We start from the raw sequence: 53,146 nt of genomic DNA, 5'->3' as shown, positions 1-53,146 counted from the left end.
GGGGCACTTTATCTAGTCTATCATCAACACAGAGCGAGACTTATTACTAGTGCTCAGATTGGTTGACTGGTTGCTTTTTATTATATGCTATATTAGATGCCTGTTTGGCTTTACATGCAGTCAAATAAACCTAATCTGACGCCTGGCCAAGATTTTTAGTTCTCCTGCGGGCAGTGCACCTGCAGAATGCCATTGTAATTTGTGTTCTGTGAGTGGGACTACACCACACAGTCTACAGTACAGGGAATTATTTGACTAATGCATTCATCTCATATGACATTCAAACAGTGTGGTGGCAACGGATTTATTTTCTCCTTTCTTAAAAGTGCATCAATGCTGCTCAGTACTAGCCTGGCTAATAAGCCAGACCGAATCAGCCGTTAAAAAAGCTAGCTCAGTACAACATCAACTACTACTACTACCAGCGAAGTGAGAACAAAACTTAATAAAACGCTGAACATACTGTAGCAATCAGTCTGGATTCCAGGCTAACCAATAATACTATTATTAATAGGAAATCATGGTGTTTGTAGTGCCAGGCTGCTGCATGAATGACACTAGTTTGCAATGCATTATGTGTATACACATGTAGGTGTCAAATATTCCCATTTAATGGTGCTGCATTACTGCAAAGGCTTGTAAGCCTGTCTATGATATCATATTGCCAGGTTCCATTGTTAGACTGTGTGCAGTTGAGTGTGTTATGATCTTGCAGAGACATCTTACAACTTAGAGGAGATTGTATGCACATCTTGGGCCTATATTTAGGCCATTTTATTAATGGTGCAATGTTTCGACCTTATAGGCCTTGGCCCTTCATCAGGCAAATATTTTACTGACAGACAAAGGAACATATCAATTATACAAATTATTGGATAATGATAACATAAAGCTTCTTGCCACATATCCCTGATTTATAGTATAAATGTATGACTCAGGCATTACATCAATGGCTTGACCTGGCTAAAAGTGTCAAAAGTCTAAGTTGTTCAGTGCTGGTGACATTGATTCTTTACACTGTACAAAATAAAGAGAACAGAAGAGCCGCCAGATGAAAGCTTAGCACACTTGATTATGGAAAGGTTGTGCTCATGAGTCTAATGTCCACTTTTACCAACTGTATACTACAGGAGCAAAATAACAACAATATTTACAATAACAACAACAACATTGACATTGCTATTTTATGAATACTGCTACATTAGGTAAAAACATCCTTCTATTAATTCATGAAACCTCTGTCTGTCTGTCTGTCTGTCTGTCTGTCTGTACCTTGGAAGAGGACTCCACAGATACAGTTCAGGATGTTTATTAAACAAAAAACTTAAACTTCCCATAACATGGGGCAGGCAAAACAAGGACACAGTAAACACGCTGACATGGAATGACGAACTGACAAGGGACTGCACAAACTGGGGTATATAAATAGACAAAGACTAACTAGACACAGGTGAACTCAAAATACAATCAAACACCGGATAGGCTAACAGGACAAAGAGGACACAGGTGAAAACACTGACACATCACAAGGTAGGTGAGACAAGGTAGGGAACAGCAACTAGGCAGACGGGAAACACAAGGGACCATACTACAAAATAAGATACACAAAACCAACAGGGTAACAGAAACCAAACAGAACAAGACATGGCAAAATACTGAACATAAAACAACCACATAACCATAAAGGTCAAGCCACATATTAGTCCAGTGGTTTGGACCTAAGTCAAAGCTCAAATACACAGACAGAGGAGCGAGGCGTGACAGAATCAATACATATTTAAAAAGACGTCAAAAGACACACTTGGCAACGAGCGACATTGGAAAAAAGGCGTAAAAGACGTTATTGGCACCGAGTGAGAAATTTTAAACATATAGCCTATAAAGGGGGTACATTTATTCAAAAATAATATTAATAATAAGAAGACTATTCCCTAAATATGTGAATTTGAGATTTTCATTCAGACCTCTAAATTGTACTGCCTTGAAAATGCTATTGCTCGGGGGAGGCAGTGCATATTTTCCTTTAAAGCCAAGGCAGCTAATGTGAACGGGTCCACCCTTAGATGATTGCACTTTCTTATTGACAATCAACTTAGCTTATACATAAGGTATGGGCAAAACAGAGAATTATGATATTTGAATGACTATCTGAAAATCTAAGCTTACTAGGAATCCTGTTCTAACTATACACAATACCTCAGCAAAAGGCTTTATTGAGTGTTATTACTACAATGTTGAGGAAACAAAACTAAACACTTACATTCTTGTAAGTTACTACTGTAAGTTGCTACTTGAGAGAAATATGTGAGATGGAACTTGTGTAACTTGGCCAGTGCATATGTTTGCACTTTGTCTCAATGTATTTTTACTGGTTAAAGATAAGATAATAAATCTTGATTAATGAATCCTTTCACTATGTGTATTTGTATATGTATTTGAGTCACAGTGGCCTTGTAATCCAACACACTTGACAGGTTGTACATGTTATTCCTTAACTGAGAGCACACTGCCTCCTTTAGGACTCAACAAAGAACTGCACTCCTACACCCAGAGCCAGAAACAGTAGACTGCTCATCATTAGTATCTTCACTCCCGAAGAAGAACCCCAGTAATATTTAAATAAGTCTTCACTGTGTATTTTTCGTTTCTTCCTGAAAGCTGAAAGCATTTGAGTCAAAAGGCCCAATCGAAATAACACCATTTTAGTGACATCATAACCCTAACCCCTCCCACATTATCATACAACAGCTGTGGGCGAGGCTTAAGTTCATGTAGGTGGTCCTAAGGTAAAAACCAGGCATACTTAATGAACCGGTGGGTGTGGCCACATAAAAACATAATTTTAACACTTTCTGGACACTTTATTGAAAGAAATCTTCCTCCTAGTATAATCATAGCACCTGATAATCATGTTTTTTTAAACTATAACTGATCAATATCCCTTCCTTCATTCGTACAGTGTGTAGAATAGTCCAGACAGAAGATGACCATGTGTCAGGAATGAGTTACGGAGTAGGACCCAAAAGCAGGCAACGAGATGCAGAATAGATTATCTTCAAGGTGTTTATTTAACTATCAATCAGGGGTATTCAAAAAGGCAAAACATAGGCAATATCAGACAAAGCTCACTCGACAAAGGTCTACGAACCAACAAGGGCACACTGCAAATAAAGGGCTTAAATAGACAGGGGTAACAGGACACAGGTGAACTCAAAACACAATCAAACACAGGATAGGCTAACAGGCAAACAGAACACAGGTGACTAGGATACAATCAGGTAGGTAAGACAGAACAGGAAACACCAACAAGAGGAGGCAGGAAAGCACAGAACAATACTACAAAAAAAACAACAACAGATTAACAGTAGGCCTAAAGTACCAAAACCAAACACCACAAGGCCAAATACAGAACATACAGAATAAGTCCAAAACCTACTTCCAAGTGTTCCAAGTGTTCAAGGCAACACACATGACAAGCGCTTTCTTTAACATTCAAGGCATAACATTCAAGGTATTACAGAACATGAACTAAACACAAAATAGTCATGTCATAATAAGAGTTCAGGGTTTGGAGCCATGGCTCAAATACAAAGGTCTCACCATGACATGTAAACGTATAGAGAGCTTGCACCGATAGAATCCAGCATCAGAGGGCAGCAGTGAGTCCTCATCTGGCGTTAGCCCATCTTTGTGCCAGACTACGTGTTGGCGACGTGGCACCCTGGGTTAGGGTTAGGGTTAGGGTTATTTATTTTTTTAACTTTATATTTAATGAACTATAACACCAATGGTAATCACATACCGGTAATTAAATGTATAAACTATAGGCTATCTGACCTTTACAAGATACAAAGTTGGCTAGCTTATCTTAAATAAATAAATTATTAGTTTAATTGTGATTAAAACTGTAAAATTATATAGTATTATGAGGAAATTGTAATGCATTACAGTGCATTGACATGAGCTTCATAGAAAGTGTTACCATAATGTTTTCACTTCCTTCACAATTTGCATGGATTTACTTGCATCACAATTTGCATGAATTCCTTTTTTCTTTGTGTGTGTGTGTGTGTGTGTGTGTGTGTGTGTGTGTGTGTGTGTGTGTGTGTGTGTGTGTGTGTGTGTGTGTGTGTGTGTGTGTGTGTGTGTGTGTGTGTGCGTGTGTGTGTGTGTGTGCCAAAGCTGCTATAGTTACAGATCTACCCAGCTCCAGCAACAGAAAGACGAACCCTTTTCACAGTAGGTGTGTTGACATGTAAAATGCTGAAACTATGAGGTCAAATTATGTTTGTTTAATTTAGGAAGTTCTGTGTGCCAATAGGAAGTTCATTTTACATAAGCTGCATGCTTGCACAGTAGGCCTACACAATTGATTCTCAGTAGCTTCACAACCACAAGTGATTACCAATAAAAAAAAAATCGATCCTGAAAAATCCTGCTGGTATGAAATATACCAGAAGGAATTCAAGCACTAGTGAAAAGTTCCAAGTTTGTCCAACAATGTCCATGTTTGTTTACTGTTTTGTTGAGAAATTGAGAAATGACAGAGTTACCGTGTGGGCGTCTCCGGAACATCCAGACCCCCAGGAATATGCCCAGAGGGCCGGCTCTGTACCGGCGATCCTTCCCGCGTCCGAAGCGGTCGAGAAATGACGTTACCGTGTTGCAGCTTTCCGTGTTCGGACACAGACACAGGGACACACATAGCTGGCCCACCAAAATCGGTACACATAGGGCCGATTCATACTCCTATTTTACCGCTGTTTCGGCGCTGTAGTGCCGAAATGATTTCGGCTCGCCAGAAATTTCCCCCCCCCCCCCCCCCGAACCTCAAATGACGTCACATTGTAGGCTCTACAGAGCCGAACCGACTTTTATTCGGCTCTAAAATAGGAGTATGAATCGGCCCTAACACTCTATACTGGCATACCGCCTCCCCGTTGAGGCATAGGCGGCTAGGCCTACAAACACAGAAGCGTTTAATAACACCACTTTTACTGAAAGTGGTGTTATTAAAATATACCATCTATACCCAGTAAATATCTGTGTATAAACAGTGTATATAAAAGTGTATAAACATAATATATAGTATAAGTACAGTTTTGACATCAGTCCATGGACTTGGGACTTGGCAGAGTGCCTGTTGGCAACATTGTTTATCCTCAGGGCTACTGCTACCTACCAGGCAATCAACCAAGCTGTGCCGTTATTAATTAACAAATTCATCAAATTCATCCTGCTTTTTTGAATTACTGTCATCAGGCAAACGCTACTGTAGCATCAAGTCACGCATTCAGAGACAGTTTTTACCCCCAGGCAGTAACTGCCATTAATGTCTAACTATCTCCAACAGAATTATTAATTGACATATCCAATACTATATTAATTGTTTCTGTTTTATATTGATTATATTGTATTTTATTTATTATTTTACTTTACTATATTTTTTATATAAAAAAATGCACATAAAGTGCACAAAGACCCGCACACATATGAACACTTTTATTACGCCACATTTCGGTCAAAGACCTTCTTCAGGGCAGGCATCGATTTTTGAATACTTTGAGAGCACTGCCAACGCACCGTCTCTGAGCCTATCAGGTGTGCATAACACTTTGTTGCTTATATGTTTTTGATATTTAACATGACCTACTACATGTAGGTGGCGGCGGTGGCTCAGGGGTAGAGTGCCTGGATGGTAACCGTAAGGTTGCCAGTTCGAACCCGGGCTCCCCCATAGTTACTGTCGAAGTGTCCTTGAGCAAGACACTGAACCCCTAATTGCTCCCGATGTGCTAGTTGGTGCCTTGCATGGTTTCCGCTGCCATCGGTGTATGAATGTGTGTGTGAATGGGTGAATGTAATGCACAATCTCTGTAAAGCGCCTTGGATAAAGGCGCTATATAAATGCACCATTTACCATTTACATGTATGTAATAGCCAAACACAAGCATTTTATTGAATTAGAATGTATTGCTTTTTTGGCAAATAAACCAACCAAAATCAATCCAAATATATACTGCCAAAAATGTATGCCTTGTGTCTCTATGCCATATGTGTGAATGTGTACTTAGGCCACAGTCATCAGTAAATAATTATTAAATTAATATATCAGTTAAACTGTTTTGGATACATTTCCATATACGGTACAAACAATGCCTCAGCATCCTTTCAAATACCATGGGGAAGTTAACATAGCTGTCAGTGTGAGTATAGGGAAATGTCTAAGATGAAAGAGCAAAACACAATCATCTATTTCCTCATTTCAAAATATTACCATGGTGACTTCAGAAGGCAGAAGTCCAGCTGACATTTACAGTCATCCATTTCACAACAAAGACAAAAGTTAAAAAAGTGAAAACCATGTTTTCAGTTTGTCATCCAACTGGATAAAGCCACTGAACTAGTAAGCAGTGAAGCTGAAGCATTGCTCAATCTATGAATCACTGATCAATCTACGAAGCACTGATAAAGAGCTCAGAGTAAGTCAAAAGTAAATGGACTGGATGTCCTTGTAATGCCCTCTTTGTAAATTAACTTGCAATAAAGTATATCATGCCCCGCACAATATCACACAGTCCCTATGGCCTCATACTGTGCCGGCCGGGTGTGGTTTAGGATGTTAGTAGAGGAATCTCCAATGCAACCACAAGGGTTACATGCCGGCATTTCGACATAACGCCATTTCGACATACCCCCATTCCGACATAACGCCATTTCGACATACTGCCATTTCGATATACCGCCATTTCACAAGGCCCCTGTGTGAATATTTTGTTTCATGTACACAGAGACGCATAGCATAGCCTACATGTATCGTGGGACAGAGGAGCACGTATCAGCATGTAGATCGGCTACTTTCGCTGTTTGATTGCCTGATTGGTGCTAAATAACACTTAAACTCACTGCCAGACTGGGTGAGGAGGAGGGGCCGCTTTAGCTCTAAGCAAATCCACATAAGCACGCATGCTATACTCGAGCACGCATGCAGGTTTTCGGTAGAGAAAATTGGATGGCCTTGGCTTTTCTTTTTTCTTTCTTCTTCCTTCATGGGCCCCCATGGCGTCTGGGCCCCATGCACTGGTCGCTGCACTGGTTGCACAGTCTGTCGATATTTACACCACTGAAGGCAATTCAAGAAATTCACTCTCTCCGCAAATCTAAAGTAACAGTGAGATCCCACTGCAACATCATTGTCCTCTTAAGCACAGACTCCTCATATATACTGTAGAGTGTAGACTGAAGGGACTTATGTTCTTTTTTCAAGGCAGGCCTATAGATTTGAACTTAAAGGTTACTTAATGTATCATTTACAGTCCAAAGAAATGCACACACATCTGAATAGAATTTGAACAGGTGCTGCATAAAAACAGAATACTAAAAAAAGGAAAACATTCTCACACAATGCACCCAGAGTGAATTTATTAAAGTACACAGTTTTGACCTGAAGAGGTCTTTGTCACTGAACTTAGAGAGCAAGATAGAAATTCTATCTAGTGGTGGGAGTTATAATACAGGTCTTGAACCTGATGTTTCTCAATCTTCATGTCCAGGTGACTTCAGAGTTCAGACAAGGAGGGTAGCTAAGGCAGGATCACATTTTATTTAGGTTAGATATAGAGGTGTAGCCTACAGCTGAAAGGTGAACTGAAAGGAATAGAAGGTAGCCATTACTAAGCATGAATATTGTCACGGTTCAGGACAGGCAGGTGTTGGACCCAAGTGCAGACAAAGGCAGAGGACAGGCAGGTCGAATGCAAGGGGGGTTTATTAACCAAAAACAGGAACATACACTGGAGTACGAGGAGAGCAAGGCAAAACACTAGGAAGATGGAAAACACTAGGAACAAAAAACCACTGACAACATTTTACGAACGAACAAGGAACTGAACACACAAGGGCAAACTTATAGACATGGGAAAACTAGACACAGGTGAACACCACAGACAAATCAACACAGGGATTGGCTGGGAGACTAATATGACACAGGAGGAAACACTGGCAATCACAGGACTAGTGAGACAAGACAGGAACAGAACTACAGGGGCAGACAGGAAGGCACAAAACAAGACTACAAAATAACAGTTCACAGTGTAAAGCAAAACTGCAACTAAGAAACAAGGACAAATACAGAGTACAACATCACAGTAACAACGTAAAACACTAACTAACTAAAACCATGAAAACAGGATACACAAATAACATAACACAAGTCACAGACTGTGACAGAATATAATACGCAGATGCCTCAGGTAAAAACTTCAGCTTTGACCATGGTCTTATATCTGCACAATTACACTGGAATACAGCATCCTTCAGATTCATATAGATAGACCTTTATTAGTTATGAAACACAGGACAGATACAGTTAACAAACTTTTATTTTTTTTAAACTACATTTAATATAGTTTATTATTGTGATTTTTTGTTTATGAATCAAGAAGATAAATACGTGGGCACCAGGCTGTTAAAAATAAATACAATTATTTTGCATTCATGGAGAGCGACTGTGAAAATGTGTTTAAAATAAGACATGAGTGCAGGATTCATTAAGGACCACCAGATAGCGTTCAGCCTGTAGTGGTCGGTGTGATCATTAACCTCTGTTGCTATAGTAGGCCTACTTCTTTATACAACACTGGCTGAGATTTCTGCCAAGAGCTATAGCTACATAAACTATGACTGTCAAATAATCCACTGGGTTATGATATGACATCATCTAAAGTCTTTATAGAAAGTCATTATTTATGTTTTGTGTCGACTGCAAAACATTGAAAAGCAAACATTTCAAGTCAGTATGTGTGCTGTTGCGTGAGCACACTGTTCCAGGAATAACAATGTACTGGTTCACAATTCACATTGGTGTAATCAATCTTTCAAGGAAACAAAGGTGTTGGTTTCGGTAAAGACATTTCATCAATGTTTCTGTTATATTAACCAACACTCCTTGGATTTATGGTGCATGGCTCACACTGACTCACAGGTACAGGGTAAAGGTTGACATAACAGTGATCAGCTCCCAAGCGGAAAGAGACTGCATTCTAAGTCATATCTGTGAAGTGTTATCATCATCCCTATTAATAAAATAATAAAATGTACAAATTGACTGGCAATGATGTCCAGTAAATGCTCAACATGTGGGAAAGAAACATGCGGAAATCAGATTCTAAACAGAATAGAATAGACTAGAACATAGCATAACAGAATAAATTCCATAGGTCACGGTTCCTCTATTGTTACATGTGTATTACAATTATTTTGTTGTAGTTTGACACAATTAAACAATTCAAGTCTAGTAGTAGTCTAAAAATCACACCTGTGTGAAGTGAGGGGCACTCTAATCATCGTACATCATCATCAAGAATGGTGGTCCCTTATTGGCCAAGGGTGGCCACCGACATGCCCAGCCGATTTGCTCAGATGACGTAAATTCTCCATTCAATGTCAATGGCATTTTAATGTTTGTGTTCAGACAGAATCTACACTATAGCTGTTTATAGGAGGGGCCCTCAATAATACAGTTAGAGTACTAAGTACAAATAACTATTGTGTGCCCACAATAATGCCACAAGACATAGCATTGGAATCTTAGATTATCACTTTAAACTCTGTTAATATTAAAGCTACATTAATATCATAGACATATCAAATTCCATTTAAATGATGTCAGCTAAAGATATCATTTTCCTATTTAGAACATACAGTGTAGGTCAAAAAACATTATAATGTTCCCATTGTCTACTACTGTGCTCTGCAACAAGCATTTGTGTTACCCTCTATAAGAAACATTTTAAAGTCTACAATACAATGCATACATAGAAGGATATTAAGCAAAACTATTCTGGCAGAGCTGGACCCCTGAAAGGGTATGCTGGGCCGAGGCCCAGGAGCCCTAGAAAGTTGGGACCCCTGAATGGGCATGCTGGGCCGAGGCCCAGGAGCCCTAGAAAGAGCTGGACCCCTGAATGGGCCGACTGAAAGACACCCAGGAGCAGACTGGAAACAAAAATCAGCCTGGGAATTGGCCCTCAAATGTGTTATTGTTATATTAAAAAAAACACACTTGTGTGAAGTGAGGAGCGCAGTGAGGGCAGTATTTATTTCAGACAGAAGACGTAAGTCTTATAGGTTGTCATTTACTGCCCTAAGCAAACATTAAACACTTTGACTACTGAACACGAGTTACACGATTTAACTGACTGTAGAACAGCTTCCCTCTCATTCACGAGTTATGTTTCCATTGTTTTTTTTAGTCATCCCGGTTCTCCATGCATCTAACCAGTTCGTTGGTACTTTGCGCTCCTGCGTCGTTCTTGAGTACATCCACGCATGTTAGTGTGATCAATGCCCATTGCCCGTGTGTTGGTTCCGACAGCATCAATTTGCTGGCTGGCAGTTCTTTATGTCTTTGGCAGTGTCCTACTAGTCTCATTCTCCTGGCTCCTATTTTCTGGCTCACCCTTGGTATTCCCTCATACAGAACCTTGTTGGTAACATGTACACTCTTGCTGATGTTAAGTACTGGCTGCACAGAGTGCACGCAACATTCTGGTGTATAGTTACACTCTGGAAGTTTACTTGCCTACATACAGTAATGTTCATGCATCTGAATATTCTATCATGGACATGTGTGTTTGGTGACATGTGACATGAAAAACCCCAACCACTTTTCCGTCAGCAAAATTGTATTTATTGGTGCAAAAGCAGATATAAGTGGACAAAACGAGAATGCAAACAGGGGCATCGAGCTGTGTGGCTCAGAATAATGGACAACAGAGCATTGGAGTTGCTATACTGTAGCATCGTGTTCTTTCAGTGCATTTGAAAAAGTGTGTATAACTACTGGGCAGAGATTACCAGGTGGTTTGAACTCCAGTAATAAACTAAGGGGTGGAGGACAGAGTTCATACATACTTCAATAAACCACACACACATACAGTATGATTTACACTTTGTGGCATGACAGAGTGGCATGCTAAAAATACACTCACAACGGGTCGCACTGCGATGCATTGTGAGTTCACATATCGTCTATTTTCAGTGTATGAAGCACAATGTCGTACGACAGATTATAAAGCATCTCTTCGTCTTTACTTTCATAGACACTTGCTGGTGAACTATTATAACGGCTATGAACAAATTACAAAATGCAGTTTGTGGCTCTGCAGTCTCATTCAAGACTACCAATACAGTACAGTACACTAATCAATTTCATTATTTTCATCTATAAAAAAATACATCTTAAATTAACTTCACTTCAACACATCTTGAATACATAATCTTAAATACACTTACAGGTATCAAATAGTCATAACATTACAATTGTGGCAAAAGTATTTAACACACTGTGGCACTAAATCAATGAAATAAGGCTGAAAACATGGGAGACTTCTGCGGTATTCATAAATATAGCCCCATCTTATTTCTGATTATCCACGTACTATTTCTGAAATACTGATTTCTCAAATTAAATGTTTGCTACCTGCAACTGGGAGGAACACTATAGGCTGGGGACAAGCACCAAAAAAAGCAATACACCAGACCAGCATATTGGTGATGCCAATCTGGTCTATGCAGAGAAAGCCATACACCAGACCAGCATATTGGTGATGCCAATCTGGTCTATGCAGAGAAAGCTTTGAAATAAAAACATCATTGATTTCTTCTTTAGTCCTCTGAAGTAACAGAGTTACAGAAACAAATTGAACCATCAGATTAGACACGATATGTTGCATCACAAGTAATATTGAATGGAAAAATTGTATAGTAGGCCCATTTCAAGGGTAATACAAGTATTAACAAAAAAACAATGTAGCAATCCATACATTTGTACCTGAAGTTTCAGCCCAGTGCAGGTTACTGTTACAGATATAATTTTATGTATGTGAAATGAATCATACAGAATTGTTCTTGGCATGATTAAAGAATGCAGGCTTATAGGGTAATGTTAAATGAATGAATTTGCTTGCTACAAAAGCATCAATGCTTTTAAAGTAGTCCTTTGGAATTATGCTTTTTAAATAGCAATGCATCTAGGCGTTTACTGTATTGGAGTCGAGTCGAGTCGAGTCAGATCAAGTCAAGTCAAGTTTGTATATGTCTCAAAACTGGACCAAAATCAAACAAACCAAGCCAGAATCATGCCCACTGAAAGATTTTCCAATTATAGAAGCTAAAACTACAATGTTAATCACTGCTAATGTGCTTGTATGCCAGCTAAACGCAGGATTCACCTTCAATGAAACTGAACTTTGGAGTGTATATTTCTCTCGCTAGATGTAGCTTGGCACATCTCAGCTGACTGTAAAACATAATTGCACATGGCTGCATCTAAGAGGGTCTTTACTTCTTACAGAGAAGGAGTGCATGGTCCGCACATAGTCTTTGCTCCACAGTCTTTACTTCTTCTTAACCTGAGAGTAGAGAGTGGAGTCGTCATCAGCAGGCTGCCCAGGGCCAGCAGCCTGAGATGCTGCCCGAGGAACAGCTATAGGAGGGCCAGCCAACTGTCCAGGCTGAGGGGCCGACTTCTTCACATTGTGCATGTGAGCATCGTAGGTAGGAGGGGATGATGTCCTTGTCCCTCCTCCGGCCCTGCTGTTCCCCTGGATCTCGGCGTACTCTGTGGGTGAGGTACCTAAGTTCCCCAGTGGGACGCTTCCACCGCCCTTCTTCTGGAATTGACTGATTTCTGCATAGTTCACTTCCTAGAGGAAGATTTGAAAGGAAGAGATGTTATTGGAGTTGTCTGACGACAACATAAATCATGGATGTATTTGTGCACGTTTGTATGAAATATATAATAAAGATGATCAGTTCTTGACATTGAGGTGTCAAGTCACTGCAAGTCACATGCAGGTTGTTAAACATGACATGTTGTTTTATTGTCTTCTATTACAGGACATGCATAGTTAGTGTCCAGTCTTTGACCAGCTTTACTACCATAATGTCAATACAGATTTGAGCCCTCTTCTAGTCAGCCGTACTTATCAAGGGTTGTGTGTGTAGTAAAAGGTCAGACTTTGAACCCGGAAAAATTGTGTATGCTAAACTCACTTTTACCGGTTCCTCTGAGCCTGCATGGCATGGATCTCCTAAAAAACACACAATAACACTTAGAGATACAGTAAGCCAGGTCATAAAATAATCATCAAAACACATCGCACATGCATGACAATATGCAAAATACATGGAGATGCAGTATGCTCACACACACACACACACACACACACACACACACACACACACACACACACACACACACACACACACACACACACACACACACACACACACACACACACACACACACACACAATAAAACAAGACTTACCACTGCCAGACGTACTGCCATTGCTCCGGAACGTCCTGTGCAGAAAACTATTACTTAAAGGATCACTTCAACCATTTGTTCATAAAATTGGTTAATTATATTTACATTATAAGATGGCACCATTTCTGTCTACTGACTATCTACCAGTGACGTCTTTAGGCAAGTTTGGTCATTTCAAACAATATTTAAAATATTGTTTGTCCGTCCGTCCATCCGTCAGTGTGTGGGTGTGTCCACACATCTGTCCATCTATATGAACAGCTAATCTCTGGCACCGTTGACCCAATCGACGTGAAACTGTGCACACACACTAACTGGATGCCACAGCAGAACTTCTGCCTCAAATGTTTCGGCCTATTTTTTGTGCGGTGCTAGCCACTCCAACGTTTGACCATGTGTAAACCGTGTGTGCACCTTCCCACTAGACTAGGAAGAAATCCCACCCTATACATTTTTCAAATCAGCCTCATCGTATAACAGGCCGATTCACGTTTTTATAACTGAACCGATCAGGGTGAGCCTTTTATAGCCCTTTAAAGACTTTGCACAACACTTTTTTATATCACGGTATATTATATTATCATGGTGCCATATTATATGAGTTTAATGAGGACCTACTTTATATGAAGATAAGTAAAAAATATGATAATATATGATAAAGTGATCCTTTAAATATTACTTAATTCTAGAATAGATAGATTACAAATTAAATTTCTTTAAAAAAATAAAATGTATGACATGCAATTTTGTTGGATATAAATTAAATTGAATTGAATGAAATGAAATGAAATTAAATTAAATTAAATTAAATTAAATTAAATTAAATTAAATTAAATTAAATTAAATTAAATTAAATTAAATTAAATTAAATTAAATCAAATTGTCAGTGTTATCTTTTGCATTGATTAATAATAAAGCAGTGTTAAACTATATTTGAAATGATTGATTTAATAGAAATATTTCATCCTTACCCCTTTTTGTACAAATAGTACCCTCCCCCGCCAAATGCCCCTATAACTAGAAGCACAACAATCACTATAGCAGCAATGACACCACCCGAGAAACCTCCAGCCTCCGGTGGTGTAGGTCTTTTATCCTCTGGAACATGTGACAAAAACAAACAAGCAAGAAACAGGAGAAGAAAAGATAATTGTTACAATTATTTTGTTATTTCTAAATTCTATTCTCTCCTATGCCACCAAAATGTGGAACGCTCTACCAACAGTCATTAAGACATGCGAATCCCTTGACTCCTTCAAAACCACTCTCAAAGGGCACCTAAGGACGGCTGCAATTCTAAACTGGCCCCCGTAAAATCTAAAACATGAAGCATTTGAAAATTGCAGGAGGCAACAGTCTGGCAACACGAGACCAGTATACTTTCTGTGTGTGTGTGTGTGTGTGTGTGTGTGTGTGTGTGTGTGTGTGTGTGTGTGTGTGCGCGCGCGCACGCTTGCGTGCATGTGTGTGTTACTTCACTACGTCATTGCATTTTACTACTATTAGGCCTTTCAGATTTTGTATACGTTGCTAACTTGCTACGATAACTTCTCTTTTTTGCTACTTGCTACAGATTTCTGCCAAATGAAATTTTACAGTTCTCTATTACAATTGGGATGTGCGATTACAATTATGACAATAAACCATATAATCTAAAAAAACCTAATACTATACCCATCTCATTCTCTGCATACCAACTTTGCATCAATCATATCCACTACTCAAAACAACACCTTCATTGCTCACTACATGTACACAATTATTTCCATAAATAACACAACACTGTGCTAAACACACTGAAAATCTGCATACAGTGCATGCACATGCCCAAAGGGCGCTTTGTTCTAGTTAATCAGATAATACTAGTGTACTTGGGCACTTTACATATATTCCCCTTGCCCTGCTGCTGAATGATTTCAAATGGTTAATGCATGCCGTTTATGCACTTTAATAATAGGTTATAGCACTTTATGATAAACTGTGAACTTTATAGTGGATGTATATATGTACAGGGTAAAAATGCATTGTTGGCACTTTTATATTTAAAGAAAATGGCTCATGATATGTTTTTTTCTTTTTGAGGACCGCAATGGAAATAAACCGAAATGTTTTCATCCTCGTGATGCATTGACTGTATATCAATACAGTGCTCTATGTGCTCTTTTTTATATCTCCAAATTAAATCAATAAAAATCAATCAATCAATGACTAATGAGGCATAAGCCTGATTTGTATCACTGCAAAGGTTTACAATCGAATTATACTAAACAGGATACGACATGCATCAACCCTCACCTGAGGGAGATCAAGAATGCCTTCTGAGAGGGGAGAACTACCGTAGCACAGATCTTGGCACTAAGATTGTTATAAATGATTGAGGAGGTGAAAAAGTACAACTTGACTGTACTCTGCTTCATCTACTTCAAAAACACATTTGACTCGATCCACAAAGGCACGATGGTGAAGATCCTTAATGCCTACGGTGTCCCACCCAAATTACTCAGGCCGATAGAATTAAGCCATGTATGCAGGAACAAGGGCCAAGGTGGTAACCCCAGATGGCAACAGCAAGGAGTTTGACATCCGGGCCGGGGTAATGCAAGGGCACACCCTAGCCCCCTTCCTCTTCATCATAGTCATGTACTATTCACTCAGGAAGGCCATCAGTGGACGAGAGCAGGAACTTGGCTTCACTCTAACACAAGGAGGTCGAGACAACACCCCAAAGTAGTCTTGACAGAAATGTGAGGTTATCATCTACAACATCTCACCAGAACATCCACCTCTGACAACAACAGGAGGCACTGTGCTGAAGGAAGTCAAGGACTTCAAGTACCTGGGCACCTGGGCTCATGGGTCAACTCAACCGAGCAAGACCTGAAAGTGAGGAAGGCACTTGCATGGAGGGCCCTGAATGGTAGCCTGGCTAATAAGCCAGACTCAAATCACACTTGTGGTATTTGAGTCTGGAGAGGCTGTGTATGGATCTTGTTTCCCGGGGGGCGGGTTTAAACATTTTCTCTTTGACGCAATTGGTCAGAGCTACTGTCAGTCAAAGGTCTCAAGCATTGAAAGTCACTGTACCAAAGCCCGCCCATATTGCATACCGTGTCACGATTGCCCGAACCATTTCTCTGGTGTAGGAAATGGGCGTACAATTGAGCCTCTCCAGACCGTAATCCGCCGGCAGGCAATTTTTTTTTGCCAGCGGCTGATTCGGTCTGGTTTATTAACCAGGCTACCTGAATGGCATGATCAGTGTATGGAACTCCATCCTCCCGCGTCAAATCAAACTCAGCTTCTACATAACGGTGGAGTCTGTTCTTCTATACAGCAGTGAATGGTGGACCCTGAAGCCAACCCTGCAGAAGTCTCTTGACGGATGCTACACCAGAATGTTGCGTGCAGTAATTAACATCAGCCAGAGTGTATGTTACCAATAAGATGAGGGAATACCAAGGGTGAGCCAGAAAGTAGCAGCCAGGAGAATGAGACTAGCAGGACACTGCCAAAGACATCAAGGTGCTGTGGGAACCAACACACAGGCATGATTACGAGGACGTCCCACACTACGTGGATGTACTCAAGAACGACGCAGGAGCGTAAAGTACCAAAGAACTGGCCAGAAGTATGGAGAACCAGGATGACTAGAAGCGACAATGGAGGGCTCGTCTGAGGACGACCTAGAGAATGATGTGTTCATAGATCCAATCTTAAATCTCCCAATCTGCTCACAGATGAATCAGGCCTAACCTGATGATTCTCGTTTTTTTAAGTAGGGTAGGATTTAGGACATTCTTTATTAAAGAATGCAGTAAAGAATGTTGTGAATGAGGTAGCCAATGGTACTGCCATGTCTAAATGTGGAATAATTTTTTCATCATCTTTTACTTTACTTTTAAGGACTGTTTGTACTAGTTTATGTACAATTTGGGAATGCATGCCCCTATCCTTTAACGCAATACTTGTTGTACCTGTCTGTCTGTCTGTCTGTCTGTCTGTCTGACTTTCTGTCTGTCTGTCTGTCTGATAGTACAGTAAGTATTGTTTATAATAACTATATAGTATATAGCAAATCAATAGCATCTATGGATTCTTACTGAATAAAAAGCTATTTTAAATAAATGGTAAATGGTGCATTTATATTATAGTGCCTTTATCCAAGGCACTTTACATAGATTGTGCATTACATTCACCACATTCACCCATTCACGCACACATTCATACACAGATGGTGTATTAAACCATTCAAGGCACCAACCAGCACATCAGTCTGAGCAATTAGGGGTTCAGTGTCTTGCTCAAGGACACTAACTGTATTTTGTCCCCCTGCTTTTCTGTTGAAATATTTAGATACAGTATCAAAGGTCTTGTCTCACGTAGGCACAGGATCTGACACAAAGTTTGACCTGATGGACAAGATTAAATTTATCCCCTGAGAAAGCAGGCTGGCTCTATTAGCTCAATGGTAAATATGTCTGCAGGAAACAGGGTTCAAATCTGGGGTAGAAGAGGAAAGTTACAGTCTGTATAATAATTATAAGAATTGCTATCATCACTCAGAAAGTACATTCTAGTAATGAATGAAGACATAAACAAAGAAACAAAGAAACAAACAAAAACAATTTATGATACTATATTATATTATGATACTTACGGCTGACCGTCATGTTGTATCCAACCTCCTGAGAGCTGATAGGGTTACTGACATTGCACAAGTATTCTCCGTTGTCTGTTTCATTCACAGCACTGAAAGACAACACTTTGTTATTGTCTTGAAGAGTGATGCCATTGCTAAGGTTCAGAGGCAAGCCATCCTTCATCCAGACTCTGGTAGAGATTGATCCTTTAGCATCATATTCACATGTTAATGTGAATGGCCATCCCTCAAATGGTTGGTCTTGTGGTGATGGTTTGATAAATGCACCAGATATCTTCTCTATTAAAGAAACACAAATATTTTAGATACAGTATTTTACCACGCCATTCAACTCCATTCCAACATTGCATATGATATTTGTTTGAATGTTTTGGTAAATAATATTAAATTACTGGTCATTCAGTAGGACTCGGAGTCAACAATTCATAGTATGGAAATAATATTGTGATTACTATCTTAATCCATGTTTGGTAAATCAACAACAAAAGTGTTTCACAGATACTTTAGCATAAAGCATGGCTTGGGTATCACTGTAAATATTCTATTGAAGTATTTATTTGCAGTGTCTTTGATCGAATACTGACAGAGATTTGGAACCTATTTTATTCAAATTCAAACACTGAATAACTGAAATGGAGTCACCACAAAAGCCTTCAATTATCACAAACAACAAAAGCAACATCCCAAACAGTAGTTAGCCTCATCTGGATCAATCTACTGTCCCTTTGTCTTGTAGATGCTTAAATAGCAGTTTCATATTTGTCTAATGCACATTCTTTCCACTTACCCAGAATAGTGACAACTGAGGCCTCAGACATGTGATATCTCAGAGTCTTGCTATTAAAGGCCTGACAGCTGTAGTTACCACTTTGACCAATATTTAAGTTCATTATTAGTTCTGGTCCAGGAATATTGAGCATATTTCCATTCAGAAACCAGTCAAACAGGGCAGTAGGCATGGAGTCAGCTGAGCAGTTCAGATTGAGGGTTGACCCATCTTCATAGTAGTCTTTTGAAGGGGAAACCTTCATTGTAGTGTTTTCTGGGCCAACTGTAGATTATTTGCATAACACACACAAGCAAAAGAAACGCCACCAGTACATACTATTAGACAACCAACTGTAGCTGAAGAAGAGCAAGTATTTAGTATTCATATTTAAAAATTGAAACCTTGTTAAGTTGTTATACATTAACACAAGCTGCCAGACAAAGACAGAACCAAAAGACAACTAGAAAACTGAGCTCTTTGCAGTGCAGGTCTCCACCGGGCCAGGTTGCCTATCCAGGGCATGCAAATTTGTGCTACACGATATATCTTTATCGTATCATGATCTTGATATGAACATGGGCGATATCAGTATCGTGAAAGGGATATAAGGCCATAAGGGATGTCAAACTCAAACGAGGAATAACAGGGACGCTGCGTTTCTCTGCATGTTGCGTTGTTGTTGACGGCCCTATGGCCTATGACAGGGTTTGTGTGTGTGACTGTGTGCCTTACTAAGTGCATGCGTGCGTGTTCCTACCTGCTTCATAGACCTTGACTTGCACTCACCTTTCATTGAAAATGAATTCCCTATAGCAAACTGCCTAAAGACTTGACTAAAGCTTGACTAATTATGTCCATTCGTCATTACCGGAGATTAGCTGCTCACTGACTGACTGACTGACTGACTGACTGACTGACTGACTGACTGACTGACTGACTGACTGACTGACTGACTGACTGACTGACTGACTGACTGACTGACTGACTGACTGGCAGACAGACTGGAGTAAAAACATACTCCCTGACCTTTGGTCGTCCAGCCTTTGGCTGCCCCGGCCTGGCGGAGACAATAACAAAGCAACTGTTCAGCAAAGAGCACTAAAAAGCAGTGTGAGACATACAGTAAATTGTCTCCATCTAAATATGTTACACCAACTTAATCAAGATAGGAAGTTAAACATGCAGGTTAATAACTCACAATTGATGTTGAGCTCTACTGGTTCACTGGTATGATTACTGATGGGATTGAACACATGACACGTGAACGGTCCCTGGTCATAACGGGTCACATTGACTATGGTGAGAGTGGAGCCTCCATCACCAAGCTGAACTCCCTCACTGGCTGTGACCTCAGAGCTGCCATTGAACCAGCAGTAAGAGAGGGAGGAACCAGAGGAGACAGAGCAGGTGAGGACTGCTGTGTCATTGAACTCCACATAGTCTGCTGTTTTGGGATTTATGTCTGCACTGGAGACTGGTGCTATTGATGAAAAAGATAATGGTTTTCACTTGAAGCACCTCATTAACGTAAAATGGTGAATGCAGAAGTTGAAAATCAATTCAGTAATGTTATTATCAGCCTATTACAAATGATGTTGTTGTAATGAACACGAGTGAAATTTGAAGGCTTTTGTTACTGTAGTTCCACAAAACATTCAGTCATTCAGTGTTTGAACTCACAATTAAAAATATCTGTTCGTTATGCAGTTAATTCAGAAAGAAACTACTGAATCCAACCCTGGCTGTAATTCAGATCCATTTGGAAGACATTCAAGGTGTTTAAGTGGCTTCCATCACTGAACAGATCACTGAACAGATCACTGAACAGATCACACTGATCATAGCCTAGTATCTATCTATTAATGCACCATGTCACTCAGTCATTCTGTCTGTCTGTGACAAAATGGTAGAGAGTACTCTCTACTGCCCCATCTGGCGAACATCATTTGCTGTTCATATATTCAGAACGGGTAAGGACTACTGTACAACAGATTACAACATATAAATACTCTACTTACTGTAGATCATCATATTCGTAGATCCGGTAATCGGTAATCCTTCAGCATTAATAAAACTGACTTTGTATTCTCCACTGTCATTACACGTGAGATTTCTGAGCTCCAGTGATACAGGAGAAGATGTGTTCAATGTGGCCCTGTTTTCATATCCTGGTCCAGTTGCTGGACCAGCACTAGTTGATTTTATTATTAGTACACTTTTACTATTTTCATCAATAAAAGTCCATGATACAAATATAAATGGTTGATCGAATGTTGTGATGAACATCACACTCCCTCCCAATGTTTCATTCAGTAGATTGTCAGGTAGAACATCTGCTCCATGGCTTAAACCTGGAGGAGATAGTTACAGGTTAAGCAATAATAACGTTCTGTTAAAAGTGTACATTAATGTCACACATGCTATTAGGATAAGCTATCTTTGTTTATAAACCATTAGAGATAATGAACATGTGAATTATTTATGTATTTCTGGCATGGATAATAGCTATAATTAACGTGTTATTGTAGCCCATATAGGCCTACTATATGATTATGATGACAAAATGGTACTGAACTATTGCTTACAATTTAAAGCTATAATTAAGCTAAATACAGAATACAACTTAATCCTGCATAATGAAATGCATGATTCATGTCTGTGTTGTCTGTGTTGTTGCATGAAGAGTAAAACATTGTGATGAGATTGACAATTCTTAAAGTGGCCATGGTAAGAAAAATAAATTATCTCGTTTGAACAAGATATTTTCTCGATTGAACAAGATAATATCTCGTTCAAGCGAGATAATATCTCGTTCAATCGAGATAATATCTTGTTCAAACAAGATACATTTTTTTTCTTAACATGGCCACTCTGGGGCTCTGTAGGTTTGTCTTTTTTAGAGTTAGAGCAGTGCACTTTTTTGAAACATACAGTGTACACTACATTGCATATCAGGGTGATAATTTATTAAACCTTTGTCAGAGTTTCTCTGGATTTAAAGCATTTCAGTTTCCTTGCACCCAGTATTACATTTCATTACTAAAAGGTTACATGGCTATTTATTAAGAGGCAATTTGGGCAATGTAATCAGACATTGCTAATCGTTCAGTACTCAGTTCAAGGTGCTTACCTGTAAAAGACAAAAATACTGGAAGCATACAAATCAAATGTAAGGAATTCATCGCTCAACCTTCTGTTCAGCTTGGCGGTTAAAGATGAAAGTGACACAATCATGTTGTGTTGAGGAAATAAATAACTGTACCTATAGCACTGCCCCTGCAGACCTCAATCGTGTGAAAATATGCACCATCTCACCATCTAGTGGTGTAATATATGTGAGCCCATTGTCAGGCTAGGGTTAGGGTTAGTGACATATGGAGAGATGGCACCCATGACACCTTCAAACAACTTGGATTTTGCAATTAATTTGTAAATCAAGGTCACAGAGGATCTGGAGTAAGAGTGAGAAGCACTGAATCCAAGTTGCTTGAAGTTCAGTGTGAAGTTTCCACAGTCGATCAGTGGAAATCAACACAGCTGACATCTACCAAGAGACTATAACAATTCATGCTTCCATAGTTGACAAGCTTTATGGAGATGCTAATTTCCCTTTTCAGTATAGGACTTGGCCACAGATGTGCTGATCATCATGTTATTACTGTGCTTGATTGGCCAGCCAACTCAAATACAAAATTAACATTAACATTTCTGTATAATAAATATTTTTTGGATTGGCCTCATGCTATATTCTAATGTTTAGAGATAATGTGTTTTTTCCTTCATGAGCTATATGTAAAACAAAAATCACACCTGTGTGAAGTCAGGGGCGCTCTTGTCATCATACATCATCATGCATCATCTCATACTGGCCAGTATTGAGATGATATAGAGTAGACTGAGCTTTGATATATTCTGGCCAAGCGCTTAAGCGCTTTTATTGGCCAAGCGCTCCCACCGACATGTGATTGGTTAGCCAACATATTACGTACGTTTTCCCTTCAATGTCAATGGAGTTTAATGTTTTTGGCGTTTAATGAATTTTGACCTAATTTCTCCTGTCATTGTCAATGGCAAATATTGAGACGTGTGGGGACAAGATTTAGCAGACATTTGACCTGAATTCCCCTTTCATTGTCAGTGGCAAATATTGAGACGTGAGGACAAAAGCTGTATATAGGAGGGGCCCCTCAACAAACTCAAGTGAGGGGCGATCATTATACATCATCTCATGAACAACTGAATTTTTGTGATTGGTTAGCGGATTTGCTCGTCTACATATGATATGACGTACATTTTCCCTTCATTGTCAATGGCATTTACACAGATTTACATCATTTTTGGCTGACATTTGACCTATTTTCTCCTTTCATTGTCAATGGCAAATATGAGACGTGTGGGGGACAAGATTTAGGTCATATTTGAGGCATATATGACCTAATTTCTCCTTTCATTGAACTGAATGTATGTGATAGGTTAGCCGATTTGCTCGTCTACATATGACGTACATTTTCCCATCATTGTCAATGGTATTTAATGTTTGTGTTGCCACAAATTTACGGCATATTTGGTGGACATTTCACCCAATTTCTCTTTTCATTGTCAATGGCAAATATTGAGACGTGTGGGGACAAAAGCTGTATAGTATATCATCTCATTCCGGCCAATCACAATTTGCGTCCTCACCTTCGTCTTCAATGTTTGTGTTTACACCTAACACTCAAAGCTGTCCATTCATTGTCAATGGCATTCATTGTTTGTGTTAATACAATGTGTGTTTACACAACCCCTCAAAGATGGACATAGGAGGGGCTAGCGCCCCTCAAAAATCACACTTGTGTGAAGTGAGGGGCGCCTTTGGGGGCACGCACAGTCCACAAGTCCATTAACTTGGCTGTCATATGATGTCACGGGGTGTCATGAATAAGACAAACATTAAAAGTCCATAGACTTGGCTGCCACACTCAGTCACTCGACCATGCTCTGCATTTTGAGACAGAGAGAGGGGGGAGAGAGAGAGAGAGAGAGAGAGAGAGAGAGAGAGAGAGAGAGAGAGAGAGAGAGAGAGAGAGAGAGAGAGAGAGAGAGAGAGAGAGCACACGCGTGTTTGGGCAGCACAAGTTACTATAAAAAAGAATAAGCAAGATATGATATTTCAACAAGATGTCTGGATCTCTGCTAATGCCTGAATACCTGTGAGTAATAATGATATATATAGCTAGATCTTAAAAAGGGGGTAAAGCAAGGGTGTGTGCAGTCAGATAGTTAATTGTCAGCATTATTTCACACACATCGTAGCACCGCACTTCATTTCAGCGCCTTATAAGGAAAGTTGCGTGGCACATACAGTATATGCATGGCATATCCATGCTCATGGTGGAAGGGACATGTTGTGGAAGACTGCCCCTATAAGAACCACATACCCACTCGCTATATACGCATGTTCCCTTTGGGAAACCCAGCCATGTCCTCCTAATACGTAGGGTGCCCTTGTTTTTTCAATTACTTTTTAAATGTATTTTTAATTGCGACTGTAGGTCGCAGATTACTATGTAAACCTCCGTCACGCCACCATATATGGTCGTCAGTCCATCATGCCTCGTGACACGCTACATATATGGCCGTCTCCATTATATGAAGATCATGACACTGACCTCATCAAACGCTGGATAGCCATACATGAAGAAGACTGGAGCATCACCTAGATCTGCATATATGGAGCCGGCCAGCAACTCTACATCTGACCTCAAACCTCAAACCCCCAGATTACCACATATGGAGCTGACCAGTTCTGACATTCCATATGTTGATCCCTCCCCACCCGTCCTTCCTCTTCGATGTCTTCCAGACGGGCCTGACCCAAATTGCAGCCGCGCCCGGCAGCCAGCAAAAACTAGAGTTTTCAACAGGCCCGAAAATGATAAGGCCCGGTCCTACCAGTACCTGGGCCATCATCAAACCCTGTACACTCAAGACACTGCCCCCGCTGCCACCCTTAGATCTCCATATATGCAGCTGACCTGTTCTGACATTCCATAATGTTGATCTGACCCCCCATCCCAAAGTGCCAACGCTCGCCCAGCAGTCATGCTGTCACCCAGGCAGATGCGACCTCGCCCTTTAGGGCTTCTCGAGGCGTCTTACTGGTCTGGTATATGATTTTTCAAAAAACATAAACATGAATTAAAAAGTAGGCTAATTGAAAAAACACGGGAACCTCACTTATTAGGAGAGCACTATAGTCACCAGAACCAAGGAAGAGTGTTTTCGATTAATCTATCATGGTTAAAATGGATACTAGAAAAAATCTGAGCACTCAAAATGGTTTAAAAATGAGGAGAGGGTGGATAAAATCAAGGTACTTTATTTAGAAAAGTAAAAAAACAGCAGAGGTCCAGCTGTTTCGACTCACAGGAGTCTTCATCAGGGCATACCTAGTATTCCAGTCCCACTGATCTTTAATTGTAGCACCAGTCGACTTTATTTTTACTTTTATTGCACCTCCATCGAGCACCTGGTTGACTCTCTCTTTGTCGCTATGGTTAAAATGGAGTTTGAAGTTACAATGGGTTTGTATTGGAAGGGGGCTAAATTAAATATAAAATATCTAAATACTGAATACTGAACTTAAAAACTGTCTATAGGGTGTTCACAAAAAGGCGATAAAAGTAGACGATAAAAAATACCAAAAGTTATTTTTAAAGTGAAATAGCCCTTTAAGAAAATATGAACAGACACAACACATTGCAACACATTTGTATTTGTTTAATTTAGGTTACTTCCCTAATAGTTCTCAACATTTTGACGTGCAAACAATAACAAAAGTTCCTGCTTAGGTTACTTCCCTAATTAGGTTACTTCCCTAATAGTTCTCAACATTTTGACGTGCAAACAATAATAAAGGTTCCTGCTATCAGACAATAAATAGACAGACATCCAGAATGCGGTCAGGTGATGTCGACTTTGTATCACTGTTTAGCGTGGTGGATATCAAAGGTTACATGGAATGACAAGACTGCATTTTGTAATGGGAATGTACATGGTGACCTTCTTCCTGGCATTGCTCTCAGGTGAGGACTTTTCACTTTAACAATAAAATAAAACACATACATGTACATCCTGTTTTTCCCTTGTTTGTAAAGGCAAAGAAATGTATGCTGTTATAGCATTTGACAAGTTAAGAGTTCCTATACAGACTTCAAATACTTTACTTACTAAAGATTGTACCAATAATAGCTCATTTTACATGTGCACTTTGTCAGAATCCTGCCAAAACCTGTAACTATCTCCTCCAGGTTTAAGCCACGGAGCAGATGTTCTACCTGACAATCTACTGAATGAAACATTGGGAGGGAGTGTGATGTTCATCACAACAGTCAATCAACCATTTGTATTTGTATCATGGACTTTTATTAGTGAAAGTAGTGAAATGGAGGTAATAATACAATCAACTAGTGCTGGTCCAGCAAGTGTTGGACCAGGATATGAAAACAGGGTCACATTGAACACATCTCCTCCTGTATCACTGGAGCTCAGAAATCTCATGTCTAATGACAGTGGAGAATACAGAGTCAGTTTTATTATTGCTGGAGGATCAACGTTGGCCGGATCTACGAATATGATGATCTACAGTAAGTAGAGTATTTATATGTTGTACTGTTGTGTTGTGTCTGTTGTACTGTTGTACAGTATACTATAGGCTATGATCATACACTCTCTGTTCAGTGATGGAAGCTACTTAAAACATCCTGAACGTCTTGCTAATGGTCTGCAGGATCTGAATTACAGCCAGGGTTAGATTCAGTAGTTTCTTTCTGAATTTGCTGCATAACTGGAGGTTATGTAATAACCGTGGTTATTTAACCAACGTTTGTGACGAACACGCTAGTGAGAATCATCTCTGATTATCATTTATACAGAAACATTTCCATAAACTCACAAGGTCTCTTTAAGACCTTAGGCTCTTTGTGTGATCCTCACCCCAGATCACCCTTTTCTTCTGCTTTACACAAGCGATCTGGTGTGTTCATCACAAACATTGGTTAAATAACCACGGTTATTACATAACCTCCAGTTATTTGAACCTGAATGTTTGTCTCAGAACACGCTAGTGAGACTCATACACTTCCTTCATTATCACGAGAGAGAGAGAGCAACCTCCCGGGCTGATCCCGTCCTTCAACGGCGAACATGCCCTTATGGGATCACTCAGACTAATGTTTAAAGGGCATAATGCTAGCAGCACCACCAGCAACTCCAGATAGTTGATGTGGCGAGATCCGTGGCTCTGGTCCCAAATGCCACTGGCCGCCCTGCCCTGAAGCGTGGTGTCGTGGGATCTCCACCACTGGAGTGTGTCTACACATTCTTGTGTGATCAGAACTCTGTGGTGTGTGTGCTCGTCCGGGACCCTCAAAGACTTCATCCAGGCTTGAAATGGTCTCATGTGGAGCCTGGCCAGGCGAGTTAGAGCAATGGCTGAGGCCATAAGACCAGCCATGCGTTGGCACACTTTGAACCGAATCCTGCTGGCTGCCCACCCTGAACAGGGAGGTGCACCGCTTGAACGTGGTCACCCTGTCTTCGCTCAGTCTCGCTGTCGAGGATCTGGAGTCCAGAGCGATGCCTATATAGGTTATCGTCTGGGCTGGGACCAGGATGCTCTTCTTGTGGTTCAGAGAGAAGCCTAGGGAGGATAAGCTGTGTAGTGTGGAGCGCTGTTTCCTCTGGTGATACTGCACAGATTAGCCAATCGTCCAAAAACGTTGCAATGCAGACCCCTTGTGATCGCAGGGGCATGATAGCGGCGTCTGTGCATTTCACGTATGATAGGGATAGCCCGAATGGTAGAACCATGTATTCGTAATCCTTTCCCTCGAAACCGAATCTCAGGAACTTCCTGTGAGGCGGATAAATCGGCACGTGGAAGTATGCGTCCTTCAGGTCAATACTGGTAAACCAGTCACCCTGGCGGAGAGATTGCAGTAAAGAATCCCCCTCCCCCTTCTTCACCAGGAAGTAACAGCTGTAAAAGCCGGTGCGACTCTGGCAGCGTTCTTGCCTATGAGGGAAAGTATTTCTGCCCGCAGAATGTCTGCTGCCTGCCCCGTCGCATGAGTGAAGATCACTCGTTGTGACATGGGCGGTTGTCGAGCGAACTGTAGCTTGTAGCCTTGTGTGATGGTCAGCACCCACGCTGAAGCTCCACACTGTTTCCATTGTGGAAAACATTGAGCTAGCGGGCTGGCTACTTATGGTGAGCTCGCGGTGGTCACCGCACGTGGGCTGGCAACTATACAGTCGTGCTGGCTATCTGTGTGAGGCAGCCTTCCGCTTCCCCCTACTGTACCATGGGAACATAAAATAACCCTGCTTTCTTAATTACAATACTCACAATACTGTTTTTTAATACATGATTTGTCCAAAAGCATAGTCAATTAATAGTTTACCAAAGTATACAAACAAAAATCATATGCAATTTGAGAATGGAGTGGTAAAATACTGAAATTAAAATATTTATGTTTCATCAACAGAGAAGATATCTGGTGTCGTTATCACGCCATCAAAAGACAAACCAGTTGAGGGAACACCAATCACATTAACCTGTGATGCTGAAGGATCCATCCTTATCAGAGTCTGGATGAAGGACGGCCAACCTCTGATCCTGACCAGTCAACTACCACTCATCACTCTTCAGGACAATAACACAGTGCTGTCCTTCAGTGCTGTGAAGAAAGAAGACAGCGGAAACTACTTGTGCAATGTCAGTAACCCTATCAACTATGAGGATGATAACTACACCATGACGGTGAACTGTAAGTATCATCCAGTGATTATATTCTTCTTCTTTTATTATTATTATTATTTATTTTACTAAAGTAAATTTAACCCTCATTAAAATACTTTAAAAATACAACAGTTTAAGTAAAAATGTAAAGTAAGGTAAAAAATAAAAAGGCCAGACCAAAATAGTTTTAGGCCAGTCCACGCCAATGCAACTCCTTGAAACTGCCCTTTGGGATAATGGTTGCAAGTAGTTCCATGTTGGAAGGAGCTTGGTATGTACCCTGGCCCAACGCATGACACTTTGTTACAATGTCACGCAAATGTCTTACTTTCGGGCTGTTTACCCTCTCTGCTTACACTTGTGTGGGCTTGGAATTGACCATTAAAAGGCATCGTTTAGTCTTCTATTTTGGCCACACTGCCCACTTTCTAAACAAGAACGTGCAGTCCACACAACAGCACACAACAGACTACTAAGGGGTGGGCCATACCCCGGTGAAACAATCGATATAGGAATCTTCTGTTTGATGTTTCTGCCATGTTCCTACCGTGTTCCTACCTCGATGAATACACAGGACCTCAATAGAAATATGCCCTGGCCTTTTTGGCGTTATCATTTTAGCATCCTTTTGTATATGAATCTGTGCCACTGTGCCTTTTTTGCAATAGTTATGTGGGACATAATATGCTATATGCTGTATAAGTTACAAATAGTGCTGCTTTAAATATTTGTATAAACAATTCTTACAGTACTATACATTTTAAGTCATATCATCTTTCACTGGTACATCTAACTATAAAGTGTGTGTGTGTGTGTGTGTGTGTGTGTGTGTGTGTGTGTGTGTGTGTGTGTGTGTGTGTGTGTGTGTGTGTGCGTGCGTGCGTGCGTGCGTGCGTGCGTGCGTGTGTGCGTTTTAGTTAACCTAAGTAAAACTTAAATGTGGGGTTAATCTACTATAGGCTACTGCGTGTGTCAAGTTTTAAGTCAGTCGGACGGTTCTCAAGATACATGAACACTCACACACAGGCAGACAGACGGGCAAAGATTTTGCATATCGGAATATTTCTTTATATTCTCATGTTACCCAACTGTTTTTGCAAAGATAATTTATACAGGCCTAGATCTGTGTAATTTCTCGTCCTAAAACTTTGACCATAACGTCATATTACAGTATTAGCTTATAATATTTGTGTTTCAGATGGACCAGGCAATGTTCAAATTGACGGTGTAACTGAAATAGAGAAGGGAGAGCAGTTAACATTAACCTGTTCTGCTGACTCTGTACCAATTCCAAGTTACCGCTGGACATTCAATGGAACACAGTTGGAAGGGTATTCTCCTGTACTCAACAAGATCGTGCAATTCAGTGACAGTGGGGATTACATCTGCATAGCTAATAATGATGTTACTGGAAATGCATCTAAATCTACTGCCCACAAGCTATCCGTCAAAGGTGAGGTTCAGTTGTATCTTAGTACAGTAGGTACTGCAAATGATGGAATAGATTTGCATTATTATTATTGTTGTTATTATTATTATTATTATTATTATTTTACCTCATCCCTATTCTGGGGGGACCATTTGCCGAAAATAGCCGATCTACATCAGCTATTTTTGGAAAAGAGGTTTGAGGGGAAAAAACAGCAGACCAAGAAAAGAGCTCCAAAAAAGAGCCCACATCAAACTCCTTCATACCTTTTGCACTGACTGTACTGCTGCCGTTCTTCTCTATGTTATGTGGCATTGTGTGTACCTGTGTATACTGTAGCTGGGTTGAGCAGTAACTACCAAATCCTGCAGAATTCACAAATATTCACAAAGAAAGTGATAACGTGTACCCATGTGCAAATAAGATTAGTGAAACCACTGAGGAGAAAAACGTATTCACACATACAGTAGTGAGATTCCCTCACTTAAATGTAGGATGGAGTGCCACAACACCTTATGGTTTATATTAACCACCACAGAGTAGGCCTATACTAACAGAACAGCTAATTGCGAGTGTGGTTGGACCGACAATTTCAAGCTTTGAGTCTTAAAGTATGATGATGATGTATTGTATGATGATGATGTATTGAACCACATGACGTCACAGGGACCCACATTTAAAGGTTTATACAGAATAAATAAGTATAGTTGGAGAATTATATAATCTGGCCACACTAATTAAAAGTAGTAGGAATCAACCATACAATAGAATCACTTGTGCATCAGCTGATGCACTACACCACTAGGTTCAACAAACCAGGAGCATTTAACCTCATCTAACCTGAACTGAATAAGCATTATTGGTCAGACATAGAACACCATGTTGCTCTGAGAGTATTGATTCTTTCTACTAATGTGTAGACCAATTATCTTTTCTTCTGTTCTTTGCTTGTTTTTTTATGTCCAGAGAAAGGAACTCTAAAACCGACTGAAGGCTTATCGGGTGGTGCCATTGCTGCAATAGTGATTGTCGTGCTTTTAGTAATAGGAGGGACATTTGGCGGGGGAGGGTACTATTTGTACAAAAAGGGGTAAGGTTGAAATATTCCTTTTAAATCAATATTTTCAAGTACTGTAGTTTAACTGTCACATTGCTTTATTCTGAATCAAAGATAATACTGTGACAAAATGTTAACCTTGAAATCCTTTGAAGTGCGTCCATAGTATGAAATGACATTAGGCTGCAGTACATGAATGCTGAAAGAACGAACACATTTTACTTATGTGATAAATGTTAAGTACAGACATAATTGTGTTCTGCGTTGTAAACTCAGTCTTTTATAGAGCATGTTAGCAAAAATAACTTCCTGTTAATTTGACTATTTGAAGATCAGGATCCTGGTCCACGGCTCCAGTCCGGGTTTTCTTCCTAATTAAAATGGCTAAATCAACAGGAAGTTAAATTCTTTCGAAAAATAAATATAACATTATGAGTTTGTGTATGTGTGTGTGTGTGTGTGCGTGCATGCGTGCGTGCGTGCGTGCGTGTGTGTGTGTGTGTGTGTGTGTGTGTGTTACAAATTGTGGTGTGTGTTAACCTATGCTACATGTGTACAATATGTACTATTGACTTATGATCATGACTCATGAGTAGCATCATTTTTGCTATCTTCCACCTTAACAGCAAGACCTGCGGCCCAAGCAGGACCAGTGATGCACAAAAGCCAAGAGGTCAGTATTAATCTGATCCAACATATACATTTTCTCCTTAAACATATATAATATATTATAAGTTTAAAAAAAATCTTTAGTTGCTTTCAGACTCACATCATGTCAACCTGGAGCAAATTTAACTTTGTCTTTCTATAGTTTTGTATTGACAGTGTGCCGACAAATGTAGACAACACATAACAGCTGTAGTTTTATCCTTGGGATTCAGGACTTCAATCAGTCTCTCTCTCTCACTCTCCCTTTTTTATGGTATTATATCCAGTACGCATCAACATCTCTGTGTGTCTATTTATTAGGAAGGCAATTCAAAAATATAAACAATATACAGTACACATTTTCAACCTGTGGGTGACTCACCCTGGTGTAACCCCAGAGGGACTTAATGGCCCTGGGGTCAGGTGATCGAGTGTGAAAGTGCCTTTTAAAATGTCTTCTGATTTGTAGCTGAGAGACAAATCTGTCTGTCACCAAGGTGCTTTAATTTGCCATAATTGCCAGTGCCATAATTTTTGTATTTTTCCAGTTTTTCATGTGTCTATGAGGTGACAGTACTTCATTAGACACCCTGGAGTTGTTTTTATGTGCAAATGGTGTATTAACTTTGTATTTAGGCTTTCTTCCTGGAGGCTGAACCCTTGACAGTCAAACGGGCCAATTAAATAAACAGTAATATAGTGACATCACATTATCAGCCCCTCCCCTAACCCCTCCCCCTTTATCATACAACTACAGCTGTGGGTGTGGCTTCAGTTCAGGTGGATCACCATCCATCACCACCCACCAGGCAAACCAGGCATACTTTATGAACTGGTGGGCGAGTCCACGTGAAGCATGATTTTAACAAATACTGTACACTTTTTGGAAAAGGTTCTTCCCCCTTATATTGTAATAATACCTGATGATCATGTTTTAGGGTGGAAAAAAATCGTGGCACTCCATATTTAAGTTATACCGTATATCTTTTGTTTGTTGGGTGTTTTCGAGTGTTTGTTCAATCGCAGGGATCTGTCGGAATACCGATTTCAGCAAATCAGGAGCGAGAACTCACAGCATAAACAAGGGAAATTGCATGTGATAAAACAATGTCCAAACAAAAGTGAAACTGGAACACAAGCTGACAAATTTATAGTGTTGTCACTCTGTCACTACTGATTGGAAGAAATGTGTAACCCACAGTAAAATGTTAATTATGTTTACTAGAGCTGGAGAGATGTGATGTGAGACCCTGTTACTGAGCAAACAGGAATATAGCTTTAACTTAACAACTTTTGTTACAAAAGACAATAGAAAATACAGCAACCTTTAAATTTGAAAAAGTCTGTAAAACAGTTCTGTACATTAACATAATATGTGATACGAAATTAATTCCAGCACATTAAATAATAATTTTATAATTTATTATTGCATTTTGAGATGATCATGAAAGCCTGACAACAGTTCATAAATACCAGAAAAGCTGTTCATTTTTGGTTCCTTGCTTGGTTACACAAGCCAAAGCAACGAAAAGATAAATTAAGACAAGTCATTGTATCCTTTGTCTATAGAATCTGAAGATGTAGACCTACATGTATATGTGAACGAATCTCCACCTATATATGTGAACGAATCTCCACCTATTAAGAACGAATCTCCACATATATATGAGAACTAATCTCCGGCTGTTCACAAGGTGAGTATTTGGTCTAAGAATTAAAGAATTGAAGAGCAATCTAAAGGTCAAAGTGTCAATTTCTAGCATGACAATCTTATCCACTTTTTACACACTGTAATAAGGGACACCAATGAATGGTTAATTAATCATTACTAAATGCCAAGGTTGTCACCTGGTGTTGGATCGTTTGTTTGTTTGTTTGGCCTCAATCTTTTCAAAGATAATACGAGAAACAGTACAATGTTATTAAGAATGCAAGAGAACAGGAGAGTTTTGCTGACACAAATTAAATAACTGATTCAATTCACTTTGAAAACAAGCAAATTATGTAACCTACACCAATTCACTAACATTATAAACATCAATGCAAACAAGCAATTAATTCACAGCATTTCTATCTCACCTCTAGTCTGGCTAAAATAATACCTGACCATCTCTATCTCACAAACAAGTCTAGTAAGGAATAGGCTTCTCTAGCTCTGGTCCATAGCCTTCTACTGCTTCTATGATTCTGCCCTGCGCAGTAGAAGGCTATGGACCAGAGCTAAGGCTTCTCAATGAATGTGCTTGAATTATTAAATATCTTATTCATTATTATATTAATTATCTTAGAAGATAATTAAGGTATAAGAGGCCGGATTAATGTGAAAACAAGACTCACAAAAAATATACTGTATCCATGCCTTTTTGTCAGGTTAGACAACTGCAATGATCTATTTTCTCCCCCAAAAGGGCTGGTCGCCTGACTCCCCAATCGTCATGACGGATGAACAGCCAAAGAAAAGAGGATGGACTGGTTGCTAAGAGATGTTATGATTTACTGTAGGCTAACAGACCTGCATCACACTTATGCATGTTTGCTAATGTATGCTTCCTGTTCAAAGGCTTTAATCGACAAGAAAGAAAGAAAGAAAGAAAGAAAGAAAGAAAGAAATTAAATGTTTTTATTTGTGTTTCTTTGCAAAGCATTAGTAATAAGATGTTTCTGTCTTGTGTATGGAATTATTATTTTGTATCTTCAAGGGACACATTTTGGAAATCATAATGCTGTTAAAACATGTTGAAATATTGGTGTAGTCATGGACTCAGACCTGAATCACTTACAGCTACATTAACAAAAAATCAAAGTCAGCCTTCTATCACCTTAAGAATTCATCAATGATTAAAGAATGTCTCAGCAGGATTTGAAAAAGAAAGGGAAATATATTTTTCTATGCATTCATCTTCAGTATCAATTAGGAGACTACAGTGGATTCAGAACGCTGCTGCTCGAGTCTTTAACACCAAGAAGGTGCGCTATATCACTTCATTTCTTAGATTGTTACACTGGCTACCTGTCAGTTCAAAATGTGTTTGTTTATAAAGCATTGAATGGTCCAGGAACAGAATACACTTTGCATCTTGTCTGCTATTACATCATGAACCATCCAGACTCATGTTGTCTGCGTTATGTTCCCAGAATCAGAATTAAACATGGAGATGTAGCGTTCAGTTGTACCAACCATGCAGTATCTGGAACAAACTCACAGAAAACTGAAATTTACTTCTAGTTCTTGTAAATAAAAGCTACACGTTTTTCTGTTTGTTATTATTATTATTATTGTTATACATCTGCTCTCTGCATTTCTCATTTCTTAACGCCTAATGTTTTATGTAAAGCCTTGTTGAATTTTGCCATACAAATAAATGTTCCTTGCCTAGCTATCTATTTTCCCCACTGTGAGCTATGTCAGCCAAACATTTACATTTTTCTGATGACTGTAAACAGAAAGTAATCTAACATAGGTCTCATACCCACACATTGGAGTACCGGTAGTCACTATTCAAAAGTTTCCAGTGTCCCTTGAGCCCTTGCGTGAATTTCCATCCTGTTGTCAACCATGTCAGTCAATATATAATGTGGGAACACAACCTGACATACTGTAAATCAGAAAGGGTAATATTAATCTGCCTACTTCCCTACAACATATCCCTCCACACAGCTAGCTAACACAGTACTGTTACTGTTGAGCCACAATTTATTTATAATTTATACCCCATGGACTTTTATGCTTCCATATGGATTCTCTACTGGGTTCAAAATTGAAGAAGGTATTTACACAGCAACTAGGCAGATTTGCCCCAGGTCCTCACACCTCTGCAGTCCTGCTTTGACTGATGATCGGTGGTGCGAAGTCTCCCTACTTATATAGGCTAAGCCCCTCCCACGGACCATACCAACCCTAAATTGATTCCACAATTCCCCCAGTTACTTTTCACTGTCCACTTGTCCAGAGACATCACATTTCATGTACACATTTAAAGTGTTACATAATATTCAACCCATTATCTACAGAATATACACACAATGATAAATCAGAGTACTCTAAACAAACCCTCATACTGTTGGTATGTTCCCCACACCCCACAGCTGATAGTTGCTCCCTACGATGGAATCAACAAATTATCAAATTGAATCAAGCATCAAATTATATATATATATATATATATATATATATATATATATATATTCAGTGTCAGTGGCACGGTGAACTGCCACAATATTATTGTATTTGAGCTTAAAATGTGTGCAAGTGGAAACCTGACCTAATGGTGGCGCTAGAGGAAAGGCCATGGGTTCACCAAAATCAGTAGTTAGATTCTTTTTCTTGGGTTCATAAAGGTGCACAGAAAATCCAACGCTAATCCAGTCAGGGGCAAAGAAGATAGTTTGGGACCAAAGCGGTGAAATGACAGCCAGACCACGTGACCAACAAACAGTAAATAAAAGGTAGCTGCTATTAATTGCAATTAAATCAAATATAAAAATCCCTATACAAAGGCAGGACCCGTTAACCTTGTTTCTTTTGGCATATTTGGAGGCGATTGTAGAAAGAGTGCTGGGTGCATGGAAACATTTAAAGACATAATTTGCCCCTATTTGTCATTTTGTGTCTCTCAGATCATGACTACTCTGATGTCATTGTGAAATATGTTGGCATAATAACGGCTGGATGTTTCATAGCTGTGATTGTTCTGTTTGGAACAATTGGTTGCATCGTCATGAGGAGGCAGAGAAAAAAGCTCCTGGTGAATTAAGGTAAGAATCAAGAATAAAGTCCTGAGAGAGTACACTGCAAAAGAGTACAGATTTCTTCCCCACCACTGTGGAGGTTTCAATTCCTCTACTGTGGCACTCCAACAAACATGTTCATGTCTGCTTGCAGGGCATTGAATTATATGTATGTCATGCTGGTACAATACATGCAGGCTCTGTCTGGGTCTTAAACCCATGGCAAATCTGAAAGCAGTACAGAATGGTTGTACAGGTGGTGTTTTGAGACCATCTTTAAAGCCCAGCTTTATAGTTGAGCCCATCACAGGAACCAATCACCAGCCTGGTTCCTCCTAAAAGTTAGCCATTCACACTCAGCCACCACTCAGTCAGCATTCACACCAGCTGGTCCTGAATCAGTCACTTCTTACCACCACTCTCACCACACACTCTCTCAAACATGCACGCACGCACGTGGCACGCACGCACGCACGCACGCACGCACGCACGCACGCACGCACGCACGCACGCACGCACACACACACACACACACACACACACACACACACACACGTGCGTGCGTGCGACGATTGTTTAGTTTATGTTGGTAATGTTTGTGAACACTGGTGTAAAACAGACCTGGCTATATTTTGATTTGTGTAATAAAGTTCCTAAGTCTAAGAATATACTGTACTGAGTACCTATCCAAATGTATCTACAGTATATATTGCACTTGATATTTGTATTGTATTGTTTCCATAGTGTGATTAAAACTTTAATTAAAAACATACTTTTGACAAATCACTTAGCCTTGGTTTCTACTAGAATAAAGCACTCAATTACAGTACTCTGTTAGTCTGCACCGATTATGGACTCATGTTATATCAGGGCAGGGACTAAGCAGACAAACATAAATTGTTTGTTCTTTGTCTTTGAATAGGACATTGTTTCTAGTGGCCTCAGGATATGAATCACTCTACCTTTATTGGTTAGACACACATAGCGACTTAAATTGAATCCCCTATACGTTCAAACACATGGATGGAGTCATGGTTGGCCAATGCAACACAGTGTTAAACAATGCCACATTGTATTTGACCTATAGTAGTCTTACATCAGATCACAGCATTCCTATGGTATGTGTGTTTACTGTACTATGATGATACAGTACATACAGTGATAAAGGCTTATTTTAAAGAAATAACTATATATTAAAAGAATATATAGCAAATGTGCACTTATTATATTCTTTTCAGTATCTTTGCATTCATCAGATGTATGTAGTAATGTTTAAAGCAAAGTCTTGATACTCAGACATATTAAAATTAGTCATCTGTTTCTGAGGATGTGTCTGGCAGAGGCAGTGTGTCTCCAACCTGCTCATACCTTGACCTGTAATGGCTTTGATCCAGCTCTTGGAATGCTACGGGTGACTGCCTCTTCCCAATACACACCCACTTAAGAGCTCATAAACATGACGCACAATAACCTTGTAAGGCACAAGGACACAACCCCACTATTTATTGTACAGTGTGTGGGAGTTTATCACACTAATATTTTCTTGTGATGTTGACTATATATAAATGTAAGGATATTCTGCCATTGCAATTATTGCGAGTTACACTTGATTATACTGTTACTGTTCAAATTCAAGCTTGAAATGTAAACAGAGGTGGCCTTCCTGCATTTAATGGTCAATAAGCATTCATGTGGAGTGCTGAAATGAGGAGAAAGCATCCTCAAACCCTAGACTGTAGTTGCATATTGGGCTGATTCATTGTCACAATGTCTATGGTTTCATTCTTTAATTATATGTATATATTTCTTACTTTCGGTTATCATAGGAATGTGGATTTATGACTCAAGAATTTATGTTCATGTTTACATGCCTTTAAGTGAGTGAGAATTTGTCCCTTTCAACCAGTCTGCATCTTCTAAATAAGAATGAACGCCTCCTTTGATCCCAGGGCATTTTTACAAAACCAATTATCCCAGCAGAGTTCCTCAACCTGAACCTCAACAACTCTCTGGTGGTAGATAAACCCTCGGGCATTTCAGTATATGTACATAGTAGTATCGTAAACATTGTCTGGGCTCCTCAGTATTGAGAAGAGGGGCTGGACCTGGGCTTCCACTGGAAGATTTGGACAATAAAAGAACAGGGGTCACCCGCAAGTCATCTTTCATCCCTGAAAGGTCCACAAGAGAGCCCGAGCAACCTCGCCAAGCATCACTACCAGACTGCAAGATGATTAAAACAGCTATAATTCTTATTTTGTCAGGTATGCTTATTATACTTCTAATTCTTTTGAATATAAATAATTCATTTAATAGGGTGTCAATGGACAATATTTTCCCCACATTCTTTTTTTTATTGTATGAAGACAACATTTAATGTCATTCCCTGAAATACTTGCTAAGTCAAGTTACTTCTGCTCGAATATAATTATGTGCTTTCATTAGTATAACAGTAGATTGTTATTAAAATTGATATAAATTAGTCTCAGGACAATTATGAATGTTTTTGTTTGTTTGTTTGTTTGCTTGTTTCTTTCATCAAAATAATAACGGACAAACTAAGGAGGCCAGGTTGAAAGCGGTTAATGCCTCACAATGTTTTTATGAATAAAATGTCATTTTGTCCAATCTGTATGATATAGTACGTATTTTAATACAATGAAACGTATACAATTGGGGGTGAATGTATGTTGTCTCTAGCTCTTCCATTGAGACATTTAGATTGTGTCAAAGGTCATTTCTCACCTATAGACTCAGGATGATCATGATCTAAAACTAATTTTGACCTGATGGTCAAGATTCAACCATAGTGCTGTTCACCAGCCAACAAACGGTAAAACAAGTCCAAAACTCTCTTTGCTCTCATTCCTCTCTTTAGGTATGTGTGTGGGTCAGAGCATCCTACCGGTGGGACCTCTGAGTGGGGCTGTGGGAAGCACGGTGATGTTCACCACCACCCTCAGCCCTCCAGCAATGCCCTTCCTCTCCGTCAGCTGGAACTTCACAGGTGTGAACATCATTAAATCCACCAGTGTCAACGAAACGGGAGCCGGCTACGTCAGCAGGATCACGCTGCACCGAACCACTGGCTCTTTGGAGCTCAGGAACCTGGCGGTGAGGGACAGTGGACAGTACAGTGTCCACATCATACCAGACGGTGCAGCGCAGATCTTACAGGGAACTGTCACTCTCAATGTGTTCTATGGTGGGTCTGCTACAGTAAATTGTCGATTTCGGGCAGAGAGTATCTCCATATTTCATCTTTTTATGTTTCAAGTTTTTTCATAACTTCATAAAAGTATCAAAAATACCTATGAACTCAGAGTGCGACGTGTCATGAGCCTGTAGATCTTCAATTATTTTTTACATTTTTTAAATATTTGAAAGTGTTTGAAAGTGACACAGTCTGTCTGTGGGTCTGTCCAACCTAAAAAACAAACAAAAACCTGTGTCACTTCTTTTAAAGTAAGTTTTGTCATTGGAGATTTTTATTGTAGGCTACAGAAGAATGGCTTTTATTATTTGAAATTTAAAACAATTTGTTTGTTTATTATATATCCCTTTGATATTAAGATCTCTTTCAATGTAATTAAAACCATATGTTGTAGCTGTCGGGAGGAAACCACCTAACCCTATACTCTATCCCCCCCCCCCCCCCCCCCCCCCCCCCATAAATCAGTACTATTGAACCGTATTAAAAAGCACTTCGGACAAAACCTCTTAACTCCATTGGACCCTCAAACTGCCTGCCAAAGTTAGCTAACATCACCTCTCTCATGCAAGTAATTGACAATATACAAAGTCACAATACCAACTTTGATGAGGCAGTATTGCATTGTTTTAAAAATATAATGTTTTCTTAATTTCCTGAAAACATATAATTTTAATTTCTTGAAAAATGAATATATTTTAGTTTGGTGGTTTCTTCCCAACAGCAGATACATTACAATAATATATTTTTATTTGGAATCATGTTGTGTTGTTGTCAAACTATAAGTGCGCATCTCCTTCCAGCCATGATATCACGTGTCTCAATCACCAGCCCTGCAGCCACCCTCATAGAAGACAGGAGCTCCACCAACCTAACTTGTGATGCCACTGGCTCTGTCAGCACCAGAGAGTGGCTGAAGGATGGCCAGCCTCTACAGCCCACTGACACACTCACCTTCTCCATGGACAAACGGACAGTCTTCATGAACCCTGTCCACGGTGCCAACCACGGCTACTATCAGTGTCGAGTCAGCAACCCAGTCAGCACCATGACTGCAGGCCATAACCTCACAGTCAACTGTGAGTATATGAGCCCTGCTGGGAAACGGAAGCACACACACACACACACACACACACACACACACACACACACACACACACACACACACACACACACACGCACGCACGCACGCACGCACGCACACACACACACACACACACACACACACACACACACACACACACACACACACACACACACACACACACACACACACACACACACACACACACAGCACTAAGGTCATAGTGGAGTCTTAAATGAAAATGCTTTTTTAGGCTTATTAATCTAAATGGTGGAATAGACTACTCAAGTGACAATAAGTGCAATAATATGAATAGTATCCTTAACACCTAATGTGTTGTTCTATTGTGTGTTTAAGTAATGAGGTATCTCTGTTTAGTTTAATGTGAGTTCACCAAATTATTTCCCACTCAATCATGTTGACATGGCAGTAAACAATTGAAAGTTCAATCGTGATAAGGAAGGACTCTCATGCCAACACCTCCTAACAACTAACAAGTTCCTCTTTGCTGTGTGCAGTTGGACCACACAACCTGTCAATTATTGGGCCGAGAGCACCGCCACCTGGCCAGAGAGTAACCCTGCACTGCAGAGCAGACTCTGTCCCAGCTGCCACCTTCAGCTGGATGTTCAATGGAAACGAGACCCACGTTAATAGATCCGTGTATGTCATAGAGAGAATGGAGGAAGAAAACACTGGAAACTATACCTGCACAGCCAGGAACCACGTCACCAAGCTGGGCAACTCCACAGTCATGAGTCTGACAGGTGATTCAACTTTACTTTATAATTGAAACCGCCTTATTATAGGCCTACTTCTGCATTGTTACATGATAAACATTTGAAGGGATGGTACTAAATTCTTCTTCTTCTTCTTCTTCTTTTTGTAACTTCAAAAATAAATGTATTATTATTATTATTATTATTATTATTATTATTATTATTATTATTATTATTATTATTATTATTATTTAATACTACGGTATTATTATTAATTCAAATTATTCTGTTCTCCCTTCCCATGAAGCATCCTGTGATGCCCCCTGCTGGTCTTTTGCAGTACTGGTGATCAATGCACTGACAGTAAGCAGACTGCTGCAAGTGTAGATGCTGGGCAATCAATCATTATTGTAATAGAAACACACTACTTGGTGAGTTTAATCACCAGGCTGTACCCATTGAAATCATCTGATGTTCTTGGCTGTCACACTGTGAGTGAGTGGTTTTGAAAGTACTGTAGCTGTAACACACACACACACACACACACACACACACACACACACACACACACACACACACACACACACACACACACACACACACACACACACACACACACACAATATCTACACAATATCTTATTGTTTTTGATTAAATCTGTGAATGGCTTTGCTCCTTCCTACATTGTTGACATGCTCACTGAATGAACACCGAACAGATCATCAGCTAAAGGATTACACCTAGAATCACCTCTAGATCAGGTTATCATGCCTTCAGTCATCATGGGCCTCTGGAACGCTCTACTTCAATTACATTCTGGATTTCTTGTCTTATTTTGTTTTATATAATAACGTGTATGTTTTGTTTAATCATTGCCTGTCTTTGTTTATTTTTATTTTTGACGGACAATATGTCTACACAGGACACTTGTATGTTGTATGAAATGTAATGAATACATTTGACTTGATTGTGCAAGTTCTCTCACTGGAAAGACATTAAATGGAACAGACCTTTAATTAGCATTGGGGTGCTTTATTTTCTTTAGACGGAAGTGTCGAGAGACACAATTAAGTCATGACTCTGGCAGGAATTGAACCAAAGACTTTGCAGTAAGCATGGTCAGAGAGAGCACCACAAGGGAAAAGGCTCGCTCAACTCAGACAGTCTTTTAAAGGTTCAGGCGTGTGCTGGGTGCAGATTTAAAGAGAACACATAGAAAGAGAATAAAATCTGCACTCTCAGTCCTAGTAAGAGTCTTGTTTAATAATGATGATCCGCAGCAGCAGTCAAACCAGACAAACGCGTTTCGGCACGCAGGCCTTCGTCAGTGTCAGAATTTGCATAGCAACGGAAATGACATGGTTATATATCATTTCTGTTCAATTAAAAGGGACTATACAGCCGTGTCTCATTATTAAAAAGGCACACATAGTAGTGAACATACTGTACATATTATTATAAAAAATCATTATTGTCTCATTTCAACTCACAGAATCCACATTACAAAAAGTATAATCATAGAAAACAGTTTAACACCAATTCTTCATTTAGACCTTTAGGAAGTACAGTGTTTAAGAAATGGATCCAAAATGCTTCACGTTGCAATAATAACCGTTCTCTGTCACCACCTCTCTTTAAGGGGTTAATATATTCTATGCCTTGAATTACAAGGCTTGAAACCTCAGGGTACATATATCATGTCCAGTACTGTTAAAGTGTCTGGCTATATGGGGGATTTTTCCTCTTTTGTTCTGATATTACTTTTATGTTCAGTGATTCTGGTTCTTAATTCCCTTTTAGTTTTTCCTATATATAGGAAAGCCACAGGGACATTTTAGGAGATAGACAATATTTTTCGTTCAACAAGTGATTCTCCCTTTTACTTTAATTTTGTGTGAGGATGTAAAAAATCCTCTCCTTTACTCATGGCATTACAATTAAGGCAGCTGTAGTGTCCAAGCCCTATGCTTGAACACTGTGGTTGGCTGACGGCAAGGAGGATGTTCAGACGTGTGCTCAAATAAACTGAAAGTCCAAACTTGTCCATTGAGTTCACAAACTGAGATATTTATTAGCTGATCTGTCACCTCAGCATACAATAAATACTTACATAAATAAACTGTTCAGGATACATGACTACAGTTAAAAGAAACACAGTTGAAAAACATTGTGCCTCTGCCAATCAGCAACACCTGCTGCTTGATTGGGGCCCATTAAATACCCAAGCAACCTGTGTCTAGCCCACGCCCTGTGGTGACATCATCAAATGAGTACTACAATACTACTAGACATCATATGGCTCTTACAGCAGCTATTACGGGGGAAGTTACCTGAGGGTATAATGAGGACATGAAATGTTGAGGTTGTATATAAGTATCATTTTTAACAATTTTGTCTATTAGGTTCTTAGACTTTTTGTTTGCAAAGATGGGAGGAGTAGAAAAGGTTTGACCTATAGAGGGGTCACTGGAGAGATGTCATCTCTGTTGTATTAGTTAGAAAAGAAAATAGAGGGTAACAGATAAGTATAGAATAACAGGCGAGTCAATCAAATGAAGGTCTCTGGTTGCATGTTATATGACACAAGGCATGATATATGGAGTACCGGGATGACTGGAAGCGACGATGGACGACCTAGAGATATGACAGTATAAAGGTTAACCCATCAGAGTTAAATTGATAATTAGTGTTACATTTACTTACATACTGTACACATACTGTGACCAGTGTCATTTTAATAAGAACAATGAGGTTACTTTTTGATCTCTCACGACTATACTGTAAATACATAAAATAGCACTACTGTATATTATCTCTCAGATTCTTCCCATTCATTCAGGATGTAATTTTGCTTATGACAGAGAATCATGAAAGTGGATCCAACAGTGGGATGATAGTTGTGTCAAGACCATTTCTGAGACATGTTATGTAGTCACACAAAGGAAATAAACAGAAATGTTATGAAGAACGGAGATTCACATTACTTTTGTTTGTATGCACAAGCATGTCTGTTTAAAGAAAGGTGTGTACACAACTTGCCGTTTCCAGTATCTGTGTACTTGCTGCTTTATAGTGGACCATAAAACCTTTCCAAGCTCCAGCCATACACCATTAATTATTCACCTGAACCAAAGTTCACACGGCCTACGGTAAAGAGGAAGTTGTTCCGGCGTAAATCTGTCCTACTGTATGTCTATGCTGATGGAAGCAGATGTCCGCTGATGACCAGAGGTGACAGACATGGACATTTCTGCCATTTATATCATTCTGTCCACACTCACAGGTACTGTAAATACACCATGTGTATGTATGTATGTATGTATGTATGTATGTATTTGGTTAAAATGGGTAGGGTTTAAAAAAAGGCAAAAGCATGCTCTGTTGCACTGGCCTAAAAGTGGGTCCTTAAAAACTGCTTCAACTTCTGGGATGTATGTGTGTGTGTGTGTGTGTGTGTGTGTGTGTGTGTGTGTGTGTGTGTGTGTGTGCGTGCGTGCGTGCGTGCGTGCGTGTGGTATGTACTGTATACATTTATATATTTATAGAATTAAACCAATCACAATCAGTTTATTTATTTTTGGTTTAGTTCTCTAGTGTTCATTATTTATGCTGTTGCTGCTGTTCCCTCTGGCTGATCAATAAATAATAATCGTATCTTATGTTATCTTCGAATGAATAATGAAAATAGTTTACATTTGAACATAAAATCAATTAATTATGTGCCTGCAAAAATAGCTGTTAATCCTTTCATGGAAGATGGAAGATGTCATGCACTTGAAACACTATGAACATTTGATTTAATTTGAACTAAGGTCATACTGTAGTCTTTCCTTTTTGTTGCAAAACTAATGTAATATTAATTTGAGTAGTTCAGGCATTGAATAAATCATTAACTGGACTTTTATGTACATGTTATGATGTTAGCACCAGTGCATTCCCGTCAATGACACCCTAATAATACAGTCCTACAGTCAATTATGTTACTGTACTTCCTGGTTCGAGATTTCTTGGAGCATGTTTTACTGCTGGAGGAAAAGTGCAAAGTGATTACGGTATCAGAATCACCCTTTTTTAACGTAAAATGATTGGTTAAAATTGTATTTTCGGTGGTGCCCCTTTTAGCTCGGTACCCTGGTAAACCATCCCAGTCACGTGAATACATTATCATGTGTCTTCTTTGATTCTGCCTATGTGGGTGAGTGGTTTGTTCAAAACAACAAAAATATGCTCCGTTCCCATTGAAAAGCATTGGCAGAATCCATCGCACAGGCTGAAATAAAGTTTGGTGTGATGTGACCGCATCCTAACTGTGTAAACATGAACCCTGATTTGTACTTCTTGATTCTTGAAGTGTAATGCCGATTTCTTTCCCCTCACCTATTACACTATAACCATGTATATGTATTACAGTTTCAGGTCTGAGTACAGGGGTGCTCCCAGCAGACACTGAGCACGCAGCTGTGGGAGGTAACGTGACATTAACCACCATACTCAACTCCACCGAGAAACTTCAAACTGTGTTCTGGACATATACCACCATATACTACCAAAATACCACCATAAAATTATGTCAAAGAAGTGGAACATCAAACTATACGACAACTGCACCAGGATATGAAGACCGGATCACTCTCAGCATATCTACTGGGTCTCTAGAGCTCAGAAATCTGACTTCAAATGATTCAGGAGAATACAGAGTTAACATGATGACAGCTGATAAAATAAATATGACAGGAACAACAACATTGCTATTGTACGGTGAGTGAATAAACAAGGATCAGCACCAGTTGTACAGCTGTCCTGTTCTTCATCAGGAATTATTACTCTTTTTAGTAACTATTTACTGTATATTATAACCCATTCAAACTGGGAAAGCATCTGTGTTGTAAACATTATTTTATGCTTTATACTTTATAATTTATTAAATTCAGATCATTTTTAACTCAAATCTTTGCTTTGCTGGAGGTCTGCGGCCAAATACATACCAGTAAGATTCTCTGAGGGCGAGATCGACCTTGCGCTGAAACAACAGACCTTCTTACGGCACAGTTAAGAAGTAGGACTTAACCCATTTTGACCTGGGAACAATTCTACAAAAGATATGAGTTAAAAACGTTCGCGTTGAAAGATATATATTCAAAGATTTGTGCCACATTTTTACGATTTTTCAAAAATAGCAGACCTACAAGCTCGTAGTGCGGCTATCCATGGTTTGATGAGGCCCTAAAGGGCGCGGTCTGGCTGAACCAACAGAGCTACAGTTACAGAGCTACAGTTACAGACCCCCTAAATGTGGTTTAAGTGATATTTCTTTGTTAAATCCCATGTGTTTTTTTCTATGTGCCATAATGAGCAGAGCCTGTGAGTAAAGCCAACATCAGCATCAGACCTCCAAGCACGCTCATAGAGGGACAAAACTCCCCCAACATAACCTGTGCAGCCTCGGGCAACATCAGCACCACACAATGGCTGAAGGATGGTCGGCCTCTCCAACCCAGTGACAGAGTCACCTTTTTCACGAACAACGGCACAGTCTCTATTAACCCCGTCAACAGAAGTGACACTGGGCAGTATCTATGTCAACTATCCAACCCTATCAGCTCTGAGAATGCCTCCTATTCACTAGTTGTAAACTGTGAGTAAAGATCAATCACATTACCGTAGATGGGGAAGAGTGCTAGTATGTATTAATAATCTACTCTACAGGTATAATGTGGTAAAATATATGTACTTTGACCTTCTCTTCAGCATTTACATGGCCCAAATAAGACTATTTACGTCTATATTTATTGTGATAACAGAGATTGGTGGGGAAATGCTGCCACTATTTTGTGTTAATTGTTCATCTGCGCCTTGACCCATGTATAGGCCGTTAATTATGAACATAATGCATACATTTTGCATGAGGAGTTCATTTTATTCCTACTGCTTTACAAAACTCAGTATAAGTAGGCCTACTCATTATTAATACTGCCATACTATGGTTGCTTGGCCATTTATGCATACAGTCCCATTCTGTCCGTCTTAACCAGGCTGACATCTAGAGGTACCTATCAATCCCTTTCCTGTGAAAAGTACCTCTGGAAGCCACACCTCTGATGGGTGTGGTTTAGTCTTAAGGGGTGTATTTTTTTCACCCACTGTGTAATATAATAAACGGACAGTAGGTGGCAGTAGGACAGAGGCCAGAGCAACTATACATTCCAGCTTGCAAATTTAACCAAGTAATACCCAGCAATACTCTTTTAATTTCAATTTACCTTAGTATTAGTATTAGTATTTTATCTATCAGTTTTACTGGTTTTATGATCCACTGTGTTTTACCGGACTCCCATTTATTAAAGATAAAGCTGGTAAAGTTAGTAGCCTTGATAATTATAGGCCCATAGCTATAGCCAGCATCATCTCCAAAGTAATGGAAAGAATCCTACTGGATAGAGTAACTGAATACAGTTACACTACACTGTACACTACATGTACTGTATTCCACGCAAAATAGCATCATTTTTATGCAATACATATCAATAAAATAAAATCAGTAAGAAAATGGTAAACCTATGACAGCTAATTGTAGTATTAGCTGCCATAGGTTTACCATTTTCTTGTGAATGGCAGAAAGAAGTAGGACAGGTTAAATGTGAAAAAGAAGGCACTGAGCAGCTCAGTCGACGATTTAGGCCCTTTTTAATATAACAAGGTGCAAATAAAAAGTGACAATGTTTTGATGAGTTACATCTTCGTTAGGTCATGAATTGGTTGTTGTTGTTGTTGTTGGTGGTGTTGTTGTTGTTTTTCATTGTGGTTGTTGTTATTGTTATGAAACGTTTTATATTCTTCCAGACGGGCCTGACACCATGCTTGTGTTGGAGCCAGCTGCACCCGTGATAGATTCCCACATCCTCCTATACTGCTCTGTCATGTCCGTCCCACCTGCCACCTTCAACTGGTACTTCAACGGGCTGGACAAAGGAGTGCGTGAAGCTGGATACGTCATAGAAAGGGCCAGCTACGACCACAATGGGAACTACACCTGTGAAGCCTACAATGACATTACGCATAACTCAAGCACCTATGTCTACTCCCTGACGATAAAAGGTATTCTGAGGACAGGAAGTTGATTCCTGAAAAGAAGCAGAGTGGCATATATGTAGTAAATGTAACGTGCATGTGGGTGTATTGATATAGATGACAGTGGGACCAACAGTATTGTCCCACAGAAAGCTACAAAGAGAGACTGGTTGCAGTTGTGAAAGCAGGATCCACAATACCTGATGGATGAATATGAATGTGTCATAACTGGAAGATGTACACATGTTACAAAGAGTACGTGCGTGCGTGCGTGTGTGTGTGTGTGTGTGTGTGGATATGTGTGCGTGGGCGTGTGTTTACAGCTAAAGACCCCATCCCTGGTCCATCACTAAGTCCAGGGGCAGCTGCAGGAATAGCGGTTGCGGTCACATTGGTTGTGGTGGCGCTGGTTTTTGGAGGCCTAATTCTATTCTTTGGCATGACCCGCCAAAGGTGAGTTTCATAATACGATGATGACATGAAGTGTCGAATTGCAATTTGAATTTGAATATAATAAGATAACCATCATTCCATTTAAAGCTGACAAAATTATTGAAAATCACCTTATGGGTTACTGAAGTTATACTGTATATTAGGACTTCTTGCTGTAGATAGCATCGTACAGTATATGTGACTTTATAGTGGCGGCATTCACGTTCATATACAGTAATGTTTATGATTAAAATCTGGCTTTATTTCTATCTTTTACAAAACTATATTGATAAAAGACAGGGCTTTATAATTACAGTATGAGTAATGGTTCAACTAAAGTATTTGCTTTATTGTTCAGGGGGGAGCAACCAACAGAGCAACAACGGCCAGGTACAGTATGGTAACTTTTTTCATTTCCACACAAAAATGGTTACATCTCTAATGTAACGGTGTATTTTGTTAACTTCTGTAAATACCTCCAAGAGGTCTAAGAACAACCATATCCATTTTAAAAGGCCTATATATGAAAGTACAGTGTATGATAGATTATAGGGCTAAAGAAATAAAATAACTAATTATATGAGCACCCACACTGATGTTTCCACCCAGCATCATTTTTCAAATCCTATACTATAAATGCGCCATGTCTCTGCGTGCGTGCGTGCGTACTACATGCGTACGTGTGTGTACGGTTGTAATGCACGTAACTCGAGAACCGTTTGCCCCACCGACTTCATATTCGACACACGCGTTCCACACCAGGGAGTGCAGTCATGGCAACCCCACAACTGCAAATTGATTACTTAATCACTACACTTTTCACAGTGCCACTCTTCGGGCTCAGGCAGACAGACAGATACAGAGATCTCAATATACTGTACAGTATGGGCACAAAAGGGACACAGACAGATAGTTAAAACGGGTAAAGTTGACAACGGGTATTATTAGGTTCCCAAGTTGCATCGTTCTCAAGTAGGCCAATGGTCGACTGGCACTTCCAAGCATTTTTCATGCTGTAGCTGACCTGCAATGGCAAACAAACAGCAATGACTATTGTAACCTACATGACACGATGATGAATTTCCACGGTCATCATGGCTTTCTATTGATTGATTGAATACTTTATTAATAGGCTTTGGGCCAAGCCCCTATACTAGGGCCTAGGCTTATTTATAATAATAATATATCGGAATCGGTCAGAATCGGTATCGGCAGATATGACCCTGCAAATAATCGGAGATCGGATATCGGTCATAATTTCATAATCGTGCACCCATAATTGTTATATAATCTTATGTAAGTATTAGTAACACTATCTCTGGTCCTGTCCACAGGTCCCATGCCACAGGTCCACAGGCCATCGTACAGTAGGCCTACAGGGCATGCAATGAATCCCATACCCGTTGTATCACCACCACCGCCACCTCCTGATTATACCTCGGACATATACGTCGAAGTTGAACCAGGTCAGAACTCAGAACCAACATTAAAGCACCGCATGCATGCATGTGACTATGTTTGGATCAGGACATGGATATTAGTTTAAACTGTCATGATCTAAGATACTTGTTGACACAATGTCTGTCTGTCTGTCTGTCTGTCTGTCTGTCTGTCTGTCTGTCTGTCTGTCTGTCTGTCTGTCTGTCTGTCTGTCTGTCTGTCTGTCTGTCTCATGTGTCTCTCTCTCATCTGTCCCTCAAACACTTACAAGTTGATGATCCTGAGTATGAAAACACGAGAATAGAAGATAGACAAAAGATAGCACCAAGACTTCCCCCAAGAGTGAGTATGTCTATGTCATACACGGTATAGAATCCTGAAACAATGATTGAGAATGCATTTCTATTTTTGTGTTTTAAAAGTGTAGTGTAAAAGTGTTTTAACAAGCTACAGTACTGTGAACACATCAGAAAAAAAGCTTTTCTACACTGTACATTTTAACTTTTAAACTATTTTTAACCAAATTAGCCAATGATCATTATCAAGAAGGAAATATATGGCTATAGAAATTCCAGTTCATGTGTATGAACTCTCTCGCCTGATTGGATGAAATTGGAGACCCATCTGAAAATGTATGTTTATGTCTGTTTACTAAAGAGTTGTAGACCCCTGTTACTGAACAATCTATAGCAACGGCTACTTTGCCATAGAGTGTGGAATATAGTGCTGTTTGACAAAGAAGTATCAGATACAGATGACTTGTTAAAACTAGCTTTTTACTTGTATAGGTACACCATGATTCAAACGTTTATGCAAGAACAATTCCGTAAGTCCTTTTTTCACTTTCACTATCTATGCTTGTATAGTGACATTTCATTCATATAATTTATAATGTAGTGAAAATTATACACACGCACGCACGCACGCACGCACGCACGCACGCACGCACGCACGCACGCACGCACGCAACCTTTATAGATCTGTAAAGCTAGATTGGAAAAGATATACGAGGACATTGTTTAGCAGTGTATATGTTTTACTAGTATATCATGGTATTGATTATACTCTTATTTCTCTCTCTCTCTGCCCATGTCTATGTAATTCATATTGCATCATATAAAGAACAAGAAGAGATTGGAACAACTAACAAAAGAGGAAAGGAAACCATTTCATCTGTTGAGCACATAAAGTAACAAATCTAGTAATGATTCTGTTGACATTTGAAAGCAATTCACCATGCATTCATTGTCACAATAAAAGTTAGCTTTTTATATAACAAAAATAATAACAATAATAATCTATGATTTCAGGATAAAAATGTTCTTACTCTTTCAAAACAAATGAATACTTTGCATTTTTGGTGAATTTGTCGTAGGTGTTCCTGTATTTGTTACCTACCTGAAGATGTAAACATGGTTGAAACTTGAAATAACAAATTGTCACCAAGGAATACCATACACCACTGCCAAAATAATCAATATAACAACATTTAACATTTAAATCTAAATCTGTAATTCAATCCAGAACAGAGTTCACCTTTTCTTACCTTTTACTACTGTAAACATCATTTTTGGCAATAGCAAAAGGCCTATATCAATTTTGATATCATAATAGGCCTATACTATATGCAAATATAGTATGCATTTTTATAAATTATAGAATGATGCTTTTTTTTTACACAACATAATATAGATTTGAATATTGACAGAAAAGACAATATTGTGTATGGCATCTTCTCATTGGCATTATGATGTTATGAACTTTATACCCTTCCTTGTTTTGGTATAGTCTTCAAGATGGCGGACGGTGGAGATTACCTAGCCTGGTTAATAAACCAGACCGAATCAGCCGTTGGCAAAAATAAATTGCCTGCCGGCGGATTTCGGTCTGGAGAGGCTCAATTGTACGCCCATTTCCTACACCAGAGAAATGGGGCGGCCAATCGGGACACGGTATGCAATATGGGCGGGCTTTGGTACAGTGACTTTCAATGCTTGAGACCTTTGACTGACAGTAGCTCTGACCAATTGCGTCAAAGAGAAAATGTTTCCCTGGAAATTAAATCCAAGCTGAGCCTCCCCAGACTAATATCTCGCGGTCTGTGCGATATTAGTCTGGTTTATTAACCAGGCTAGAGATTACCCCCAACAGGCAATCTTTCCTGAATTTGAATGTAGCCCAGAAAAGGCTCAGTTACAGGAACTAATGTCAGACCAGGGCTGGCAGTTAATTCGGCCAAACGCCATGGCGAGGCGCAAAGTGCCATGGCGGGTCGTCGCGGTCGAAGTTGGATTTCGCTGTCTCTCGGCTGTCGTGTTGACTTTAAGTCTGATTCGTTTCCTTTTCATCCGTATAGTAGTATATTGTGCATGTATTTACTGAGCACACGTGGATATTTTATGTAGATAAACCGAATAAAACCCAACAAACATCCATTTCTTCTCTCACGTGTTATTTTCATCAACAATCATCCAATACGTATACATTGATATTGCTTTGTCAGCTTTACAAACTTACATCAAATCCATCACACGCCATTTCCTATGGAGATCAAACTGTGTTGAGCCTGATGTTGAGTCATTGGTGTTTGTTCAGATTCATGAAGGTTCAGAGTTGAAGAAATAACCCCATTCCCAACATTACAGCTAGATTGACCATTGATGGGCAGTCATTGTGTATCGGCCCATGACCATGTTAAGTATTCATTTTAAATTAATGGCCAGTTGTAACCAGTTATCTTTCTTTACCACTCATAATTGTCTAAAACATCTTAAGCCAGAGTGC

At 39.6% G+C, this 53,146-nt stretch overlaps 2 protein-coding genes across 2 annotated transcripts; one reads left to right on the top strand and one right to left on the bottom strand.

Annotated features, from left to right (window-relative positions):
* Window positions 1–17,708: 17,708 nt before the first annotated feature.
* On the bottom strand, window positions 17,709–20,793 carry LOC310856727 (cell adhesion molecule CEACAM1-like; the record flags this gene model as incomplete). Its single annotated transcript, XM_083762199.1, has 5 exons — window positions 17,709–17,725; window positions 17,991–18,272; window positions 18,781–19,044; window positions 19,961–20,242; window positions 20,781–20,793. 5 exons carry the CDS (start codon window positions 20,791–20,793, stop codon window positions 17,709–17,711), a joined length of 858 nt encoding a protein of 285 aa, XP_083618325.1.
* Window positions 20,794–28,399: 7,606 nt separating this feature from the next.
* Window positions 28,400–41,809, top strand: LOC310856726 (cell adhesion molecule CEACAM20-like; the record flags this gene model as incomplete). Its single annotated transcript, XM_083762198.1, has 5 exons — window positions 28,400–28,574; window positions 39,287–39,613; window positions 40,423–40,698; window positions 41,222–41,470; window positions 41,763–41,809. 5 exons carry the CDS (start codon window positions 28,400–28,402, stop codon window positions 41,807–41,809), a joined length of 1,074 nt encoding a protein of 357 aa, XP_083618324.1.
* Window positions 41,810–53,146: the final 11,337 nt, after the last annotated feature.

This window comes from Protomyctophum parallelum (assembly GCF_964188405.1).
Source record: "Protomyctophum parallelum genome assembly, chromosome: 3".
In the NCBI taxonomy this organism is placed as follows: Eukaryota; Metazoa; Chordata; class Actinopteri; order Myctophiformes; family Myctophidae; genus Protomyctophum; species Protomyctophum parallelum.
Note: the sequence above shows the minus strand (reverse complement) of the source record. Positions and strands in the feature narration are given on the sequence as shown.